Raw genomic sequence first — 72,089 nt, 5'->3', positions numbered from 1 at the left:
CACTGCAGTGTATAGCAGGCCATGTAACACACACACACACACACACACAGCACTTACTTGGGTTTTGTTTTCCCTTTGCTCTTACAGCTTCCACCTCCAACAACTGCAGATCCAGTACTTTTCACTTTAACCTTCTTTTCTCCAGCAGCAGCTTTTACAGTGGCCTCACCCAATACAGGGCTCTTCTTTTTGTTCCCTCCCACATTTTTTTTCTTGGTCCCAGTTGGACTTGCAACACCATCCAGGTCAATGGATGTCTGCCTAGCAGGAAATTCATCTTGGCTGAGCACCCGTGGGATGTTTCGCTCACCACGAGCTTTAGCCCGAGCAATGGCTTCAGCTACAATTCGATTAGCTTTCTCCTGCTTACAGAGTGTCTCCACTTTCCGCAAAGGCTCGGTGGCCTTGACAATACGTAAACCCTGCGAAGCAGTTGTGGCATTAGCAGAAGACCCGGCTGAGGTGTTGATGACCTTCACCACTGAAACAGCACCTCCAGAACAAGAAGCTGAGCTTGTCTTCGGAAATGCAAGTCAAAAAGAATAGAAATGTCAATTTAATTAGCTTGTCTGTAAAAATTACAAAATGTTTTAGCATCTTATATTAACTTGTACAACAAAATTTCTTGCCTTAAATAAATAAATAAATAAACACACATACTTCCAGACTCATTTCCCTTATGAGTGTGCACAGTTTATACCAACTCAAATTCAAGTGAGAGGTGTCTTGATTTCAAGTGGAAATGTAAGCTGGCAATAGAAATCACCTGTCAATCAAAAATCTGTGCATGGATATACATTTGTGTGATTGGCTATAAGGTGGTTCTTGATTTTAGACAGACATGGTTTTAAATTACTTAACCCTCCTGCAGAACTTTTCTGCATTCCTATGCAAATTAGGAGCGCCGAGTCAAGTTGTCCTTATCTGTTTTGACTGCTTATAAAAAATGAAGTATATATTTTTTCCACCTTTTTTGTCGAACTTGTTTCCAACATAATAACATATATTTTGCAAAAAAAAAATTTATTTTCCATGTCGAATTGACTTGAATGCTTATAAATAAAAAAAATTATACAATTATCACCATTCTGTGTTATCAGCCTTACATTTGTGAACATTTTACACTTGTAATATCTATTTTGCCTACCAGATGCCATCTGATCACCCAAAAACGGACTACAGACACACACACCTCAAAAACATGGCATAATTTATAGTGAATGAAACTTCCTTTACACCTTTATTATATTTAATTTATAAACAATAAACCTCATGAAATTATGCCATGTTTTTGAGTAAAATAAGCAGAAATTATTAAATATTATAAACATTCCCAGGTCAAAGCTGACTGATGCAACTAAATATGATTTGAATATGAGAAAACAACATGTGTGTGTGTGTGTGTGTGTGTGTGTGTGTAAAGCTTGTTGGTAGAAGAAGAAGAAGAGAATATATTGCCCCCAGCTGGACAAATGCATATAAGTGTGAAATATTTACAAATGATTGTTTTTGTTTTTTTGGAGGCCCAATGAATTGCAATGCCCAATGCTTGTGTGTGTGTGTCTGTCTGTCTGTCTGTGTGTCTGTGTGTAAAGCTTGTTGGTAGATCAGATTTTGCCCCCAGCTGGACAAATGCATATAACAAGTGTGAAATATTTATAAAATGAGTAGCTTTTGTTTTTTCTGGAGGCCTAATAAATTGCAATGCCCAATGCTTGTGTGTGTGTGTAGCATCATTTCGGTAGATCATATTTTGCCCTCTGCTAGGCAAAGGCATATCAAAAGTGTGAAATATTTAAAAATGTGTAGCTTTTTTTTTCTGGAGAAATGCAGTGCCCAATTTGTGTGTGTTTGTGTGTGTGCACGTGTGCATGGTGTGTGAGTGTGTGTTTTGGGTGCGTGTGTTAGTGGACATTTTATGTGTGCATTTTTGTGTCTGTATGTATGGACATCACGTTGAAAAGGGCAAAAGTGTGACCTATTGCCCCACTAAATGTGGCAGGGTAAAATTGACCCCGTGCTCTTGAGGAGGAAAGTATTTATTTTACGAACACATAGTTCAACAAAAATAGACAAAAGTAATTTTACTTGCAAAGTTCATCAATTGGAACAATCCTGGTAAATTTCAGGCAAATATTTGGAAGAAAACCCAAGTTATGACACATTAAACTTTCCAGCGGGGTCAAATTGTCCTGTGGTCTGCAGGAGGGTTAAAATAATCAGACACCAATGATACTCGTAACCTTACAGTCTTCCTTGGATGGAGGATCCTGCAACTACAGCATCCTTTCTTGGCTAATAATGACCCAGAACATGTTCAGGTAGTGTGTTCAGCTCCAGCCTAATTAGTGTCTGCCTCCAACTATTGTCATGCAGACGGGGTTAAAACTCTAAGTGGGAATGGATAATGATGTGCAACTAGTATCAAAGAATGTCCTCTTTCACCAAAGCTAGGGTTTTATTTAGCTTTAAAAAACTAACTTTGTAAGGCATTCTATTTGGTTCAGTCACATGTGCTACCGAAAAACAAAGAAAAGAATATAAAGGGAATAGAAACAACTCCCTTTGTACCTAAAGACTTCATACAGAGTGATAAATGTACACACTCATCAGGGAAATGACTTTACAAAACAATTTTCTAATTAGCATTTATTTGTCCAGAAAACAAGTTATTGTGTTTGATGTCATGTAGATCAATAAATATTGTGTCATACCTGTTGCTGTAGCAGAAGTTTAACAGGCACTGCCAGTCTTTGTCCTCCCTGTCCTTGAGAAACCTGGACTACTTGGTGGCAGCCACCAGCATTTGCGCTACTAGAAACTAGCTGAAACTGAATAAGAGAAAGTTAATGATTTAGTGTTCATCTCCAACTAGCTGAAAAATAAATAAATAAATTCCTCATTATGTCCTTATTGGGTTCTTTTTCTGGTTATCCTGTTTATTAATAGCCAAAGCACCAATATCAGGGTTTCCCGCAGGACTTTGCAGTTTGGGCGGCCCGCCTAAGCTGGGAAACCCTACCACCTTAACTAGGTCGTCCAAAAAAAATCAAAAATTCCGCTGTACAAAAGGCCGTTAAGTGCATCTCGGAGAATTAGCGCAGACGCGCTTCACACCGCAAGCGGGCATGCACGCCACAGGGCCGAAATGAGAGAAAGATGTGGTCCGTCACTGTCTGGAGGATAACTAGCCAGTTGATAAAACGCGTGTTCGTGAGAACTGTAAGTGGACTTATGTTTTGGGTTTATTTAAGTCTGTTATTGTATTAGTCTATAGTTCTTGCAAATTGAAAGTAAGTTAGCTGGTGATTTTGTTGTTTGAGTTCTTCACCTGCTAGCTAGGTTGCACGTGCCTGTTTTTAATAATTGTTAAACATAGTACAGAGTCTGTGATCTCACAAAGAAAAAGCCAAACCCTACCGCCTTAACTAACAAATCTTCTGCGAGAAACCCTGAATATATTGTTTTATTTATTTTAAAGCTGCATTAAAAAAAATAAAAAATTTAAAAAAAAAAAAACACACAACACCCATTTCCCCAAAGCATGTTTGACAATCAGAAGATTGTTATTGAATTTCTTTGTGTCTGAACTGACTTGTTCATATGTTTGTTCCTAATATATCCCACACAAAGGTACATGTCAAACGTCTTGGTTATTTCTTACATCAAGATTTTTTTTTGTCGTCTCATTATCCTACACACTGAATAAGCATAGTTAATAATAAGGGCTACATCAGAATACAACACGTGTCTTTGCTGCTGTTCACCACAAAACATATACAGAGGTAGTTTAAATAATTTTATTTCAATTGTACTATGAGCTCAGTTACAGATAACTGGTTGGGTATAATTACAGTCCTGCCTTCAGGTTTGCAAGCATTCCTAACTTTAAGGGATTAATTATTAATAATAAGAAAAAGAAAAAAAAACTATAGATTAACATGATGTTAATGACTAGTTTCCAGTATTTTTGGCCTTGCTGTAATAACGTGCACACTATGTATTATAACAGTATGCAATTACGTGCTGTGTAACTGACTCACTAGTGCTGCAATATAATAATCTATATATATTTATATATAATAAAAATAAACAATAAAATGTTCTTGATATGATGAATGTGATTTTCAAAGCATGTTTTTGTTCTTCTAGAAACTTAGTGTAATTGCTTCAAAATCACAAGCGCTTTTATATCAGATCATATGGACTCAATTAACAAGTTTTCCATATTTGAAATTATCTTTTTATAGCAAACTCAGAAGCTAATTTGGCAAGCTAATTGGCTATTACAATTCTTATCAATAAGACATTTTCAATAAAACCCAGCCTGGCACCTTAAATAATGCCATACTCTTAGCCAGCAAACACTGCAATTCATTCGAATAAAATTGGATTGGAACATACCTTAGGACTCAGGATTTTACTCACCTTGGCTCCCTGTTGGCTGGGCTGCTGCTGTACTTGAAGCTGGATAGTGAGCACCTTTGGTTGTGCCCCTGTCTGGCCTGCCCTTGCCTGGGTAAGAGCTGCCAGCTGGCCACCCTGAAGGACCAATTTCCCTGGCAGGGAACCCAATACAAGCCTGGGCTGCTGGCCTTGTCCAGCTCCTCCTGACGTATTGCCACCAATTGTCAACGTGCTTGCCTGGTTCGTCCCACCTTGAGAAGGCTGCTGCAGAACCAGTGTGATTCTTTTAGGCTCAGCCTAAATGGTAGGGAAAGTAATAATAATATAATGATTATTATAACAAAAACAATGACAAAAACTATTATTATTATTATTATTGATATAACAACAGGTGTTATAACAGCAATGAAGATTCTTAGTGGAGTAGAGTTTAAAAAACAAATATGCTGAAATTTCCCAAAACCTCAACATTAGTCAATATCTGTTCTGATATTGGATTGAAGTAGTTTTGCTTGAGAATTCAAGGAGAGAAACCAATTAAACACCTTAATTTTTCACAAAAAAGGTACAGCTCCATCAGTCCGGAAACCATCTTTTTAAATAGTATAACAATCTTTCATACGCTCACTCCTGTTTGAAAGTCCCACCCTCACTGGTAGAAACATGCTACTGCAAGAAACTAACACCTTAGAAACTAAAGTTTTTAACACCTTAGACAATTAGAAGAATTTAAACTGCCTTTTCAGGTGCTAAGGACATTCTACACTGTACCACTGAGAGCATCCTAACAAGAAGCATCACGTCCTGATTTGGGAACAGCACCAAGCTAAATATTTTTGAGCTAAATAATTTTCAACATATTGAAGAGGAGCTAGAAGAGTTATTTAGGAGTAACCCTGGTAAGAAATTCAAAAGATGAAGCCAGCATTGCTTCGGCTGTGGAGCAAGCACTCCAAGGAGTAGTCTATGGTAAAACAAATGTAAATTCTGGTGCTATAGCTTTAAAATTGTTGCCTGTACTGTGGAAATGTATTTTTGCAGGTTACTTGGAAATTCATTAATATATGTAGGGTTAGGTGTTTAATTTCTAACTCCTTGTTTAAAACCAAATGCTATATTCATGACAGGAGCAAAGTTAAAATATATAAATGAGTATATGATAAAGATAAGCAAGAACAGTCCCACAAAAATAAACAGCTCAAATAAATATATTTAAAAACTAAACAAATTTAACAGTGTAGAGCATTTCACACTAATCAAGGCAAGCATCTATATAATCATATTAAATTAATTTAAGATTCAAATTGTAAAAAACTCTGGTGTTACCTTGTGAAAATCTCATTAACCTTTCTTTGATGACATTAGCAGTTGAAGCAAATGTGCTTTGAAGGCATGTGCTCTACACCACTGACATGATGGTGCCACTTCAGAATCAGAATCAGAATGAGCTTTATTGTCAAGTATGCCAAGTAAATTGATAAATAAATAGATTTTATGTACAGTTGTGCTATAGATGATAAAATTGAATCGAATGGAATAGAGTGGAATGGAATAGAATGCAGGGATGTACTAGGATGGAGATGTTAACAAAAATAAAATTATTGCACAGTGTTATTTCGTAATAGGGAAACATAACAGTTCATGAGGTAGATTGCCTGGGGAAGAAACTGTTCTTATGCCTGATTGTGCTGGTATTTGGGGCTCTGTAGTGCCGACCAGATGGTAAAAGTTTAAAAAGCGCATGATGGATGTGAGGGATCCAGAGTGATTTTCTGAGCCCTTTTCCTCACTCTGGATTTATACAGTTCTTAAAAGGTAAGCAGGGGAGCACCAATAATCCTGTCCGTACAGTCCGAACTGTTCTCTGTAGTCTTCTGATGTCTGATTTTGTAGCTGAGCCAAAATTCAGCTGAATAAATACAATTTTTCACCATTAATTAAAAAAAAAAAAAAAAAGTGTGTTAGTCAAGAGTATTCTATGCAACATTGTGTACACAGTCTGATCCCAGATAGTTTAAAATAAATTTTATATTTAATTAGTCTCTCCAGGACCATATCTGTATGTCTGCATGACGTACAAATCTAATTCGGTATCGGGATGTCTGACGACGACCCCTCTTGGTGGCAGATACGCATTTCAATATTTGGCTAAGACATTTTGTATCTGTGGACAAGCAAGACAAGTGCAGGAAATAAAAATATGAACTGTCAATTCAATAGTTATCAGTGTCAGTGATTCAAGCCTTTATATTTTTTCATACAAATATCTGGACTTGTGTATGACTGCATATGGAGATTTCCTGTGTCAAATGTAGTTTAGATTTTTCCTAAGGAGCTTTTGGATACATTAGGATCAGGTTGAGTACGAGTCAGTTCTGAGTACTTGTTTTTTTTTTTTTATACAGGAAACACTTACTAATAATTGGTTGACGTTTGTCTTTTTTCATCTAGGACGACTTGTTCTGGCTTTCGACTCTTCAGATGGACCTAAGTATAAATACAAACAATCTGACTAGTTTAAAAAAAATCTAGTTTAAACAATGGAAGGACCTTAACCAATTTGTAGGCTCCATTCTCTAGATCTCTTTTGCTTTTGTACCCAGATGGAACAATCATTTAAGAAAGCATTATGTTCACCTGACCAGTTACAATACTTTACTTTTTGGCCAATATGTCCTTGTATTTTTGATTGTTATTCAGGTGTCCTTCACAACCTGTTCTGTCAGTTGTGCTTCATTGTTTGTCTGTTGTCAGTTCAGATGTTTCAACCTCAAACATTTCCTCCAACTCTCTATTGTGAATTACTCCTTTACTGCTGTTCAGAGATGAAAGAGGCAAAAATTCTACACAAGTGCCAGCCATTCTTTTTGTATGGCAAAAGAAGATGGTTGAGAAATAAGAAGCATATTTGATAATAGATATTCTAGGATTACAAACTTCTGCCAGTTAACAGATGACAATGAGGATCTAAAGATATTGAATCAAGATCCAAATCCAACTGTTGGGGATGGGGGTGTTGGTAGAACATGTATGTATTTTTGCTTAAATCACCCCTAGATCCTACCTACCTCAGAACCCAACAAGTGGATGCACAGAGCTGCAGATATGCATCACGGATATAAGAGTGGTATACTCAAGCAACCACATTAAGAGATTTCATTGCTCGACTAACCCTTAGCCAATGCCTTCTGGGAAGTAAAAAGAAATGACCAGCCTCCTAAAAATACATACGAGATATGCCAAAAAGATACAATCCTGGGCAATTCTTGAGCAACTACTTAAATTAAGTGGGCCCTTCGAACCTTTTGTCTATTAATAGTGGCCACAGTAGACCATATTAATTAAATGCAAAGACAGCTACCTTTTAAATCAATGGTTCCAACTCAGTCAAACATAGGGCTGGGTGATATTGCTGAAAACTGGATCACAATATCAGTGTTTCATATTAGTCGATATCGATAATTGATATTTTTTTGACCCCTTTAAAATAAGGACCAGGAGAAAAATATATTACATTTAAACATTTTTATTTTAAACTTAACCTTCCTCTGATCATAATCCCCTCAGTTATTTAGGCAGAAATGTCAACAACCAGGAAAACTCAAATAATTAAAATGTAAACATAAGTCTAAAGTCACAATGAACACTTAATTATCTCAACATTTAAGGTACAAAATTAAAGAAAATGTAAGAAATGCTTAATAAAGTGTAATAAAATAGTGCAAAGCGTTAAATATAAACATAGAGAAACCTGAAAGTTTAGTGCAAGTTTAGTGCTAGGAAGTTCACTAGCTGTTCACCTTCTGGTGAATAAAGTGTTTTAAAATATGTGCAGTATTTTTTAAACATAAATAAAACTGAGGTAGACTGAGATTAGGGCTGTAGCTATCGAATATTTTAGTAATTGAGTATTCTACTGAAAATTTCATAGATTAATCGAGTAATCTGATAAAATGTATTTTTGCTTAATTAAAGAGCAATATTAAATATACAAGAGAATATAAATCGGGTCTCTTAAAATGAACAACTAATTGGTTTCCTTTTTTAGAAAAATTAACTTATTTTTTAAATGCATTTTATATGCAATGCATACAACAATATTTATCACAAATAAACATTGAGATATTACCCATTGTTTCTCTGTCTGTACTTGTACTGTGAACAATGACAAAGTTGACTGAGAAGAATTAAGTACATTTAAGTGTCATACATTCCGGGTTTTAAATGAACCCTTTTCTGAGATGCAAAAAAAAAAAAAAAATTTTCAAATTACTTTTTTAAAGTATCAAAACTAAGGCATACATTAAAATAAATAAATAAATAAAAATAATAATAATAATAATAATAATACAAAAATTCTGCCTTTAAGTCATGCAACTTAACTTCAGAACTAAAAGATTCTAAATCTACAGCTCAGGCATAACAAACCTTTACTGTCTTCTTGGAATGCTTTGTGGTAATTAAGAGGCAAAAACAATGACAGGAACTTGGAACTAGAGTCCATGCATGGTTTCACACGGAGTGCTTTAAGCATATATAAGCATGGACGACGTGCTGTTGTGGTATGCCAGCTCGATCTTGCAATGGACACACACCATGGCGTTTTCTTTACTTTTCGATTTGAAATGATCCCAAACCTGTGACATTTTCTGCCGTTTTCTCCTGTTTGTTTCTTCTCTTTGGTCATTGACATTGTTATCGAGCCCTTCCATTTGTGGCCCGCACTAGCACGCACGCGCCCTCAAATCAAAAGACCACTAACTCAGAGTCTCCTTCCGCTTTGACATAAGCGCGTTGTCTCACACACACACACACAAAATAATTGCTATATAAAAGAGTTACTCGAGGAATCGTTTCCGCCCTACATCTGTAATATAAAAAACAAATCTGAAACAGTAACATTGTTTGAAATATAAAACCTGGAGAAATATGAAAAAGTAGCTGACTTTTCCTCTTTTATTTACAATTTCCTCACTCGCTGCGGCGCTCATTTTCTGCTTGTCAGTCGCTGGATACGGAAGCGGAATCTAGCAGACCGGCACGAGACAACAATATGGCGCAACCAAAAAGATACTGTTTACATGATTGGCTGTTAGCGTGTCACTCCCTACGTTGCTAGGTTACCAGAGAGCGATTGCCTTTGTTAATGCATCCAAACTTGCTTCGCAACCTCTGTTTTCTTAAAGGATAAAAAAAATATTGAACGTTTTATCAAGCACATTTTTTAGCGCTATCATTCACGTGTCTATCGCAATACATATCGTTATCGTTTTATCGCCCAGCCCTAGTCAAACAAGTTTCCCTTTTCTCACCTCTTACAATTAATCCCAGGTCCCCACAGGAGCTATAAAGGATGTATGAAAATATAAAGAAAAAAATGCAGAATTTTACACTATTATACAGAGCACCAAACCATATTTAAAATTATTTATCATCATCATCATCATATGTGTGTTCCATAAGTTGTGCACGTCATTATACTTAGAATTTAGATGCTCATATATTCGCTTTAAATTTCTGGTTAGAATCTTTCATATAATAAATGCAATGTTTCATTCATACTCGACATGAGGTGGGTGAATTATGCCCGAGTGTTATAGAGATCGCTGGCCTGCTCTGACATTTTCCAGGCATTTTTAAATTTCCTGTATTAAGAGCCCCCGCTACCAGGGGCAAAATGGCATCCAATATGTTAATGAGCTTCAAACACTTGTACAAGTACCATGTATCTACACATGCAGCATACCAAAAGAATGGGAAGAAACTCTAACATGCAACAAGGAACAGTATTTTCAATTAAATGAAGCAGAATTCCAACACCAAGCAGTTAAATGGAGACAGAAAAACTTCGTAAACATGACTTCCGTAAGACTTTTGACTCCTGTAATCATCCATTACATGACACAAACAACTTCACAAACCAGACAAAACAGAAAACAGTTGGGTTTAAAAAACACGAAAAGAGGTCTTGGGGGGGGGGGGGGGGGGGAGGTTTTTACACCACCAGATCATCTGAACCGCTGATGAGCTGTAATGTATGTAACCAGGGGTTTATTGTGGATTATTTATGTTTATTTTCATATTAGAGCTGTTTTCAAACCTGGAAGCGCATTTAGATCTATCGAGGGGAAAAGATTAGAATGGCACAGTCATGCACGCTATGTACTGTAGTTAGAGGTGGGTAGATTCCAAAACAAACCAAAAATAGTTAGATTTGGATGCAATGAACCCCTATAAGTGACATAAAATCAATGAAATGAAGTTTTATAGTTCAGTAGCTGAGAAAACTCAGATACAGTGGTGTGCCAACATGCTCCCGCTTGGCACAGGAGAGTATGCCTCTACCAAAACCTCTCTCTAATATCTCTGACACACAATAGATAAATAAATCTTGAAACAGTAATAAGATTTTATAAAAAATAGAGTTTTTAGGCTTTCACTGCATGAATTCAAAGAGATATACTGTCTAAAATTAATATTTTGTCAGACACAAGTTTTATTTTTGTTGAGTCATTTTCTCTTACTCGACCTGGTAATATATATACACTGATTTTAACACTTCTGCAGCAATCTCACAAGTGTTACCCTTATTTTGGTACCAGAATTATTCAAACACAACTTGTTTTTTGAGATTGTCATTTAAAGGAGAGTATGTTGTTTTCAAAAAAGCAGGCAGAAAAATAAGCTTATGGTGGAAGAGGTTTGGTTTTGTGTTTCATTTTCATTTTTGTATTGAATAACAATATCGGTATTTTTCATTATTTTTGGGTTATATTACGCATTTCTACACTTTTTTTGCCTCAGACCTCACATCAAAACAGACGAGAGAAGAGATGTCCTCCGTTGCTTGGTCTATTAATTGGGTGAAAAGGAGTAAGACCTCATCCATGTTTGTGTCTAAATATATTTAAAATATTTATGGTTTTCAGAAAACTGCATTTGACATGTGTTTTTATTTACAAAAAGAGAAATACAGCTTAAACACTGCTTTGATGAATGCACTTAATTTCTGATGTACACACGATGAATGTAGTGCATTCAACAAAACAGTCTTCAAGCTGTATTACTGTTTTAGCTGTATTAGTGTGAACTAGTGTCAGCAATGTAAATAAAATAACATTGTGAACATTTCTGAAAACATCCTGTCTGTCATTAGTCAAACTGTACTTATGTTTATGTTATAGTGTCAGACTGCACAGTCCACTGAAACATCAGATTTTTGGGATTTAGTGTTTACAGAGTAATAAACCTAGGCAATGCTTGGTAAGTAAAATGGTTTACTTCCTGAGGTCTCTGCATTTTAAGCTCTTAAAAGAAAAAAATATTTGAACATTTTCAGTCTTACAGAAATGAACTTTATAATGACACACCATCATAATTAATGATGTGAATGGTGGGAATGTGCAGCATGACCAGGAGAACATCAGCATTATCTTGGGGGGTGTGCAAGTCATGGCTGCTTTAGGAAATCTGGCTAGAGCCAGTGCAATTCTTCTTGGACTCACATATGCACTAAACCTCACCTAACCCAAACAACTGTGGCACACCTTTGAGGCCTTTCAGAAGCTTCTTCTTGGAACGGGATGTATGCAAATTTTCCCCCAAACGACAATCACTCAAATACAAACGTTTGTTAGATTTTGACAGACAAACCTGTTGTTACAAAGTTTTGGTGAAAATTCACTACACTGATAGAATGTGGTTTGAGATTGTTCTACAGCTATTAGTAAGATAACTGGTTTTCTACAATACACAGTTTGTCATGTTTTAGTCCAGAATGTGACTATTCCCGCAAAAAGGTTTGTGTATGCAGAGAGTATGAACAAAAAGTATGCACAAATTGATAAAGCTTTATTCCATGACACGGATAAATTCAAGCAGTGTTCTACATATTTTCTTATTTTTTCAGATCTTAAAACTGCTTTAAATTTTATAAAGATTGTCCAATGCAGACCATAGAACACTTAAGAAAACATGAACTGAAAGTAACAGTGATGTTTCTTCCAACCCCCAAATCTCCATCCTGTCCAGAAAACCACAAAAGGGAGTAAAGACGAGACATGAAGGTTATCTGCCATAGTAACCATAAGTCACAGATATGAGTAGTGTGTAGTCAATGAATTGAATATTATTAATGGAATGCTTTTTTGGTTTGAGAAAATCAACCACAGTTTACTCGTATATTAACAAAAATTAAAAAAATATATATAATGAAATAAATACATAATGCATATTTGTTGTTTTTATTCCATGTTCCACTGATAAATGGTAAACACCATTTTGTGATCACTGTTACTTTCAGTTCATGTTTTCTTAAGTGTTCTATGGTCTGCATTGGACAATAACTCTAAGTTGGCACTGCTGGGATTCCTTCACTGGTACTAACGGACCAATCCCAATCTTTGTTTAAGCATGGTACAAAACAAGCTCCATGAAGATATTAGTTTGCCATGTTTGACGAACCCAGAAACTAGTGAGAATGGCAAACTCTCCAATTCTTTAGTGCCGTCACAGTGAGGCAAATGTGAGGACTTATAGGAATAGTTGTAAAGTCAAAGCTAATTCTAACGCTCACCCACACAATCACCAATATGCTCCTGTCAAATAGGTTTGTCACCCACCTCATAGGCGCACCTGCTAAAAACCCTCCAGAAAGTGCTCAAGCTAAGAATAATTGTAATTAATGAACTAATAAGCGCAATAAATCTTTCATTTTAGTGCACATATCTAAAATAAGCCTGATAATTAGGAGTGAAACAATACACTGACATTGCAAAGCATTACAATATGACAATGCATTAAAAAAATTTGCATTATCAGCATTACCATTATGTATCTAATGCAACTGCACTGTTTGAACACCAGAGGTCACAATCTACAAAGCCACAATCTACAAAGCCACACACACACCATCCACTTTAATAGGAACACCAATACACCAATCAGACAGTGAGAATCACAATGTATAAAATCTTTCAGAGAGCAATGAATCGGGAAGTGTGATGTCTGTGACATGAGATGACTTGGTTGTTCATGCCAGAAATGCTCATTTGATTTCCTGAGAATTTCTTCCAGAGGAGTATCAGAAATACGCAAACCAGCCCACCTAGTAACAACATCAATGTCAAAACAAGTCACAGAGATCACACTTTTTCCCCTATTCTGATGTTTGATGTGAGGATTAACTGAAACTCGACCGCTACTGGCATGAATTTATATCATTTATGGAATGGTTATCTGGACCAATGAGCAGATGTACAGGTGTTCCTATTAAAGTGGATACATAGTAGATAATGTGCTTGTCACAAGCTTGCACGGCAATTAAATGGATTGTTCTCATTCACATGTTTACATTGAAATTTTATTCATCAACCCAGTATCATGAATCATAACAAATCACTGGAGTGTCCATACACCTCAACAAACAATAGCAGCTAAATAAATAGAATATTTATTCAACTCATGTTTTTTCTGCACCAAGTATGAGGGCACTAGGTAAAGTGTTCATGACCATTATGTTTTATCCTATGGAGAGCTTGGAAATTAATTCAATGGTTATTATAGTAAACCCCCCAACACACATACACACACACACACACAAACCAGCTACTTAATAGACCTACCATAAGTGTTGGGGGAAACTTAAGCTTATGTAGGGAGAAAAGGTTAGTCTGTCTGGTCCAATACCACAGAAGAGCCACTGTGCCAAGCTGCTACCAGAAAAAGAAAATGTTGGCCATGATATGTGTCAAAACAGTGTATCTCAGCTTCACACCTGGACCATAGAACAATGGAAGAACGGGGCCTGATCTAATGAATCATGTTTTCTTTTACATGTGGTCAGGTGCTTGTGCATTGCTCTCCAAGGGAAGAGACAGCACCAAGATTCACTGTGTTAAAAAGGCAGGCCAACAGAGGCAGTGCGATGAACAGAGCACACTTCTGCTGGGGAACCTTGGGTCCTGGCTATCATATGGATTTTAAATTGATATGATCCACCTAAACCAAGTACACCCCTTCATATCAAAAGGTATTACATAATGGCAGTGGCCCCTTTCAGTAGGATCATGCACCCTGGCACACATGTAACAGGAACCACAGCACACCTTCAGAGTCCACATTCACAAGTCAAAGGTGTTCTGACAGCACTACACTACAGCTGGCACTACACAATATTACGCAGGTGGTCTTATTTGGCAGAAGCCCTTATCCATAGCGACTTACATTATGTTTATACAACTGAGCAATTGAGGGTTAAGGGCCTCACTCAGGGGCCCAACAGTGGCCGCTTAGTGAAACTCGAACTCAATCTTCCTATTGGTAGCCCGATACCTTAACCACTAGGCTACCACACGCCCCATTGCCATTGTTAAAAGCAGCTTTACAGAAATATAGAAAAATTATAAAAAGTTATAAAAGTTTAACATTTATCCCTAATGACAAGCCTGAGGCAAGTGTGGCAAGGAAAAACTCAGAGATGATATGAGGAAGAAACCTTAAGAGAAACCAAGAGCCCCAGAGGAACTAATAGGCCAGTATCATTTCTGAGGTTATTAGAGACTTAACAGTAATTCCTTCCTGCCGAAGTCAAATGTTCACTGATGACAACCCCCAAATCTCATGTCAAAGGAGGGTAGAATCATAAACAGCCAGCCATGTAAGTAGTAAATGAGAACCATGTCATTTGTGAGATGAAATGCCACTGCAACTGAGAAGTAGCTAGTTTTCCTATTTATACTGTTTTCTTGCTACACTGCAAATGTATGGTTATATTAATCTAAATTTGCCTTAAGGGAAAATTTACCTTGGCCAAAAATATTTGGTCATTTGGTCAACTTCAGTTAAGCAGAAATCAAGCATCATCATTAAGCAGAAATCAAGTTCATTAAGCAACATTAGACAATGAGTAGTGAAGCTACTTGAAGTAGTTAACGTGTTTACCTGAAGCCTTGAGAAATACTAAAGTGTAACATTTTTTTGCATACTTAATATATGTTTGTAATATATCTTGTTGGCATCTTAATTTCAGTTCCCATCAAAAACAAATAATTTGCTAAATCCAGCTGTTGAAAACTAGCATATACCAAAAAGTCTTGCACACAGGGCAGACAAAATGAAATTAGCATCTGGGCTTGAAACACTTAAGACACACCATTGCAATAAAAATGAAAAGGATTACACTGGATTGTTTCTCTCATTTGGCTAAATTGATATTCTCATGCTGAAACTAATTACCTGATAAATGTCAGTAATGCTGTACTGCAGTTAGTGACCTGTTATTTAATGATGCCTTATTAGTTGCAGACCCAATACACATTAGACATATGTTGGTCAAATCATAATAAACAAAAACAAATAATAGTTTGGTGTAATGCATCACTATAGTTCAATTTCTTTTTCATAAATTAGGTATCAGCGCTCTTAAACGTTCTGCTATGAGTAGGCATAGATCATAGGTTTCATCGCTGCTTAAGATGAATTTTCACCACACCACAATAACACAAAAAAAACACTATAGATACCATATTGACAGAAATATGGCTGATTGGAGAAAAACACTCTTACCTGTTGTGCTACTGTTGACAGGCTGATACCTTGCGCTGCCACTGTATTTCCAGTTGTAGCAGCAACTTGCTCTTGGACCTGTGCTGACTGTACTTGAGTCTGAAGCTGCAACTTTGGCATCTCTGTGTGTGCTGGCGCAATCTGCGTCTGTGTGGGTAACTGAACATGTGCCTGGGGCAAGGAGGTCAGTAGCACCTGCTTCACAGGTCCATTAGATGTCTGTACTAACCTCTGGACACCTGTCCCCACCTTTACCTGTCCCTGTGCAGACTGTGCAGCATTTAATACTGTCCCTCCAGAGACAATGGACATTCCAGGCCTTACAGGTGCTCCTGTCACAACTCTTGCAATGGTAAGCTTTCCAGCTGTGCCTGCAGTTCCTGCAACACTCTGTAGAACTTGGGCCTGACCATGAGGGCTCTTCAGAATCACTATTTTCGGTGCTGCCTGTCCTGCTGCCTGTTGTGTAAGAAGGTTTTGGTGTTGCAGCTGTTGGGTGGCAACTTGAGACCCTGAGACAGCCAATGGTGAACTCAGAATAACAGCAGTTGGACCACTGCTACTACTAGTCATGGAAACAGAAGTCTGAGGTATTGTCTGAATGGGAACTGGAGCTGAAGCAACCGATGAGAGTGGAACCTGGCGAGAGATGGTTGCTGTGGTAGTTAGCTGTGCCTGGGCACCATCACTAAGGACAGAGATACTAGAATCTGGGACTGTATCTGAATCTAATGGGGGGTCCACATGGCCAAGGGCCAACTTCAGAGCCTCCTCAACTGGGTCTGAGGAACCCTGAGAAAAGGTATCATCTGGTAGGGAATCCAGGTTAAACAGAGGTGAGTCATCAAAGAGGTCCATAATGGGATCTGCCATCTTATCAGTTTGTTAAAAGGGGAATGTAAAGAAAAATCTCCAGTCAGAGCAAAACACTACACTATAATAACTAAGTCAATATTATATATTAAGTCAAGAACATAAATGAATTTATCAGCTCACAATTATAGACAATACATTTTATAAATGCTTAGTAAATATGAACAATATCACCCAGTATGGGTTAAAGTTTACTTACAATTTAGTTTCAGTGGTGAAACAGCCCCTGAAGTCATTTACCCATCAGTCTGATAAACTGGGGTGAATCTTCAAAGGGATAAAGACGGTGCTGGTCACTAACCCTAATTACTCTCTTGTCTCTTCTGTCAGCAAATACTATACCGGCCTTAAAGAAATATGGTCCTTTGATGGACTAACAAAGATGAATGACATCCTGGTGAGAAGTGGGACACGAAAGATTAAACATTGGTTAATAAAATAAAGGTCGTTTAAACCGTGTATAAGTATAAAACGTCACACAAAGTCCTCTGCCTTACCTCAGTGTATACTATCGAACATCACAGACCACTTTTAGATTCAACATTCAGTAACAAATTAAGAACATCAGTGCAGCGTTAATCTGAATAAAGGTAGTAAGTCTTGTATAATTTTTGATCATGTTATCTGTAATGAACTCAAGTTCCAGATGATGACTAGCAGGACACCAAGCTACAATTAAACACCGACTATACAGAATCTTGTTCAATTTTCTGTCTCTATTCCGTGCTCAATCATTATGTATGTGCAAAATAAAAGCTAGAGCTCGCTTGTGTTTTTGTTGATTATTTATGTCAAATTTAACTTTTTATCGTTTACTTTCACCGCTCTTTCATTCGGACTCTTTCAATTTGTCTCATCAACAAACCGGACCAAGACAACGTGCTACAAAAACATAACAGGAGACCGAACATGAACAAGGCCGCATAGCTGCTTCGATCGGCCAGAAATTTTTGGTTTATTAAAAAAGATACTACAACAGTACCATTCAATGGTAAAAATGCTCTCTATTACAATCTCGCTATGGTAATTTACCTTTGCTTCGACACACATGGCTTTCTCCCTCTCACAACACGATTACTGGAAACAGCTAGCGTAGAGCAGGAACTACCTTGCCAACACCAGCGTCGGAAAAGCACTTACCCGTTTCTCATTCTCTCGTGTTGATTGGGTGATATTGTGACGGACCGGCAGAATACTCGTATCTCATTGGTGTAAACAAATGTCCATCAATACGGTGCGCGAAATTACTGGGTGGGACGGGTTAACGAATTCTGCCCCAAACCATAGTTTGGTTGACAAAGCAGCAAAAGCGGTCGGTGGTGAAATGTATACAATATACATTATTACATGTTACAATATATACAGCTTTATAATGCGATAATGAACGCGCATTATGGGCCCTGTTATATAATTAATCTAATCTCTTAAATAACACATTTGTGGTAAAGAAACACTTAAGCCAAGACACAAATGTACTCAGTTTTCCATGGCCAGTTGTAGTCGATCAGTAAACAAAAGAATTCACTACTTTAGTTTTCCACTGATTTAAAGAGGCTAATATCCAGCTGCAAGGGTATGAACCATTACTAAATCCTCATACACCTGCCAAGAAGGGCATTGTTTTGGCTAAATAATTACACCACTAAATATACTACACTGTGCTAATATACTATACTATATTAAAGTCACATAGGTGAAGTAATACCAAATTATTTACTAAATCCAAGAAACCACTGTGTCAACACCTTCAGGTCCTGTTGGAAAATCATAACTACAAGGTAAATACACCCAAACATCATCACAATGTACACATTAATTCTATCACAATTATAATCTAAGAAGATATATTTTCCAACTTGGTGTGACATCTACATGAAGAGTAAATTGAGGTGGTAATTGTGAATGTTAACTGTTTAGTTTTCTATTTTCTTTTATCCTGGCAAAAGAAACTTTTTGTTGAGGTTGCAGAAAAGCATAATTATGACCTTGAAACCCATATGCATTCACCTCTGAGTAGGATATGAAGGCAATATTATTACAGCTCATGAACCAGCTACAGTATAATAGAGGCATATTTGTGGAGCTTCTGTGGCCCCAGTGCCACTATACTCTACAGCTGGACAGTGAACATAAAATTTTCTAAAAGTACAAAAAGAGCCTGTTGTAGAAGCAGCTGTGCAAGCCCCAGTCATGGAGTACTTATCAAGCCGTGGTGGACTTGGGGTAACACCACCTACCAGCAGACCCTGATTCAGTGCATGGCATTGCAAAGACATAATTGGTGAAGCAGAGATGAACTCTTCCGTGTTTTGTCCCAAGATCCTGACTGTCCAAAGCATGTCATTTATGTCAGATATTTCAAGAACCAAATGATTTATTATCGATCAGTACAGCATTACTATAATTATATTACAGTACAAATATTTTATAAAATATTAGTGTGGAGTATCATGCAGTTTTAATGTTTATATGATGATAGTTGATAATATATGTTATATTATGTTAGACTGATATAAAGTTGTTGCAGTAAAGGGAATTATTATTTTTAAATGTTTTAACATATTTTTGCACATTTTGCTGCTGATATATAAAAGAGAAAGGAATAAGAGAAAAAAAAACAGAGAGATTTGCAGTGTGTGGGCTGTGCTAAAGGGAGGGTCCTGGGTAGATGGGATAAATAAAGCAGGAGTCATATGCTTCACAGCACTTCCAGTCTCTTCTTGCCTTATCCTGCACTGCAAAGAAGAAATGGCTACACAAGACAGGTGACATATTCTCTCAATTACTAAGCAATAACTCTGAAACATCCTATATTTCATTAATTATAGAGATATGATATTATGCTTAGTGGACAGCCATTGTTGTTTGATAGTGATATAGGGAATAAAATGTAATTTGGAAGTTTAATTTAAAGGTGGGGGTTCTCTTCAGTCTGTATAAATGTAGAGAAACAATTAATAAAAACAAAGAAATGTGTTAAAGCATATGTTTTTTTGGTCATTTAATTTAGTGTTTTAAATATTTTTCTTACTTTGTTGAAACTTTCAGTTAGTTAAGTAGAAATAATCAAATTCAAATAGTGTTACTTAATTATTCAAATTTGATTAAATTTTATGAATGTTAAAAATGCGTCTAATCAGTGTGCCTAGAAATGACAGAGATGCCATTCATATAATATACTAAAGAAATAGGAATAGCTATGGATGCTCTATGTCGGTGGGTGCATGTTATGGAACATCAGGAGGGAGAGGAAGCGTGTGAAAGACAGATGGTCACTCAGTGGAGTTGTTCCTTTTTCTCCTCCTGGCACATACTCCCTCTTGGATTCTGTTTCCCTATGTTGACAGTAATCCAATATGTTACCTGATGATGAACAATTTTTATTCTTCTGCTCTATATTAGATTACCTGTTGGTTGACAAGGCTTTTCTGCAGATCAAGACCTCTTTCTAATCTAATTCTAATCTCGGTCTTCTTTTTTCTCTTTCTCTTCTCACAGATGATTTGATGGTGGCTCTCAATTTTTATTTTCTATAAAAAAACGTACATATGCTTTTCCCACAGATTCTAAAGAATCCATAAAGAAAATCACAGTAGTTGCAAGTTATAGAGAGTAAGAAAACTGGACAAGAGAGGCCTTTTAGCCCTTTTTTATTACAAAAAAATTACCTTGTACATTATCAGTGTATTAGGTGGAATAGCAGATATCAACACCATTTATGAGTATGAATACAATGTTAAGTTGTCTATCCACTGGACTCCCCACTCTTATGGGGTTAATTCTGCTGTGGTATCCCTCGTTGGTTACAAGTCAGAATGACACTGAGCCGATTGTACTGGAAGGTAAATGTTTAGTGGTCTGTGACTCAACACCATCTTCAGAACCAGCAAATAATGCACTTGGGATGTCAGTACGCTCAGGCACTGGCCGAGTGGCCTTCTCTGCCACTCGCCAAACTAACCATGAACCCACAGATATGAGCAATCGTACTATGATTATCTACTTTGATCAGGTAAACAGAAATAATCAGCAACTATAAAGCTATCTGGTCTTTTTTTTTTTTTTACTATATCTGTATTACTGCCTAGTCTTCTTTACAGATTTTGGTGAATGTTGGTGGGCATTTTGACCAGGAGAGTAGTGTCTTCTTGGCTCCAAGGAGAGGGGTGTACAGCTTTAACTTCCACGTAGTGAAAGCTTACAACAGGCAAACCATACAGGTATATCTTACAATATAATTAATGCTTCATCATGGAAAAAGATTATTTATTTTAATCAAGTTATGATAAAATATTATAAAAAATTTCTACTGTTTATCTGTTGTAGGTTAGCTTAATGCTAAATGGATGGCCAATGATTTCTGCCTTTGCTGGTGACCAGGATGTAACCAGAGAGGCAGCCACTAATGCTGGATTGGTGATAATGGAAAGAGGTGACAAGGCCTACCTTAAACTGGAACGGGGCAATTTGATGGGGGGCTGGAAATATTCCACTTTCTCAGGCTTTCTTGTCTTCCCTCTGTAAAATTAGTACACATATCAAACTGGCAGAGAACTCATTTAAAGTAACTGGGGGGTCATAACGTGAATGTAATTATGTCCAAACAAGCAAGACTAGTCTAAAAATAGAATAATAAATTATCAGATGAATTGTAAGCAAAATTAATCTGATGATTTTTAGCAGAGGTTATGTAAACAAGATCATTAAATATAAATAAGAAATAGTTAATTTAAAACACTAAATGTTTTCTTGTACATTAGTGTGCAAAGGTCTTAACCACCCTGTTTTTAAGTAAAATTGTTGTTATAGAATTTCATATGACTTCTACATTAGTGAATCTGGCTACACTGCAATTTTTAAACCTGCCCATTCCCAGTACCCAGTGTCAGCCTATAGGTTTATCAGTTCAGAAGACTTTGATATCTGCCCCAGTATTTTCCAGTGTTTTATTTGGGTTACTTCATAATAATTGTAAGGTTGTGGTTGACAATTTTACACATGACAGTCATGCCTCATGAAAGCAGATACAAATCATGCACCTGGAGCTCTTGACAGTTATGTAGTAAAACCATGTATTTTCTGATGTAAAATGTAACAGACCCTCAGAGATTAGTTCTATGCATGAACCAAGGCAGCTAAAATTATCTAAAGGTTATAATAATTTACCATTGACTATATGACTTTAGCTAACCCTGAGTGTAATTTAGTAATGTTGGCCAGTTCTTTTTAAAAAGCTTCCACCTACAGAACAAGCAGAGAGAAAAGAGTGCACTTCACCACTATGTTTAAAGGTCAGGGAGAACAATATGTTGTGTTAAGTGTGTTAGAAATGCTGACTACTGTTTACCAGTATATTTTTATTTAGTATCTCAAAGCTAAAATATTTTAATGTCAATAGGTACATGTAAAAGAAATATATGTATGCAAATTATCTAAATGAAATTAATAATGTTGTTCATTCCACGTTGAGATTTTGTGTAAGTATTTAAGTATCATTTTAGTAATAGTATACTAGTATTGTTCTCATTATCACTTCAGGTACATGTATTCCTGAACTGAACTATGTTTAACTTGTGCATACATTTCAACCAGAAATTAGGTTTTTAAAATCTATTTACCACCAAAAGTAAAAATGCAAACACTGCAATTTCATTCTATCCAATTTCCACTTAAAGATGCCTGACCTATCTCTAAAAACCAAAATCCACTTATAGACAATAAAACTGTTGCCTAATTAGTTTTATTGCTTTGTTTATCAGTATCCTCCATATCAGTCTTGGCATCATCATGTTATATTTAAACTATTGTGACCTTATCATCTCCTTACTTATCTGTGATTAAGTCACTCTGTTCATTTGCCTAATTCTCTATTTCCTTCTATTTTGGTCACTTTCACTGGTGGAATGAATAAGTGAATGTAAACAGACACATAATGTGCAATAAGCAATAAAATCACTAGATTATTTATTATGAAAATGTATAAAACTTAACTAGTTAGTTAATTTAACAAGCTAAATTACAAATGTAACTATCTAGCTAACCTGAAAAGCTAACTGACAAAACTAACTTGTTATCAAATTAAACAAAATTAGAGAACATATCAAACTAATTTACCCTATTTAACTAGCTTTGTATATAATTTATCCATAAAATTGACCAAAATTACAGGTTTTTTACAAAAATTATTTTACTTCTTTTCTGATATAAACACTGTGTTGAAAACACTTTGTATGCATCCACCAATTTCCATGATCTTTTATTTTACTCTGCAGTGACCTGCTTTCAGAGACATGTGTATGTAAAACATTAAAAAGTCATTAAAAGCATCCTCCTTAAACAATATTTCTATTTTATTTCTTTTCATTCCAACATACTGAAAAAAATGGTGCAACTGTTCATGGTACACATATGGAGATTTTGGCAAGCCTGCAGGTATGCCTTTGTTGGACTCCTATGGACACAACTCAAGCTGTTTGGGATTGATTTTTTAAAGAAATTATCTCTCTCATGCTCTCCTTCTACCACACATGCAAACAAACCAAAGAACATATTCTAGATTTTGAGGGAAGGTACACACACTCACACACCCACACCCCACACCCACCCCACACACATACACATACACCCACACACACACCCACACACACACCCACACACACACACATACACACCCACACACACACACACACCCCCCACACACACACCCCACACACATACTGTACGCATACACACACACCCCACACACAAACACACACACACACACACACACGAAGCCCTTATATAAATCATAATGTATGCTCATACTACTATAAACATATTGAAATGTTTACCAAAGTTATTATATTATTCAGCAAAGTTGCTTGAATTCAGTATTTTACCTGGAATTTCACACTCTTCATTCATTTAACATCAAATGTATTCTGTGAACAGTGCAATCCATTATGAAGCCACAGACAAAGAGATAATACAGACTTATTGAAGCCAGTGTTTCTCTTGGTGCTTGTTACATGTTCACACACATATTTACATTTACAGCATTTGGCAGACGCCTTTATCCGGAGCGATGTACATAAGTGCTTAAATCTCTAACATTGAATACATTAATGCTGGCTCACTAAGTTACATACTTAAGATATCATGAGTTTAAAACATTTGTTCAAAGTTACAATGAAAAAGTGTCAAAGTTTTTTTTTTTTTTTTTTTAATGCAAAAGATAAGGAAAGAAGTGCCAGTTGAAGTGTTTCCTGAATAAGTAGGTCTTCAACCGCCGCATGAAAATAGCCAGTGACTGCTGTCCGGACCTCTAGGGGAAGTTCATTCCACCACCTTGGTGCCAGAACAGAGAAGAGTCTTGTAGTATACTTGCCTCTTACCCTGAGAGATGGTGGAACCAGTCGAGCAGTGCTGGTAGATCGGAGGGTGCGGGGTGCAGTGCGAGGAGTGATGAGGGCTTTGAGGTAAGAGGGAGCTGGTCCATTTTTGGCTTTGTAGGCCAGCATCAGTGTTTTGAATCTGATGCGCGCAGCTACCGGAAGCCAGTGGAGGGAGCAGTGGCTATAAGCAGCAGCGGGGTGGTATGCGAAAACTTTGGCAGGTTGAAAACAAGCCGGACAGCTGCATTTTGGATCATTTGCAGAGGACGGATTGCGTTCATAGGTAGACCTGCCGGCAGTGTGTTGCAGTAATCCAGTCTAGAAATGACAAGAGACTGAACAAGTACCTGAGCAGCCTGTGTGGACAGAAATGGCTGAATCCTTCTAATGTTGTAGAGAAGAAACCGACATGAGTGAGTCACATTAACAACATGAGAGGAAAAGGACAGTTGATTGTCCATGGTTACCCCAAGGTTGCGAGCTGTGGCTGAAGGGGAGATCAGATCGTTGTGCAAGGATATAGCAAGATCATGACCTGGGGATGAATCACCTGGGATGAACAGCATTTCAGTTTTGCTAGGATTGAGCTTTAACTGATGAGCAGTCATCCATGATGAAATTTCTGCCAGACATGCTGAGATCCGGTCAGAAGCTGTGGCATCTGAGGGTGGGAAAGAGAAGATAAGTTGTGTATCATCAGCATAGCAGTGGTAAGAGAGTGAGTATACAGGGAGAAAAGAAGAGGACCAAGTACTGAGCCTTATGGGACGCCAGTGGAGAGACTGCGTGGCGCAGATGTCACTCCCCTCCATGTTACCTGATATGAGCGTCCTTCCAGGTAGGAAGCAAACCATTCCCAAGCTGATCCGCAAATCCCAAGAATCCTGAGGGTGGACAAGAGAGTCTTGTGGTTGACCGTATCAAACGCTGCTGAAAGGTCAAAGAGGATAAGGACGGATGACATTTTGGCTGATCTAGCAGCATGTAGTTTCTCAGAGACATCCAAAAGGGCTGTCTCTGTGGAATGAGCTGCTTTAAAGCCAGACTGGTTGGGGTCTTGGAGGTTGTTCTGTGAGAGATAGACAGACAGTTGATTATAGACAATGCGTTCAAGAATTTTTGAAAGAAACGAGAGAAGTGATACCGGTCTGTAGTTACTGATGTCTGATGGATCCAGAGCAGGTTTCTTTAGGATGGGAATAACCCTTGCTCTCTTGAAAGTAGTTGGTACCTGACCAGATGCTATGGATCTATTGACGATAGTGGAAATGAAGGGCAGAAAGTCTTGCGAGATGGTCTGGAGCATAGTGGAAGGGAATGGTTCCAATGGGCAGGTGGTAGGATTGCAAGACTGGATGAGCTGTAAAATCTCTTCTGCTGCTACAGTTGAGAAATGTGACAACAAAGGTGTAGGGGAATCCATACTCTGAGATGTAAGTGCAGTCGGGGCTGAAGTGAAGGTCCGGCAGATTTACTCAATCTTCTCCTGGTAGAAAGAAGCAAAGTCTTCTGCAGTCAGGGAGGATGAAGAAGGTGGAGCCAGGGGGTTGAGCAGAGAAGAGATGATGTTGTGGAATTTCCGAGGGTCATGTGAGGAAGCTTCAAGCTTTTCCTTGTAGAAGGAAGTCTTGGCAGGTCACATCTGAGGAGAACTTGGCAAGAAGTGTTCGGTAAGGATCAAGATCTGTATCAAGTTGTGATTTCTTCCACTTTCTCTCTGATGATAGCTCTCTTCGATTGTTGTGCAGCACATCTGAAAGCCAAGGAGCAGAACAAGAAGTTTTCTTGGGTTTAGTGAACATAGGGCAGAGGAAGTCCATAGTTGAGGAAAGAGATTAGAGGAAAGTATCTGTGGCCGAGGGTAGTGAGGAAAATGACTCCAAGGGTAGTGAGGAAAATGACTCAGGATCAGGAAGGGAAGAAAGAGTGCCAGAAGCTACAGAAGAAGGGGAGACAGAGTGAAGGTTGCGGCGGGTAAGAGCGAGGGGGTGAGAGGTAGTTTTAGGTAGGGTAGGGAGAGTGATGGTGAAGGATACCAGGTGATGATCAGAGACGTGTAGTGGGGCAGCAGTCACGTCTGTAGCTGGAGAAGGACGGGTGAAACTAGGTCCAGGACATTGCCTCCTTTGTGTGTGGGGATGTAGCTGTTGAGTGTGAGGGTGAATGAGTCGAGAAGAGACAGGAGGGAAGAAGAATGTAGCTTGTCAGAGGGGAGGTTGAAGTCACCAAGCACTGTCAGGGGGGAGCTATCAGAAGGGAAAGCACTAAGCAGTGTGTCCATTTCTTCCAGGAAGTCACCTAGGGGACCAGGAGGGCGGTAAACAACAATGATAACAAGGTTGATTGGAGAGGTAACTGAAATTATATGGAATTCAAAAGAGGAGATGGTTAAATGTGACAAGAGGAGAGGTGTAAAGCACCATTTCTTTGACAGCAATAAACCTGTACCACCACCCCTGCCTGTTTCTCGTGGTGAGTGAGAGAAAGCATAGGCAGAGGATAAAGCAGCTGGTGTAGCAGTGTTCTGTGGGGATATCCAGGTCTCTGTTAGCGCAAGAAAATCAAAGGAGTAAATGGGAAGTTAAAGCAGAGATAAAATCAGCTTTTTTCACAGCAGACTGGCAGACTGGCAAACATATGTTTGATTGGGAAGATCAAGATTCATGAGCAATGGAACAATTATTAATGCATCATTTTGATAACCACCTAGAAGCACTACTTCCTTGGGAGTGAATAGAAGGTTTATGAAAACAAACAAACAAATAAACAAATCTTTTTTTCTGAGTTTATTGGACAATGCACTATTTGACATGGATGCACAGTTTCCCTTTACTGTATGTTGGATTACAAGTGGGTGGAACCTTTTAACCACCTGTCAATCACTAAATTAGAAACAAATATGACTGACAGCTCAAACTTAAACATCAAATCAAATCAAATCAAATCAAATTTTATTCGTCACATACCTGGGGTCTCATTTATAAAGCGTGCGTACGCACAAAACGGGGCTGGAAACGTGCGTACGCCAGTTCCCAGGCAAAGGTTGTGATCTATAAAAAACAAACTTGACGGGAAAATGTGCGCACCTTTAAGCAAACTTTGAGACGTGCGTACGCACATTCTGGAGACAAAGGGAATTGGCGACACAGATGGTGAGGTCGTGAACTGAAGTTAGATTGTAGAAAATAAATGTGGGAAGAGCGATTATAAGAATTAATGACATTTAATTTTCACTCGGGGGGGCATGGTGGCTTAGTGGTTAGCACGTTCGCCTCACACCTCCAGGGTCGGGGTTCGATTCCCGCCTCCACTTTGTGTGTGTGGAGTTTGCATGTTCTCCCCCTGCCTCGGGGGTTTCCTCCGGGTACTCCGGTTTCCTCCCCCGGTCCAAAGACATGCATGGTAGGTTGATTGGCATCTCTGGAAAATTGTCCCTAGTGTGTGATTGCATGAGTGAATGAGTGTGTGTGTATGTGCCCTGCGATGGGTTGGCACTCCGTCCAGTGTGTATCCTGCCTTGATGCCCGATGACGCCTGAGATAGGCACAGGCTCCCCGTGACCCGAGGTAGTTCGGATAAGCGGTAGAAGATGAATGAATGAATAATTTTCACTCCATTTCATACGTTATATCCACATTATTATGAAGATTAAATCCAACAGTGTTGTTTGTGCCGATTGTTTTAGGCTATATACATCTAGTAAAATCCAAACGTAATTCAAAATGTATATAAAAAAAAAATAATAATCAGCGCTGCCTTACAGTCACATTGTCCACAACAGGAGCGCAGGAGGAGCTGGCACGACTACATGTGATACAGAATAGCATGAAATACCCTTTTATTAGAGAACTGCAGAGCACAGTGTAAAAACGAAATATTTTCCTTAATGTACATATATCATAAAATGTCAAAGTCTGCAAATACAGTCATGAAGCACAATCGCTACTCATCATCGGTCCTAACTATTACTGTGTTCATTACAAAACCGTCATGAAGAAGCATGTGTTTACTATAACATTCATTCATTCTTTCATTCATTCATTAATTTTCTACCGCTTTATCCAAACTTCTCGGGTCACGGGGAGCCTGTGCCTACCTCAGGCGTCTTTGGGCATCAAGGCTCACTATAACATTTTCGTCTTAAATTTTCGCCCACAAACTAATTCTGTGATTTTGTCAAGGTGTTAACGACCAGTCTAATTGCTAGAAACATATAAATCCTCCGGTGACCCGGGTATGTAATGCTTCATGATGGCACTGCTGGCACTGTTATAGGATTACGCCAATGGCAGAATAAGGAGAGAACGAGTTTTCAGGGACCATGATTTCCTGGCCCATTATGATGACTGGCTAATAAGCCGATTTAGATTCCCTAGAGCTGTGCTCTTGGATCTATGTGATGAATTGGGTCCAGTATTAGAGAGGGCAACACGCCGGAACCATGCCATCCCAGTCCAAATACAAGTCCTCACCACTCTGGGGTTCTTGGCAACCGGCTGTTTCCAGCGGGAATTGGCAGACAGGTAAATTATTTATATAAAAAAAACTACAAGTAATCCTCAACTTTGTGTCTAAGACCTTTTTGTATATGAAATAATTCTATTGGAATCTATCATCTCACCCTATAGGTCTGGTATATCACAGCCGTCCCTGAGTGCCATAATATCTGTCGTTTTGAATGGTATACTTAATATGGGTAGTCGATACATCAGGTTCCCATACACTGTGCGAGAACAGGCCGAAATTAAAATGCAATTTGCAGCAATGTCTGGTTTCCCAAATGTAATCGGCGCAATTGACTACAGTCATGTTGCTATAAGGGCACCATCTGAAAATGAATTTGCTTATGTTTAACAATATTAAAAAGTAGAAACTGTAACAATTTTGTTTTTAATATAATTATAACAATGTTGCTTTTAATATAATTATAACCTGCAGGCGACAGTGGCTACCCCCTGAGACGCTGACTCCTCAACCCATTTTTAAACCCGCAGAGCGCAGAGGAAACTCATTATAACGAGGTCCACTCTCGTGCTCACGCAGTGATTTGCATTGACTATTTATGGTTAAAAATGGGCGTGTACAGGGCGGGATTTGAGGCTGGTTCACGTACGCACATCTGCGGGTGATCTGTGATTTATAAAGGGAACATTGCTTACAGGAGTGCGTACGCATGGTTTTATAAATCGGAATATTTTTTGCCGTACGCCATTTTTGGCTTTTGGGCGTACATAAACTTTTAGTAGGGATCCTACGCACAGTTTTATAAATGGGACCCCAGGTCCGTAGCCAGCCTATTGAAAGGGGAGGTTCTTTTTTCAAAATGTGGACCTTTTTGCAGTTTTTCTCCTCCTTTTGTATTTAATTATGAGGTTCAAATACTTCATTTTGGTGACATTTTATGCACTAATTTGTGCTGGATTAGCTTGTCTGCTGGTATCTTAAGGAGCACGCTTTTTGATGCATCTAAATTATTTACTGCATTGTTGTCAAATTGCTTCCTCGTGTACCACCTTTGTCAGTCCATACACAGTTCATAAGTTTAAACACCACACTAACAACAGAATAGATTTAATGAACTTTACTGAAGTATTAATAATAATTATTTTCATCATCATTTCTTGACTCTCTGCAATGCCTCTTTGCTTGTTGCTGTATTTGTCTTGACACTTATGGATTTAGTACACTGGTCAGTTCCAATCTTCTTGTTTCCCGTGTAAAGAGCAACTCGCATGGTGTCTTTAATCTATTTTGACTTATTTAAGGTAAACTTTGAGACTGAAAAGTTTTAACAAGCTAACCTAAATAGAAAAGGAAATGAATGTTTATATAATTGTAATAGTAATGAAATTACCTCCCTGGGACGTAACAGTTACGTTGCCAGCTGGTAAGTCATGAAATTACCACAAATGACCAATAAATTCCGTAACTAGTACGTCGTGTGTTAGCTGGGTAGGCATCATAAATCAATTAATATACTAATCATTCCAGATCATTTACCTCAAGCGGTCCGCTTTGAAGTTCTCAGAGGAATAAAGACGTGCACCGAAGGAGAGAAGCATTTCCATTGGCTCCAGTCTGCTGGTATTGGCCAATCACAAAAGTCGATATTGCACAGCCAATATCACTGAATATCCCACTATGGTTTATTATTATAATTACGCTACGTTTATATGGATATTATATTGTAGACTATTGAGTGGATAAAATATAGAAATCCTTTTAATTAAAAAAAACATTATATATATATATATATATATATATATATATATATATATATATATATAAAAAACAAAAAACATTATTTTGCAGAAAACACACTGATCAAAATTAGAGAACACTTTCAGGTACCTCCCAGTTATTGGTGTTAATCTGGCACCTGGTGTTAATTTTCTTGATTATCTGTCAACCCCATTTAACTGGCAGCCTAACTTCCAGTTTCACTGACTCTGTAAGATGGTGGGCCGTTCTAAAGTGACTGAAAGCCTCCGGCAGCATGTTGTCCAGATGAAGGCAAAAGGGATGACCCTATCAGCCATAGCAAGACAAGTTAGTCATTCCAAATCTGTGATTTCAAGAATATTGAATCTTTACAGCATCACAAACTCATTCAAGTCCCCCAAGAAAGCTGGTCGTCCACGGAAGACAGATACAAGAGTGGACAGGATACTGCGGAGGATCTCAATGGGCAATCGTCTCCACACTGCAGCTGGAACCAGTTCAGCGCTGAACAGGGTAAGGATCTGTCTCGTCATACAGTGTCTCGACGTTTAAGAGCATTTGGACTGAAAGCCCACTCTGCAGTGACCAAACCTCTCATTAGCAGAAAGAATCAAAAGGCTAGACTAAGCTTTGCTGAGGAGAATGTTGTGTGGACAGAGGAGAACTGGTCCAAAGTTCACTTCAGTGGTGAAAGCAAGTTTAATTTATTTGGGTCCGATGGGAAACATTATGTTCGGCAACAAACTAGAGAAAGACTGAACCCAAAGTGTGTAAAGAAGTCAGTGAAAAGTGGAGGAGGAAGTGTCATGGTTTGGGGCATGTTTTCTGCAGCAGGAGTTGGGCCTCTTGTACAGCTACATAGCAGAGTGAATGCAAATGTTTATCAGAACCTTCTTCAACAACATATGGTTCCTTCCCTGCGTTCATCACCCAATCAGCCCGCAGTGTTCATGCAGGACAACGCTCCATGTCACACAGCAAAACGGGTAAGGCCTTGAAACTGAAAACATTGAAATAATGGCCTGCCCAGAGTCCTGATCTCAACCCAATAGAGAACCTCTGGAAAATCCTTGGCGACAAAGTTATGGCCAAGAAACCCACTACAGTCACAGAACTGTGGAGGAGACTGGAAGTAGAGTGGACCAAAATCACACCAGAGCAGTGTGAGAGACTAGTGCTGTCTTGTGGCCGCAGATGTGCTGAAGATTCCTACTAATTGCTGACTGTTGTAACATTCAGAAAATTTTGTTGTAATCTTTTTCCATGCTACAGTCATTGTTGTTCTCTAAATCTAGTTGATTGGTGTGTTTTCTGCAAAATAATGTTTTTTTGTTGAAATGCCTTAGTTATTTTGTGGAAAAGGTGTTCTGGTAGCATGGTATAGACAGGACAAAAACTCCTTCAACTGTTGAGCAGTGAAGATGACATTATTTCAGAATTGTTCAATTGTTTAGAAATTGTTCTCTAATTTTGATCTCCAGTTGTGTGTATATATATATATATATATATATATATATATATATAAATATATATATATACGTATATATACGTATATATATATACACATAAAAAAAAAAAAAAAAAGACTTAAAAAACAGCTTAAATTCTGGGCACTGTGCTGTGCAAGTCCAGAGTTAAAGTGACAGTCCAGAGTTAAAGTGTCATAGTGCAAAAAAAGGTTGTGCAGAAAAAAGTGAAGGGGTCACGGTGGCTTAGTGTTTAGCATGTTCACCTCACACCTCCAGGGTTGGGGGGTTCAATTCCTGCCTCCGCCTTGTGTGTGCGGAGTTTGCATGTTCTCCCCGTGCCTCGGGGGTTGCCTCCGGGTACTCCGGTTTCCTCCCCCGGTCCAAAGACATGCATGGAAGGTTGATTGGCATCTCTGGAAAATTGTCCATAGTGTGTGAGTGTGTGAGTGAATGAGAGTGTGTGTGTGTGCCCTGTGATGGGTTGGCACTACGTCCAGGGTGTATCCTGCCTCGATGCCCGATGATGCCTGAGATAGGCACAGGCTCCCCGTGACCCGAGGTAGTTCGGATAAGTGGTAGAAAATGAGTGCGAGAGAGTGAGTGAGAAAAAAGTGAAGATGGAGGGAGAGGTCCCGTACTAGATCCTGGGTGTTTCCCGGTTTAAACTCTGAATGGCCTGCAGGAAGAAGCTTCTCCTCATTCTCTCTGTGTTTGCTTTCAAGGAGCGGAAGCATTTCCCTGAACGCAACAAAGAAAAGAGTCCATTGTTGGGATGGCTGAGGTCCTTTACGATCTTCATAGCCCTGGCCGATTCACATAGAACATGCGCTAGGTCTAACTATAAAAAAGTATAAAAAAGTATACATTTCTTTTTGTTTATTTAAATTTTTTTGTACATTGCACAGGGCTGTGTTTATTATTAGTAGGGCTGGTAATTTAACACGTTAATTAGATTAATTAATTATGAGAAAAAATAACGCGTTAATATTTTTAACGCATTTAACACGCCCCGCCCCTCCCCACACCTGTACCAATGACTACACATCTTGCAATAAGCTGTAGTGGCGAGTTAGTCAAGCATGATGCCAAACGACACAGATCTGCCTGGCTTTCTGAAGGGCAAATTTAAATTCAAAACTCTTTCCAACTTTAAAACCAAAGTCCTTTGTGTTCTCTGCAATAAGGAATTTGCCTACCATCGAAGTAGTTCTAGCATGAAATACCACCTGAACTCAAAACATATTGCGAGCTCTGCAGTTCCGCCAAACCACGCTGACTGAAAATCGCCGCAAATTAAGTAAGTCGTCCTCAGAAACACTAACAAATGCAAGATCTAAATGGATTGCAATGGACTGTAGGCCTGTTAATATTGTGGAAGACAAGGTGTTAATGGATGCTTTTCGAATTGCGTCTTCCGATAGAAGCTACACACTACCGGCGAGACGTACAGTACTTTCGAGAATAAATCAGCTGTATGACACCGAAAAACTATCAAAACAGGAAAAATTTACTCAAGCACAATACAGTATGTTGCTCTGACCGGAGACCACTGGACTTCAATCAGTAATCACAGCTATCTAGGTGTTACTACGCACTTCATCGATTGTAACTGGACACTTCAGTCCTTTGCGTTAACGGTACTTAAAACAGAGACACGGCATTATTCTGATACATGTGCAGAACAGTTCCTAACGGTGGCAGACAAGTGGAACATTACAGAAAAAGTGACCACTATCTAACCATGCAAAATATGGTTGCAGCAGCAAGAAAACTTCTGTTTGATCACATTCCCTGTGCCGCGCACATATTGCAGAGGACCATTACTGTTTGCCTTTCGGACAGTGGGTTTATTGATTCAATGACAAAGTGTCGCAAAATTGTAGGACATTTTAAGCACAGCCCTGCTAACACAGAGGAGCTACATCAGCAACAAACAGCAATCGGACAACAAAGAGAGCAACCGATACAGGACGTTTCAACGAGGTGGAACTCATCACTCGATATGATCGCACGTCTCTTGCGGAATGAAGAGGCTGTTAAAGGCTTTTTCTTGTAAAAAGCATGTTTACCTTGCTTAGTGAGAGCTCTACTCATTTTAGCTGTGTAACAAATATAGCTGGAACCACAAATGGGATGGATGTGTGGCAGACTTTCTTGTGGCAGCTTGTGCAGTTTGTCCCACTCAGCAGCAGTCAGCAATTTTAAAATCACCTTTTATACTCATGTTAAATATGCTTATCTTAGCCTAAACTAAATGTACTGAAATGTATTTGACCTTGTTATCTTCCACCTCAGGTATGTGACTGAACTCCTTGGGGGTGAAACTTATGTTTCATGCTCTGTGGTGCTGCCTGCATTCTGCCACCTTAACCATGTAATGAGGGTCTCTGATGAAGATCCAGCATATGTGGCAAGGTTCAAGACTGCCTTCAAGAAAGACCTTGCTGAACGCCAAGCTGTCATGAACAATGAATGGCTGAATTCATCAGCTCTTGACCCAAGTTTTAAGGGCTTGAAGTGCCTAGCAAGAGGAAAGAGAGAACAGGTGTGGTCCAGCCTTGAGAAAATACTACAGGAGGCAGAACCCAGCACACATACTCCACAACCCAGTGAAGAACATGAGCCAGCTAAGAAAAGGAGAATCCTTCTGCTGGGTTCAGAGTCAGACTCAGAATCAGAGGAAGAAAATCATGTTAGCAATGCACTACAAAACTACAGAGCTCAACCCACTATTGAGATGGATAAGTGTCCTTTAGGGTGGTGGTCAGTTAATGCAGAGGGCCACACCTACTGTACCATGCAAAAGACTTTTCTCACTGGTGGGCAACATGTGCATGTGCAAAAGAAGAGGGCATCTTTAAACTCAGAAAATGTAAACAAATTACTTTGTCTTAGCAACTGGTTGAAGGAGAAATAAGAAATTAGGGTTTCTTGTTAAATCACTGTTTGTAGCCTGTGATAGGCCATTGTAGCCTACGTGATAGGCTAGTGTTCAATAATAAAAAAATGTTACGGCCATTGTAGCCTAAGTGATAGGCTTGTGTTAAATAAAAAACTGCTTTTTGTTATATTGGTTCAATCTTCCTCAAACACAATCATTTTAAATGACATTTTGGGGGGAAATTCTCAACTAATATTTACATGCAATTAAATGCGATTAATTAAATTAATTAATCACCACATCATGTAATTAATTAGATTAAAAATTTTAATCGCTTACCAGCCCTAATTATTAGCCCTATCTTTATCCCTAATGATAATCTTAGTCATAAGCATTCTCAGGAAGAGAAAAATATGATTTTCTAAGAATGCCCTAAGCCAATCAGGACCAATAAGCCCAGTTTCTGTCATGGGTCAAAATATGCACAAAATTATTAGAGGCAAACAGTGACACAGTTAAATCATTAAGTGTATGCTTTGTTACTTCCCCTGTTCCACTGTTATGCTAACTAATGATGGGAAGTCCGGTTCTTTCGGACACTTCATTTTAATGAACCAGTTCAATAATCCAGTTCACCAGTTCTTTTATGTCCTGACGTAATGACGTAAATTCCTTCATCCCGCCGCTGCTGGCAGATATTAATACAATCAATTTAACACATTTGAAAAGTTCTTTGTAATCATAACTTTAGTTGAATGCATTTCTTACATTTAAGTTTTGCAACTAAAACACCCAGTACAGGCATTGATGTGCAAACGTGGGTGTTTTACGTGTCTTAAAGATATAAAGTTAATAAACTAATCTTCAGTAACTTACAAAAACTTACAAAAAAAAGCATAATTTTGAAATGTTTCTTTCGCTCCATCAGTTGTTTCAAAAATTAATGCAACTGAGTTAAACACTCATACGTTGATAAGACATTAAATCATAACCATTTACATTTGTTACTGTATCAGTTCCGTGATTTACGCATGCGCAGTAACAACAGCTCATCGGTTCTCAGTATGTCGGACGCGTCCAAAAGAAACAGTTCTCAGTTCAGTGTACTGATGATTCGCTGTATCAGTTCAATGATTCAAGCATGCGCAGTATCAACAGCTCATCGGTTCTCGGACGCGTCCTAAAGAAACATTTCTCAGTTCTGTACCTATGATTCGCTGTATCGGTTCAGTGATTCATGCGCAGTATCAACAGCTCGCGCTCACAGTTCTCTCAGCACAACATGTCTCAGTTCAGTGTACAGGAGTTACATATACTCCGGGATATTAGTTTATTTAGAGTCGGAGGGGCTGTCAGGCATGACCGAAAGTGAGTAACTTTAGTAACTTGTGGATCAGCGCTGATTCAAGACGCGAACTGTTTAGAACGAATCAGTCCGATTTGGTGAACTGGTTCATCCAGTTCACTAAAAAGAACCGGTTCAAAAGAACGATTCGTTCACGAACTGGCCATCACTAATGCTAACTCCCACAGTCAATGAGTGGCTTTGATCTGGAAGGAATTCATGTTAAAACTAAATGAATTCAGAAATTTTGCTTATATGCACACCACTATTTAAACCTAATGGTTTTGTCAGTCAGCATGTGAACATAGTCTGTGCCATGTACTGTATCAGAGCGGTAATTTCTCAGAGAGGTCATTATTTTGCCATTTCAACCGGATTTTCCCCAGTGAAGAGTTTAGAGATATTTTATTGATGTTTAGGCCAAAGTTAGGTGTCTTCTCTATTTTCAGAAGGCTATTTTGCTCCAGCTTCAGCAAGTGAGGTGGATCACTGGATCATTCAATTTGTTGTGACAAGTGGCTTGTTGACTCACCTTATGCTGAGATTGTTTGTCTTGCAGCCAAAAGTATGGGCCAGAGCTGCTTGGTGGTTCACTGATTCTGTTTCTGTGCACTCTCCTTATCCACTTTGAATTATTAATCTGTCTTCCTGTACATTGTTTTTCACCTTTTTATACAATTGGATAATGGGCCCTGCTCAGGTCTTATTTCTATTCTGTACCATGTCCATTCCCATAGCAATTTCACCCTGTGAAAAAGTAATTACCCACTAAAAATATTAGGAGTAACATCTGCAATCCAGCAGTTCCGATAACTGTAGTTTTTCACTTCAGCCACATTAGTATGCTTTTAAGCACAAACCACCACTATGGCCTATGGGGATACACTAATGTGCACCTTCCCCAGACTTTTACTACAAATTTATAAACCCCCTTTTACAGTATATTGGGTATCTTTGTTTGCTGTTTGATTCCTGTACCGTTTTGCTTTTCTGCAAGGCCTAGCTGAAAAGCTTTCTTTCAGGACAATGCCACAAAAAAACATCCATAAAGGTTTTCTTCAAACCAATGCAATATACAATTTTACACATCATTTTAGGGGACAGCACATATCATACCTCAACTGTCTGATCACATTAATTTGAACAAATGCAAAAAGTTGATGAATCCAGAACAAAGACAAAACAAAAAGATATATAGCATATGACAAGTGTGTCACTTGAATTTAATACAATTGGCATTGGCATCAGTTCAGTTGTTGAGAAGTTAACTCCTCAACAACTGAACTGAACTGTACTGAGCACAACACACACACACAAACACACACTCAACTGTGTGGACTGAACTGATCTGCACCAAATACACACTCTTCCATTATGAATCCATTTACACAGCACCACCATATCAAACATTTTTCATGCCGTCTTGCACATTCAGTCAATTGCTGTTTTGTACAATTCATTACAATACCTCATGTAACTGCTGTTATAATATTACGGGTCCATTCCAGTATTTCTGCACATGTAGAATATGTAGTATGTACTCTGGTCGGTGCTACTTTTGGGTATTGTCTTTGTGTATTGTCTTGCAGTGTTTTTTATTGTTTGTTTGCACTGTCTTTTGTCTCGCACTGTTTGAACTAGGTTGCACAGATGCACTTTACGTGGCTAAGTCTAACTTACTTATGTACTTAGCTCTGTGTTGTTCCATGTAGATCTATCTTTGTTCTATGTAGCACCGTGGTCCTGGAGAAACGTTGTCTCATTTTACTAGGTACCTGTGTCAGCTATATATGATTGAAATGACAATAAAAGCTTCTTGACTTGACAATTCATGAATACATACATCAGACCCTTTTCAAACATGCCAATTTGCTGTGGTTGTTCTCAGAGGCAAGACCCACAAATGCCAAACATCTAGACAAAGAAATGTCTTACTGTATCTACCACAAACCTAATGAATGCAGGGGTTACTAACATCTAACACTAAATGCACAGTAGTTACAAAAATAGTAATAATTATGACCACTTGAATAATAAATACTTAAATAATAAGTTAACTACAATAAATACCCATGATGTCCTTTATGCTATATGAATGTGTGAGTACAAAGAAATTAGTACACTTATGTGTATGAACCTTATGTTTTAAAGATTTGCAATTAGGCTGGTTCAGAATGACCATCAGTCCCTCATGGTCAATTGCTCTAATCAGCAACAAACTACAGTGGTGACACTCACTCTGCAAATGCCCAGTAACACCCTCTGTCTGATTTCAAAAGAACTGCAATTTAATCACAGCTCTGAAGAATTACGGTAGTCATCAAAAGTTTAATTGTTGGAGGTAATTGAACTGTCCTTGGCCGATTAGCTCATACTGTATGTTTTGGATCATGAGCAGAACCTTTCTTTCTCCTCATTTTGGCCCTTTCATCTCTTTGTTAGAGATTTATCTTGGCTCTCTGTATTTCAGTATGAAATCAGTATGTCCTTCCATTTCTTATTACTGATGGAATCTCTTGTCCTCAAATGTACTTTCATCTACCACAAATCTAATGAATGTAGAGGTTACTAACACTAATCATACCTATTTAGAAAATGGCTTCCTGTGAACTGCTTTTTCTTGTAAGCCTTATGCATAACCGCACATTTCTTACACTGTTGGTATAATAATTATAGGCATAATAGTGCCAAAATGAAAATAAGTCCAGTCAAACAGCACCACAACATGGTTAACTGTAAACACAACTAGTATTAGCTCTTTCTTTTTGTCTTTGATTTATTATTTTCTTAAATTCCGAAATTCAAAAATTAAGGTCACTACATGTGTTTTGCCTGTCCAGCAGGATATTCTATTGTCAATGTTAGTAAAACACATCATTTCATTTAGAAGAATGTTAGTACAAGTAATAATTACATCATCATCATCATAATCAATAATTTTGGTGAAGACATTGCAATATTAAGGACTAATAGTTAAAAGTTATAGTTATTCAAACGGTATAATCATTTAGGTCAGTTTTTAACCCTGAATGCTATGTATATGTGAGAGTATAAGCTATATTTGTCATGTCATCAGGAGATGTACAAGGCCATCCAGTAAACAGTAAGCATCTTTACATTAACATATAGCAGTTGAAATGAAGACAAACGACATTAGGGCATAAAAAAGTAAAAAAGGACTGGTGACATCAGTCAATACACCAAGAGAAGACTGAAAATATGTTTGAGGTTTCTCTTTTACAAGGGTAAGGAAAGTAAAAAAAAGTTAGAGAGATAATCAGCTAAACTAATGGCAGGCCATTTATTACAACATACAGCAACATTGTAAATGTTAGTGGTTTTATTTATGCAGTAAACAATTCTATAATTTTCTATAAGACAAAAACATTACAATTAACATGGCTCATAAATATATCTATGATAAACTTGATTATGAGCAATGATACATTATTTATCATAATCATACGTTCTGACTATATCAAATGATGTTTGAAATAATTTCAAGCAAATTTCCATGGAAACTGAAAATATATAGTATTACGTAATGTGAATTTTCAGTTAGGTGCAAGTCTCTGTGTGCGCATGTGAAAGTATTTTTTGTGCCAGTCATTGTGTGTGGGAGCAATTAAGTTTACTGGAGTACAATTCTGGACATTTTAATTACTAGTGCTGCAATAATGGCTGAAATTTCTGGACTGACACTATCAGGTAAATATATTGTTGAATTATAGTTTCATTGTATGCAGACATTTAGGTAAGCATAAACAAAACATTTAGGTAAGCATAAACAAAAGAGACAACAAGCCTATGAATACAAAAGTTTTAGAAATCAAATTCTGCTAGCATAGGCTGCTATAAACATTTCGTTTATCTTTGTTTTAACTAAATTGAAATGTATTTAATAAAGGACCCAAGCACCTTGCAATTCATATTCTCAAATGTATAACATTTCAGCTTCTTTGCTACTATGACTTATTTGCTCCTCACTGTCTAGAATAGGCTGATTGGAATTGCATGTATTTAGCAAGAACATTTTACGAAATGTTGACTGACAGTGACTATTTGATAGCAGCGTTTGTCTAATTTTCTCAGTCAATTTCTTTTTTAGAGAATTAGGAACCATTTAACTAATTGCAAGAATCAAATTTCCATTTCTGTCTCCTTTTTTGAACATGACCACTGTAGCTAGACAACAGATTTAGAGGCTATTGGCCAAAAATTATTCAACTCCCAGAGGCAGCATTCTTAAATAGCTACATTTAAACATCAGTCTTTTTTTTAAGTTCCACTTCGGGTAATTCATTGTGGATGTGCACATAAACGAGCATGCTCTAGCTCCAAGGTTTATACTGTGAATACTTTGGTTCTACTTTTTTGCAATATTGTGACTCACATTATGACCCCAAAAGGATAAAAATATGAGTCAAAATGTGTTGGATTTTCTTTTAATGATGATGAGAACAGCCATTTAAAAAAAAAAAAAAAACATGCAATGAAAGTATAAGTTTAAAATTTTTTCAAATAAATTAATGTATTTATGTCTCAGCAGAGGACATAATGAGTTCTTTTGAGCATTATCAGATTTTATTATTTTTTTGCTTCTACAGAAATATGGTAAAATACGTTGCTTTTGGTTGCTCAGTAAAGCGGTGTTTAAGGCTAAAATTGCACAGTGCACCTCCCATTATTATAAAAAACTTGTATGTACTGCGAGCAGGGTTGTCAGTCAAAATTGCACCAGTTTATCTTAAGGTTCTTGGGGCCAGAAATGGTCTTTCTAATTTTTACATGCAGATAAATATCTTGAACCACTTTTTATTATATTTTGCAAAGGTAAGTCAACAATGTTTGGAAATAATATATACCATACTTCCTGTAGCTTTATTTTCATCCCTCTCTCCTCTTTATACATCTTCAGCCCTCTACACCTTGTCTAGTAGGGAACGCTGACAGTAGAGTAGATGCCGTGGAGTGCCATACTTGCGGAAAAAGAGCAAGGCTCCTAGCGTGCAAATTAAACAAACCAGCAACACAAGCGCCACCACTACACGTCCCATTCCACTTCCATCACCAGGAGCGTTGTCCACCTCAATGACAATGACTTCTGTTTTCTCCAGTTTATCCTCATCTGTATTATTCTCTTCGTCATGATTATTGCCATCACTATCACCACTTTCTCGCCCTCTGCCTGTCTTAAGGTCTTCATCTGGACAGCCAATCCAATCACTTAAGGCAAACTTGGGGTAACCAGGCTCCACTCTCATCAACTGGTTGTTGAACTTCCAGTATTTATTGGCTTTGTAGAAATATGTGAAACCTGAAATTCAGAGAAATTATCTGTAGTATTTGTAACAATGACAATACTTAGGATTGTGATGTCCTTTCCTTTACCCAGAACTAATAGACCTATACATCTATAGTATAATATACATCTGTTTGTTGAGTAATATTCTATTACATTTATTTATAAATATGTGATCAATTATAGGGGCACGGTGGCTTAGTGGTTAGCACGTTCACCTCACACCTCCAGGGTCGGGGTTCGATTCCCGCCTCCACCTTGTGTGTGTGGAGTTTGCATGTTCTCCCTGTGCCTCGGGGGTTTCCTCCTGGTACTCAGGTTTCCTCCCCCAGTCCAAAGACATGCATGGTAGGTTGATTGGCATCTCTGGAAAATTGTCCCTAGTGTGTGAGTGAATGAGAGTGTGTGTGTGCCCTGCGATGGGTTGGCACTCCGTCCAGGGTGTATCCTGCCTTGATGCCCGATGACGCACAGGCTCCCCGTGACCCGAGGTAGTTCGGATAAGCGGTAGAAGATGAATGAATGAATGAATGAATGATCAATTATAACTATTTATTTATTTTTAAAAATGAAATCTAGCTAAACATAGCTCTATATGAACAATTATTCCACTTTTAAAAACAATTATTGAGAAACTGAATTTAAAAAGCTTTCTTACTTTGGTCTCGGCTCATGAAAGATGCTTTGATGTCATCGGGGACACCCTGCCACTTGCTACATGGTTTAGGGTAGTCCGGGTCCACCGACCTTAACTCTTCATTATATCGATAATATCTGTGGAAAAAAGACACTAACAATATCCTTTGTGATCATCAAGAAATAGTATCTTAACAAACCAAAACGGTCACCTACTTATTTCCTCTAAAGAAGTAGGTGTTGCCTGTAGGTGTATAATAAAGGGCAGCATCAATTCTGTCTTGGGGGAGGCCTCTGCCCATTGCTCTCAGTGTCTTTGGGTAGCCTGGCTCCAAATTTGCTTCACTGAATACCCAATGTCGGTCACCTGAAGAAGAGGTAATTATATACTTTTTTTTTAATAATTTGAAATGTTTTTAAGTTTTTTATTCTTCTGCAACAGATTTTAGGATAAAGTTACAAAATGAAATCAGCTCTTACCTTTGAAAAAGACAAACTTTCCATCCTCTCTCTCATAGGCAGCATCAACTGAGGTCGGTAGACCTCTCCAAACATGTCCAATTGGCAGTGGATAATTTTCCATAACTTGGTGATTACGAACGCGCCAGAACCATTTATTCTACCACACAGTATCAAATAGCTTTAGATATTAACATTTTATTAATTGTAAATTGTAAGCACAAAGATTATTGTAAATACCTTGAAAATAAACATTTCTCCTCTTAGAATTGCAATGCTGTCAAAGTGACCTTCACATATATCAGGGCCAAAGTGAGGCTTGCGTGGAGAGTCAGAGGGATGAGGGATATGGTAAGGAGTGTAGGGGATAGCTGAAGGTTGAGGATGGCTGTTAGGGTCGGGTCCTATAAAAATGTAGTAAGAAATAGTGACATAATAATGTCAGCATTCTTAGGATACATGTTTAATTGGTTGTATTTTGTTACACATCAAAGCAAATTCAATTATTTCTCTAACTTACCATAAAGCTGCTGAATACCACGACGGTCATCCTCAGGAAGCTCAAAGTTGTCTGTGTCCATCCATTGATAAAAAGGTGCCATGATGGCAGAGGGGTCATTTGAATGTTCCATACCCAATGCATGACCCAGCTCATGCACAGCCACCAGGAAAACATCATTACCTAAGGAAGAGGACAGAAAGCCTTTAAAGGTGTGGAGGCCTTGGGGTGGGGTTGAGTATGTGACCACTCCATATTAATGCAGATGGATTTTCAACAAGAGGTCCAACAATTTCATAACTCATACAGTCATGGGAAAAAAAATAAACTGCACTCTACACCCAATTTTATGCTTTCGGTTATCATGAACTAAATAACAATTTTGTTGTCCTCACCAATTATAAACAATTTACCTTAGGAGATGAGAAAAATCACAAAACAACTCACAACATTCAGAAACCAGGAGGGGAAAGAATAACACACCATAATTCAGTAACATGCAGAACAACCTTAAGCAACAATAACTTAATAATAAGCATAAATGCAATGCAATATTTACATTGTTAACATTGTTAACATTATTTCAATTATATTTTTCATTATATATATATTTTTAAATATATATATTTTTCATTATATATATATATTATATATATATATATATATATATATTATATATATATATATATATATATATATATATATATATATATATATATATATATATATATATATATATATATATATATATACTATATAGTGCCCACACACACACACACACGTGTGTGTGTGTGTGTGCACTATATAGTGGCTTTTAATAACCTGTTATACAGATCATATTTGTCTCAAGAATATTCTATTATAAAGTGGAGTTCATCATTGTCTCAGTGACTGCTTCCCAGGTCCGGTGGTTGTAAAACAGGCTCCAAACATCATGCCTCCACCACCAGCTGGGTTTGGGATGTTTGTTGCAATAATGTGTATTTGGATTTCGCCAAAAGATGCACTGTGCGTGGTGACCAAAGCTATCCACCAATTTTACAAGAAGTTATACTGCCATATTTTTAGGGGTTGTGATTGCAGACATAGGAAAGGTGTCCTTTTTTCCCTACATGGTTTCTATTGGTTTGGGTTTTGAGAAAAATGGCTACATATAGAAATCTTTTTTTTTGTTGTTGAGTTCATTTGTATATTTATAGAAGTAGGTGAGGACCTAAAAGCAGAGGCTCATCTCAGCACTCAGTATTAAGTGAAATTACATCTTGGTCCCAATTTTTGTTTAAAATGCATATGATGCATTGTAATATATATATATGTGTGTGTGTGTGTGTGTGTGTGTGTGTGTGTGTGTGCGCAATATATAGTGGCTTTTAATGGTGATTACATTTACATTTTAACCATGTTTGAATCAGCTCTGTTATCCAGCTATATTTTTATTGATTGATATCAAGTGCAAAGTAATTATTTTATTCTCTTGATAAATGAGAGTACATTTAACTTTTTTCTTTAAATAAATGGTGATTAAATGTAACTTTGTACTCTCCCACTCAATGGGGCTGCTCTGGAAGAATTTAGACCCATCTCAAATCTAAATGATGGCTGTTGGTATAGTGATATATAATACAGTCCTGAGAAAATCAAGGCCTATGTATTTCTCAGTATCTACTTTCAACATTTAGACATCTCTCTTACCCCACAAGTCTCGGTTTCCAATGGTCCAGGGTTCTGCAGCATCAAAGTGTGTGTCTCCTCCTATGCCATTTCCAGGAAAGTAGGCATGTGCTAAGAACCCACCTTCACCGTCAAAGGGACTAGGATCATCATGAAAACCCTCAGCAAATAAGATCATAATGTCTGCATAGTCAGTTGTCTTATCCCTAATGTAACTGTAGGGGATCTCTCGAAATCGTAAAGGGGTGACATTCTCCCACACTTTGAAAGCTTTTCTGATCGCCTCATAGGTCTCATACTCCCCAATCTTGGGCGTGTAGTTCTGTATACTGAAAAATAAAACAGAGAAAATGAAAGAGCAGATCTGGAAAGACAATCAGGAATATTAAACCACAGAGGGAAATACGAAAATGTAGACATATGCTAAGAAGTAGGAAAAAAGCAAAGAGAAGAGAAGAGAAATTGAGCACACAGATAAGTCACATGAGAATCTGATCCAAACCTGAAAGAGGAATGGATTACATTTTGCCACAGAGTAATTTCAGATGTCTGGAAAAAGTTTGTCATGCTCCTCACCAAACCAGAATCTTTAACTCTTTATTTTAATAATTCCTACCAGAATGTGATCATCTTCTTTTTCCATTTCAGTCCCTGGATAGCATATCTTTTCTTTCTTAAGTTGCTCTTAAGCTCTGCTCCAAACTTATCTGGAACACCACACCGAGGCCTCCTCATTGCTCTGGCAAACATTTCAATATATGAGATCATCCACCACACTTAACAGTTTTATAAGTTTCTGTATGAGCTGCTGGGCAACAGTAAATCACTGATAAAATGATGGATTTCTCCACCTGTAATAGCAACCACAGAGTTAAGGGGCCCAAAACATTCTCAATGTTTTGTAAAGTTATGCAATTTAATCAAACTTAAAGACTCTTTAGACAGTTGTTCCATATGAGGTTGACTCACTTCAATGTGTCAGAGTCCAAGTTTCCTGTGACATTTAAGCCATAGAATCTTTGCATTGCAGAAATAGCAGAAGAAATGGATTGAGCTGAACGGGATGCTTCTAAATGAAGATCACCAGGAGGAAGGTACCCATACTGTTGGAGCCATGCCTAGAAGACAAAGACACACGCTAAAGGAAACAAAAGGCAGATCGAATTTCCACAAATTAAAGTTAAATGCAATGGACATTTGAATTTTTTTTTAAAATTTGAATTGAACCTTATGTCACAAGCAATGAGGAGACCCTGTATAAATGAAGTATGCATGTCTCAATGCTTGCAGAAATGCTTCTGCTCATATACTGCTGTGAAAGTTCAGGTTGGCCATCTTCACACTCTGCAGACACTATCAATGATACTGACATAATGACATAAGATGTTTTATTAGGTTACTTGTATAGTTTGAAGATGCTTGAGTACCTCCTTCAGATATTTTCACATAGCAAAGTTTCCATGTTATTGCACGTATATACAGTACCAATACCAATATTCAGTGCCTTCTTACATCCATTCAACAGTGCAAACTTTGCAGGTTTGGTAGATTATCAGGCTATGGCACAGATACTGAACTCTATTTAAACCTGAACATTGAATTAGCCATTCCAAAAAAGCCACATCTTTTTTCAAGTAGAAGAGTTTCTCCTCAATACTTTGTTTGTATTGGGCTCCATCCACATTATCCTTGACGAAATTCCAGGTTCTCCAGCTGAAAAGCAACTCCTAAGCACACATCACTACAAGCCATTTTAGCTATGTGATCTCCCAAAGTCAGTTTCCATCCTCCATACATCCACCAAATTTGTGCTTCATGAAATAACAGCTACAAAATACATATACAATTATGACATTTGGAAGACTTTACCATTTTCCTTACACTGCCTATAAACCAACTTAAAATCTTGTTAGTTTTCTGTTGTTCCCTTTTGGGCCAAGCTGTTCACAATCATATTTTCCGGAACAATCTCAGCATGTTTTTCTTAGTGACCTTTGGCAACAACATGGGGATTTTTCAACATGGGGAACAACATCTTATTTTGATGTCTCCCAGTGAATTCCTGTAGTTGCCTGCATCAGATATAAAACACTGTTGCTTACAAAGCCAAGAATGGACACACCGACCTTAAAGTATTGATCACACCCCATATTACACACTCACTCAATATCTCTAGCACTGCTCAACTGGTCCCACCATCTCCCTGGGTATAAGAAAGCCTTATTTCTTTTTTCCACACAGGCAATGAAATGGACTTTCATCTTCATTTTGCACTTTGTTTAAAAAAAAAAAGAAGAAAAGAATTGTGTGCAATTCTTAGAATATGATTTCCTCAACATAATTTTTAGACTGATAGTATTAGACTTATCAGTATGTATTTTTTGACAGAAATTTCAAAGTACTTTGGTAAGTTGATTTGGTCATCTGCCAAAAGCCATTCATGTAAATGTAAATGTTATATATCTAAGGGTAATTAATGGTGGTGGCCTGGCTGCTGTTTACAGTAAAACACGTCAGTTTTTTTGAGCTCCTTGAAGTAGCATTATTTGATTTTTTTCGCCCTAAAAATAGCTGTTTCAAACCCATTGTTGTTTGTATTAATCTACTATCCCCAGAAATCTTTCCAAAATTTCTGTCTAAACACCCACGATCATGCTTTTGGACTTCAATATACATTAGTAGACACTAATTCTGCAGTTTCAAATAAGTTTGGCTCAGTACTCAATTTGTTTATCCTGTTACAACATGCTGGTTTTTCCACCCACTCTTAATGGTCTGCACATAACTTCCATTTCTTGGGCCCCTTTTTTTTTGCTATTGTGTTTCTCTGACAGCTTGGTCACCCTGTATTAAATGGAGTGTAATTCAGTGTATAGTAAAAACAACAGCATTGGCTTTGCTGTTCCAATATTATCAGAGGGGCCTGTATATTATGCAAGCCTTTCCTCTACAGTAATATATATCTCTGTGGCACAAAGAACACACAATCTGCTTGAAACTCAGTTGCTCTATAGTATCTTGATTGAAGAAACAGTAATTGATTGGCAACTGATCCATTTTCTGCAATGCTTAAACCTATACAGTATGACAAGAAACCTGGAGACTATCACAGGGGACTTGGGGCAAAAGGCAGGGACACCATGGATGAAGCACAACCGTTGGTGTAGCTGTTTCTGAATTTGATGAGGGCCAGATTTTGATCAGATATATGACTAGTTCAAAGCAAATCCCAAATGGCAGGGTGTCATGGGGAATTCCTGGTATGAAGTGGTTACTACTTACCAAAAGTGGTCCAAGGAAGTATAAACGGTGAATTGGTGACAGGGTCATGGGAGCCAAAGGCTTATTGATATGTGTGATGAGCAAATATTAGCCTGTGTTTTCCATGCCTGCAGAAGCCATGCCTTAGAACAAACAACTGAACAAAACAGTCGAGTGAGAGGGAGAAAGGGAGAGAAACAGTTGAGTGAGATGGAGAAACGGAGAGAGACAGACGAGTGAGATGGAGAAAGGGAGAATAAAGAACAAATGGCGCTGCACAAAAAAAAAAAAAACTGCACAAAACTGCCTATGAAAAAAACTGAGTCAGAACACACAATGCATTTCAGCTTGTTTCATATATGTACAGGCCAGTCACAGTGCCCATGCTGACTAATGTCCACTGCTGATGGAGTGTCAGATGGAGTGGAGTAAAGAACACTTCCACTGGAATCTCAAGCAGTGTAAATATGTTCTGTGAAGTGACAAATCACACGTTTCTGTTTATCAATCTGATGGGTGAATCTGATTGGTAGCTGTCAAACTGCATTGTGACAACTGTAAAGTTTAGTGGAGAAAGGATAATGGCTGTCTTTCATAGGTTGGGCTAGGCCCCTTACTTCCTGCAGAGGAAAAAAATTAATGCTTCAAGTATCCCAATACTTTAACACTTTATATTGTATTTATTGGCCTTTATATTTGGTATTATTGCTGGTTATCAGGAGGGAGGACAGTGCCTGTCAGGGCTGCCTGCAGAGGGCCGACACCAGACACCACTGACAAAGAACTTATCCTTATACTCGGGTTTACTGGGTCCCTGCTCATTCTTTTCTTGCAGTGTTAATATGTGAGACACATCAGAATTTTTTTATTCTCCTGAAACTTTTCATGCTTTTGACCACTTGATGAATTGTCAGTTATTATCTACATCCAGCACTTTAAGAAAGATGGCAGCAGTTATTTTCGTTCATCCCACAAAGTTGTCAGGTTCAGTAATACAGAGCAGTTATCTGTGACGAATTATCTGAGAGCATTAAATCATACAGTATTTACATATACAAACATTTATGAATTTAACGAATCTTATCTCCGTGGCAATATAGTCATGCTCTATATATGTATAAAAGCTTGCTGGCCTCCTTACCTCCGGTCTTAAGTCTTCCTTTGTCATCCCACCTCGAACACACAGACAGAATGCAAATAAAAACATCAGCTCCAGGAGTGTTTTGGGCCAAATGGCCATTGTGCTCAGCGTATTCTTAAACAAGTCCAACTTTCGTTTGCTTTGTTTCCCCCTAACTGTTAAAAAACATCGGCTTGCGAAAAACAACTCTCCGGGGAATCAAGAAAATTATTTTAATAACCAAATTAAACAAAACTGCAAATATGTTTTTTTTATTTAACTATAACTATATTGGAATAAGAATAGGCAAAATGAAACACTATATTCAGTAATTATACGGTTTTCTTTCATCTAATTTATTTCTCCCTGAACTTTGACAAACCGTCTTCTCAGTCATATGCAGATTACACCACAGTCTCTGCAGCCATTTTCTCTCAGCTGTTGACGTGGTCGCTCGATGATTCCTATTTTCCCAACTTTCACAAACTTGCACAAAGCCCTCCTCTTCCTATTTCCCCCATCCCTCTTTCTGTAATTATTCTGTGCTGTTGTGAATCTGCTGACATCTACATTCTTGTCTGTTTCATATAAAGAAAATAATGGTGTGGAGAGAAATGTATACATAACATGAAATTATCAAGTGACAAATATTATACAGGGATGGGCAGTATTTATGATACAGGTATTAAAGAATATGTATTCAATACAAAAATATTTTTTTTTTATTTATTTGTATTTGATGGTGATTATGAAAAATGCTTATTATTTTGAATAAACATACTTCAGTGCTTTGTATTTTTGAAGTTTAAAGTACTGTATTATACTTTCTGAGGCGTCTACGTGATGACATCATGAGAGAGAAAAACGACGGCGCCGCACTGATATCCATTGTCCAGAACTTGCCCAGATCACATCAGCATAAAGGCTAATTAAAGCGCGGGTGAGTAACTTACACAGACAGCTTTTCGGTGATTTATTTATTTATCTATCTATTTATTTATTTATTTTTAGCAAAAACAATTGCAACATTCTTCGCCGTTAAGTTGTGGAGTTTCATCAAAGCCCAGGCTTTAATCTTTCATCAAAATGGAATATTCGAACGCGACCTGGCAGCATTTAAGGCGGATATTTAGCCCCACTTTAAGCCTAACGTGCAGTGAATATAAAAAGCAAACTGCTTCATCGGTGTTTATTTACAGTATTAATGTATTTTGTCATGCTATGTGGTTAAAGGGGTGCATCCTTTGTGTACAGTAGACCGAAAAGTATTTATTTATATGATCCAGAAACTAAGCTCAAACATCTCTAATGTCAAGAAGAACCCTGAGGAGAACTGATAAGGATATTGCTTCTAAAGTAAATGATCTAAAAGAAGTTGTGTGACGTGCCTGTGTTGTGCAGCTAACATCTGGTCTATTAGTTTGTCTTTAGCTTTATCTAGGTGTGACTGTACACTGGTTTAAGCCACACACATTGGAGCGTGTCTGCTAACCTCTTATATAAAAATATACATTAATAGTGTTGTTCAGAGCTGGAAGTAAACTTAGCTTTAAAATGTGAATAAAGAAATGGACTAAAAAGGTTGCTGTTTTATGTGTTACCTAGTTGTACATATCAGATTTATGCATGCCGCCTTTATTAGACAGATATAAAATGTTGCTTTAGAACATTGTTCACTTAATCAACTGAGACTAGACTCTTCCTGGGGAAAAATACAAAATACAGTAGTTTATTTTGATACATGTAGTGATTGCTGTAGTTTATTTTTTGTAAATACACTTACAAAAAAGCTATTTGTTAAAAAAATATTAGAATTAAAATAAATCAGTGTGTGTACATATGTTATATGCAAAAACCTTGGTATTTATATACATATGCAATATCTGAAGAATGCATAATGATTTTTCCCTATATTAGATTAGATTAGATTCAACTTTATTGTCATTGTGCAAGGTACATGTACAGAGCCAATGAAATGCAGTTAGCATCTAACCAGAAGTGCATAGATGGCTTATTTACAAGTGGCAGTGTAATAAATGAGGGTATGAGGTTATACAGAAGGTGTGGCAATATGTGCATATAACTGAATAAGGGTAGTGTGGTTTTTATATAAGTATGATACAGTATGAAGTGGTATGACAGATAGCTGTACAAAAGGAATGTCATTATGAGTATATACAGCTATATATATATATATATATATACACACACACAGACTAGACAGTATAAATATGGATGGACACACAGAAGTGTAATGATAGTTTTTGGGTGGTGCAAGGATGCATGATTTTAAAATGGTGCAAAATAGTGCAAAACACAGAAGAAAAGTGACAGTACAGTGGTGATTGTTAACACCATATCAGCTGTATATATAACAAAAAAGCATTTTCTTCTTACACTTAAACCCTTGGCAATTTGGCATTTACCCTTGGGAAATGATCAAACATGATGTATTTTTTGGTGCTTATTCCATGTCCACTGCATTTGGTTTCAGTAGTCACAACTTTTTAAATAGTCTATTATTTTACATTTTTTTTATATGCTCTAGATCAGAGGTATTGAACTAAAATTTACTTTGTAGAGGTTTGCTCTATCTATGTCTTCATAGAGCTCACTTTGTGCAGAATGATGATATCATGCTAGTAGGCTTGAGATAAGCCCTTGGTTTCAGTAATGTGCAGCATAGAAAGACTAGTTCTCTGCATAGATCAATTAAGCAACCATTGATGAACATATTATAGAGCAGACATATTCAACTAAAATTTAAAGATGTCCAGTAAGAGAAAATTTCTTGAAGCAAAGGTCCGGAAGATCATAATGTCTAACTAGTTAGTGTGATATATATTTAAGTAACCTAGTAGTTGTATCAACATCTGCAAGCAATCAATACCTGACTGTCAAATCAAATAAATTCAGTACAATTAAAAACTTTTTGACAATATTTATTGTCACGTAACATAGAACTGAACATATGTATGATTGTAGATATGTATAACGTTCTCTCATTAAATAAATAAAAGTAGGGCTACATTTCAAAATAAGAGAAAATAAATAAAATGTGAAAATTGTGTATGTTTAAATAAAGTGCTTAACTTGATGCCTGATGACGCCTGAGATAGGCACAGGCTCCCCGTGACCTGAGTAGTTCAGATAAGTGGTAGAAAATGAATGAATGAATGAACTTTCCCCTTTATATCTGAGTGAGAGAACTGAGCTCTAGTTTGGCTTGGCAAGATTTTAAACCTGGGCTTGACTGGAGTCAGGGCCGCTCTCATACACATGTGGAGGTGCTCATTAGTGACCCTGGAACGATATTTAGTTTGGATTATGTTCATTGTAGAGAAAGCTGCCTCGCAGTTTTATGTAGAGCCAAACATGGTCAGGATGTATAGGGCTACTTCCCTCAGATCTGGGAAAGCTGTCTCAGGGACACTGTCTTCAGATTTGAATGGATATGTTTGTTGAAAACCTTTATTGTATTGTATTGTCTCATAATGGCGTTTCACATTGCCACTTTTAATAAGTGCCACGGTTTCTGAACATATGAGACACACTGGTTTAGTGTGAAGTGGGAAGTGTGAACAGAAATGAGTCTGTCCATTCTGGATTAAATGCTCTTTTTTCTGTGTCCACCTTTCTTCTTTTGGAGAGCGCCATTTGTTCTTTATTCTCCCTTTCTCCATCTCACTCGTCTGTCTCTCTCCGTTTCTCCATCTCACTCAACTGTTTCTCTCCCTTTCTCCCTCTCACTCGACTGTTTCTCTCCCTTTCTCTGTCTCACTCCTCTTCTTCTTCTTGTGGTGTTTTATGGCGGTTTGGCAGACCAACGAAAAGGTGCATTACCGCCACCTACTGATCTGTGTGGAGCGAACACAGAGAGGAAAAATTAAAAAAATTAAACCTAAATTCTATCTATCTGTTCCTGTATCTTTTAGATATTTAAAGAAAATTCTTGAGTTCTCGATTGCCCATACTCGCTTACCAGCAGTACCTTAAGAGAAATATTGTCCACTCCTATCCACCCTAATTCCTGAAATAACTGAAATCTGTCCCTTTAATATGCAGGACACTTATCTAGTAATTCCCCACACTTCTCCCATTCACCCGATTCATGCTTTCCTATTCTAAAGAGATTATGGTTTAGTGCAGTATGTCCAATTCTTAATCTCGTGATGACGACATCCTTCTTTCTATTTCCCAATCTTTTCCTCTCAATTCCAACATTCTCCTGTATCTGGAAGAGATGTCTTCCTTTATTCCCACTATTCCATACTTCCTGCCATCTTTTACGTACTTCTGATGAAATCAGTGCCTTGAATTCAGCTCTACTCAAAGCTACCTTAATGTCTATCTGAGAGTGATTCAAGGCTTTCTTCGCTAGCAGGTCCACCGTTTCATTTCCATCCACACCAACATGAGTACCTGACCCAAAGAAAGTTTACCTCCATCTTCAGCTGCCTAGTTCTAAACAGACTCTGTAGGATTTCTAATAATAAGTCTTGACTTGATTCAGATTTTCCACTTCTTAGACTAGTGAGGGCTGCCATTGAGTAACTACAAATCACCGTTCTTTCTGGTTGGACTTCTTTCTGGTTGGACTTCTAGTAGGGCTAGTATGATAGCTAAAAGCTCGGAGGCAAAAACTGACACTTGATCTGAAAGTTTTTTTGCAATCTTTGTCTCAAGAGGGATGAGATATATACTGGGAAGCAGGGATATATACTGCTGCTGCAGTCCTTTCAGATTCTGGATCCTTAGAGCCGTCAGTAAATACCTGTAGCGCATCGTAATACTCTCGTGTAATGTACTGTTGAACTACTATCTCAATTGGCATATTCATCCCCGGACTACTCAATATTTTCGAAACTTGTAAATCTATTACCGGGTTATGAAACAACCATGGTGGGATTGCTGGTAAAGCAACAGAAGGAGCAATTTCACAATTTTTCAGCTCCAAATTGTTCACCTCCTTACTATCCAACCAAAGCTTGTTATTTCCCTGTACTCATGTTCCCAACATTCTTTCAAAATCAATCTAACTGGATGATTTTCTAGATGACCCTTTACACCATACCAGTACCTTAGTCTCAGCTGAAGCCTGCTCAGTTCTAGGGGCAGTTCTCCCATTTCTACTTGAAGTGAGGCTACTGGGGATGATATAAACGCACCGCAACAAAGCCTGATTTTGAATTACCTCGATCTTTTTAAGTAATGTTTTGCTTGCAGAACTGTATATTAAACAGCCATAATCAATGTTCGACCTAATCACAGCACAATAAATTCTTTTCAAAGACTGACATGTTGCTCCCCACTCTACTCCTGACAAGCACCTTAATACATTCATTCCTTTTTTGCATTTTTCTATCAGTTTCTGAATATGTGTCCTAAAATTTAATTTAGAATCCATCCACATTCCCAAAAACTTTACTACCTTTACTTGTTCCAACTTATGCCCGTACATTTCAATATTCAAGCTTGGAGTGTTCTTCTTTTTCGAAAAGCACATCACTTGCCCCACTTATTTGCCCAATTCTCCACCTCGTTTACTGCTTTTTGATATTTTTTTCTACAAATAGAACATTTCGCCCCCTTTTCCATAGTGCTCCGTCATCAGCATATAGTGTCCTTCCCATTCCTTTGTCTACAGTGTGATAGATGTCATTAATCATTAAATTAAAAAGAATAGGGCTGCTCACACTTCCCTGGGGAGTTCCATTCTCAATCGGAAGGATTTTAGATAGCGCGGACCCTACTCTTACTTGAATTGTTCTTCCAAATAAGAAACTCATAATCCAGTTATACATCCTTCCACCGATTTCCAAGCTTTCCAGTTTCATCAGGAGCCCCTCTTTCCACAGCATATCATAGGCTTTTTCTACATCAATAAAAACACTCCCACTAATACTTCTTTATTAATTTGAGCTTTTCGAATTTCAGATTCCAAACACAATATTGCATCCATCATATTTCTCCCTTTTCTAAATACACTCTTACATGCTGAAAAAATGTTTCTACTTTCAATTACATACGTCAATCTATTCATTACCATTCGTTCCATAACTTTACATAAATTTGATGTCAGCGCAATAGGTCTATAGTTAATTGGTTGTGATTTCCATGCTTCCAATCTGCAGGCAGATTCCCTGATTCCCATATTCTGTTATTCCCATAAAAGTCTAAGAATCATACTCAAAAATAAATCCCGATAAATGCGAAATCATCTCATAGCATATGTCGTCCTTGCCTGGAGACGTACATTTAACCCCCACCAGTGCTCTCTTTAACTCGAATAAATTAAACTCTGTGTCTAGAATACTTCCAGATAAATTCTTCTTTTCATATATATGAGACTTCTCCCTAACTTTCTGTTCCCTATTATACCTCCTCATACTCTCTGACAAATTATCACTACTGTGCACCTTTGCACAGTTTCTACTAACATCTCTGCTATATCTCTTTCATTTATTGAAATTTTCCCATTGCTCACTAATACTGGTAAAGTGCTACTTTTCTGAATCCCTCCCATCTTCCTAATCATATTCCAAATTTCAACATCATCTCCTATTCTATTACAAAAACCTCTCCAGTAATTTCTTTTTGCTTTTCTTACCTCTCTCCTCACTACTGTGCTCTCTTATTGTCACGGACGCGGGGGTAAAAACGGACCCAAATGCAGGACAGCTTAACAAAAACAGGGATTTATTAACTAAAAAACACGAAACAGGACGAAGACAACAGCAGACAAAGACAACAGAAGACAATAGGATTCTGCCCTGCACAAGGCAACGCGGCTCAATTAAATAATACAAATAATCATGACACATGAGGGACAGGTGTGCAGAGGCGGGGAGGAAAAGACAAGGGCAGGGCAGACATGTGAACAAGGAACATAAACAAAAGGCACATGGCCAAAGTCCAGGCAGAGTCCTGACAGTACCCCCCCCTTGAGGCGCGGCTCCCGACGCGCCAATCCGTCCCAACAGTCCCCAACAGGGAGGGGGGAGCAGGGCACACGGCGAGGCAGGTGGGGGGAGCAAGGCACACGGCGAGGCAGGTGGGGGGAGCAAGGTACACGGCGAATCCTCCACAAAACAGAAAAAAAAATCAACAGAAAAAAAATCCATGGGGCAAATCACCGGCCTGCAACACCCCCCGCGGACAGGAAGTGGGGCGGCGTCTTCCACGGAAACCGGACAGGTGCGGGGCGATGTTGCAGGACACCGAAAAAACAAAACAAAACTCGGGCTCGTGATATGGCCCGCAACCAAGAAGTGAGGCGGCGCCCCCCGCAGAGAAACCGGAAGCGGGGCGACGTCCCTCATCGGAAAAATGCGGACCAATGTCACCAAAACCGCAAAGTCCAGGGAAAAAAAAAATCCAATAAGAGAAAAAAAATGCTCCCAATATCGGCCGGTCCAGGCTGCAGCTGTCCTGCTGGGTCCTGGTCTGGCGGAATCCTTCTGTCACGTACGCGGGATAAAAACAGACCCAAATGCAGGACAGCTTAACAAAAACAGGGATTTATTAACTAAAAAAAAAACGAAACAGGACGAAGACAAAGACAACAGAAGACAATAGGATTCCGCCCTGCACAAGGCAACGCGGCTCAATTAAATAATACAAATAATCATGAAACATGAGGGACAGGTGTGCAGAGGCGGGGAGGAAAAGACAAGGGCGGGGCAGACATGTGAACAAGGAACATAAACAAAAGGCACATGGCCAAAGTCCGGGCAGAGTCCTGACACTTATAATTAATGTACTCATCGAATAATACAGATTTTCTGGCTTTCTTCATCGCTTTATTCCTTTCCCTTACTGCATTTACATTTACATTTATGGCATTTAGCAGACACCCTTATCCAGAGTGACTTACAGCTGAGCAACTGAGGGTTAAGGGCCTTGCTCAGGGGCCCAGCAATGGCAGCTTGGTGGACCTGGGGTTTGAACCCATGACCCATGAGGGGTTTGAACCCATTTCCAAAACTCGCTTACTTAACTTTTCACACGGATTATAAAAATGTCTTTAAAAAAAACTTTAATACTTTGATTCCCTTCCCAAACTTCTGTCACAACCACCTCTTTGTCTACACTCTCTTCAACTTTCCTATATCCCACACCATGTATTACAAATGTAGCTATCCCACCTCCAATACCTTGTTTCCTATCTTTCCGGACTACAACATATCCTTGTAATACAAAATTAAATAGGGGTTTGGGCCAGGATTCCTGAACACATATTATGTCAGGTTTATTCTCTAAATCAGAAATGAACTTTTAAAAACTCCTGCCCATTAGCTATTAAGCTTATAGCATTCCACTGGAGTATTAACAACACCATTATGTGCCACCACATCCCGGCAGAGTGTTGTTTGCATCTTTAATTTCTCATTAATCATATCCACTGAAATACCTTCGATCTCTAGATACTTTTCTGCTGCTTTGATTATAATTTTGATTCTTTCTGTCCGGCTTTCAGTTTGTGCTGAACAGTTCACTACTTCAGCCAAAAAGGTAACAAATGCAACGTTATCCTTAATCCCAACTTTCTCTTTTGTACTTTCCTTTGCCATTACTGTCTTTCGTTGAATGATCTCTTTACTTTTTTCTTCTGATTCCAAATTCTATCCTACTTTTTTTAGTGCCTCGGAGTATGACACTCCTTCCTGAATTCTAACACTTTGTACTTTCCTTTGTAGTTTCCTCACACTGCATCCTCCATATCCCGCACTGTAATCCCCACCACAATTACAACACTTGGGTTTAACTTCTTGCCCGCATTTCCCATATTCATTTTCTCCACCACATCTCGCACACCTCTGTTTGCCTCTACACACCGCTGCTACATGACCGAACTTTTGGCATTTATAACATCTTAGAGGTGGGGGTATATAGAGTCTAACTGAAAAACTCATATACCCCAACATGACTTTACTTGGCAGTTTTTCCTCATCAAAATGAACCATTACTGAGAGACTGTTCCCCCTTTCATTGTTCCTGTTGCATTTTAGCCTTTTTACATCAATCACTGCTGCTCCTATAAGACCTTTCTTAATCTTTTCAACGGTAACCTCTGTGGGAATTCCTGTTATTACCCCTCTAACCCCTTCCTTTCTTCTTGAATTGAACAAATCACTCTTTGATCCATGATTGACTTAACTCCTACAGCCCTTTTTTGTTGCATACTGTCCTTACAATATATTATCAATCTACCATCCCTCAATTTCTTCACACTTTCAACCAGTCCTATCACTTCCTTTATTGCTTTGGACAGCTTTAGCGGGTCATCGAAACATCGAAAGATCCGTTTACAAGTTTCATTACTACCTTATACTCTTCTTTCCTTCTTCTTGTCAGATGAGATCCATTTTCATCATCAGATTCAGATGTGCTACCTTTCTTCCTTTTTCGGTTTTCTACTACACTCCATTCATTTTCTCCATTCCCGCCTTCATCCGTTTCAAACATTCCCCCCTCCATTTCCGGTTCACTTCTGGACTCTACCCCACCTCCTACCATGCACTCTCCAGTCACAGATCAGCTGCCGCCAAACCGCCAAAGGCAGCCTCCCATGACCACCTCGCCAAGAGAGCCGTCTCACTCGTCTTTTTCTCTCCCTTGTTTTCTACATGTATCGCTATCTTTCTTTCATGTGTAACTTTACTCTAATTCTCTCTCTGTCTTGCTCTGTTGAGTCGCAGTAATGCACAGACTTGATTGGCTGAGTGGTATCATGTGGGATGGCTTAACTCACATGCAGTTGGTCTGTGCATTTCCACTTCCACTATTGTAAAGATTGCAAAAGCTGCGCCGGTAAAATAGAAGCGCCCCATCAAGTTTTACATCATAACCTTTTGTTTTGGCTGTAGGCAGCTTCTGGGTCCGGACCGCGGTCCGCCTGTTAGTGACCTATGCTCTAGATCAGGGGTGGCCAACACGCGGCTCCCGAGCCACATGTGGCTCTTTGCCTGGTTTCATGCCGCTCTTACATTCCTACCGAAGTTTGTATTTGTGTCTTTTTAATATGCGTGTTCGCTTCGCTTGAGTTCAATACGGTTTTTTTCGTCAAACGCGCATGTGAGTGGGATGAAAATACCTCAACGTTTCGCAGTAGGAGCAAGATCATTTGAGTAAACAATTTGTGTCAAGTTCGCTCTCAAAATGGCAGGGGAAAAAAGGTGATCATGTGTGCCCATGTGTATGATGTGGCTCTTTGCGGTAACACAGTAAAAAATGTGGCTCTTGGTCGCTGACTGGTTGGCAACCCCTGCTCTAGATAAAGCACATAAAACACTGTAACAAAACAGCACATTATGATATTTGTTTCAAAGTCAGCTCATTACTGAATATTGCTGTTGAGTATTTTTGTTAATAACAAAAAACAGTTACTTGTCTGTTATTTGAATGGGTATGCTTCTTGGTGTATATATTTTTTATTCATTTTAATTAGATTATTTTAATTACATTTATTTTTTTTATCTATCTACCTATTTGCTTTCTATTTACAGAAGCACATGTATGGAAGAGAAGGAGTACTGTTCCAGAGTCCTTTAACAATAACATCTACATAGATGCCATCTGTGTTTCGAGGGTCGTTCCTAATAAGTTTAAAGTGAGGAATAAAATTTTCGCAGGATTCGAGTCATCCGTCTTCTGGTGGGTCACATTAATAAGAATGTGGACTGGATCAACTATATATGCTACAATCTGCAAAGATTCATAAATTTCACCAGAGACGGTCTTAAAGGTACAGCCAAACAACTGGATGCCACAAGCCTCAGGGCATAGCAAAATAGATTAGCTTTAGATATGCTTCTGACAAAAAAAGTAGGTGTGACGTTTGGCACTGCCTGCTGTAATTCCATTCCAATTAACACTGGCCCAAATGGCTCACTTACCAGAGCCATTGATGAACTTACAGCATTAGCTAATGAACTTGCAAAAAATTCAGGCAAAGGTGACCCGTTGACAAACTTTTTTGAAACATGGTTCAGAAAGTGGAAAGGACTGATCCTCTCTGGCTGGGTAGCAGCAATTGTGGTAATTGGTGTTCTGATTCTCTGTAGATGCTGTGTTATTCCATATGCACGATGTCTAATTACCAAGTTGCTGACAAAGGAGAGACAATATCAGTTGACTAGAATGGAGCAGGATGGGTCAGCAGAACTGAGACTCGCCATCAGCAATGATGATAATTCTACCTTACACTTGCCTCCTAATGCAGAATCCAATGAATATGATTCAAAGTTGGATGCTGGAAAATAATAGATTAATTGTGTTTGTGTAGCTTTGCTATGTACATGTCTAATATATTGTTGTGAGCCAAAGGCATGCACGAGATGTTATCAGACACTGGCATGTACGGGATTGAGTTACAGGACTCTACATACCTGATACCGGTTCTCTTAATACTGGTTCTCAGCAAATAAATAGAAATAAATATATCAATACACCACGACCAATTATGAACTTATCCGTCATTAGACAGAAGGATATAGAAAGTGCAAAGAAAAGAAGAAACAGGGAAAGAAAAGAGAAACGTAAGGTGAATAAACAAATAAAGATTGATGTAAAAATACAAAAGGTTGAAGAATTGATTGAAGAGTTGAAAGATTTGAATATGAGTGTTTAGAGGAAGACACTGAGGGATCAGACGCTGTACCTAGACAGCTGGAAGAAGATTCCAAAAGAAAAGAAGACTATAATGCATTGTGTGTTATGATGTTTTATTTTCAGAATGTTCAAGAAAAATTCTGAAATGCTTTTCTTTTTCTTATAATCATGTATTCTCATGTAATAGAGTTGATTAGATTAATATTGTTTATTTTACTGTAAACTTTCTTGTAGTAAACACTTATAAAGCTTACTGTGTATTACCACTAGGGAGTATCCGCACGCAAAGTGTTTCAAGGCCTGCTGTTGAAATGAAGCTTTCTGTGTATCTGTGGGTAGTGACCTGCACGTGTAGTGTTTTATAGCTCACTATCAAATTCTATGGTGGGAGAAAGCTTCAGTTCTATATAATCACAGCCTGAGAAGTCGCAGGAAGTATGACCATATATAGACATTAGCAGCGCACACAGAGTCACTGGCGAGATATGTTTGGGAAACCGAGAAGTGTTTATGAAATAAGATGGTAGCCGTCTAAAAGGCACAAAGCCAATCAAACTGGCCACAGTAAAAAAGTATAAAAGCCCGCCTTGAATCACATTGTGTGTGCATTCTATTGTAGACAGCCTTAGGGCATGTTATACTTTAGGTGTATCATGGAACAAACGCAAGTTTACACTTGGAGAGTGTTTCTTGGTTTGTTATAATCTTTGCATATTAATACTTTCTACTTATTCTAGTACTGTTTGATTATTTGAAGGAAGATTTTATTTGTAAATTTCTTTTTATTTTACATATATTACACACACCTATCTGTATTACACTACTTTTAATAAAAACAAGGCCTCCCATTGTGAGGATCCTGAAAAGACAAAAAGGTATAAGTCTGCCTCCTTCACTTAAAGATTCAAACAATAGATTAAGTAGAAGACCTTGGAGAGGAGCCTTTGTTAGAAGACCGAAGGGACTTCAAAGGACCCTGCGTTCAAGGTAAGACCAACTTTGATAGTTGATCTTGTGTTTCCAACACGACTCCGTGCCTATTAGGACACATTCCTTAGCGGTGGTGTGCAGGGTTTCCTACGCTAAGGGACAAGTACGTCAGTATAATTACATCAATATCTACACTTTGCTCACTAAATAAAGGGGTATCTGTCGTGTATATCTGATATGTGTATATGTATATACATATGTCTATGTGTATATGTATGTGTGTGTGTGTGTGTGTATATATATATATATATATATATATATATATATATATATATATATATATATATATATATATATATATACATATACATATGTCTATATGTGTATATGTATATACATATGTATGTGTGTGTATATATATATATATATTATATATACACACATACACATGTATGTATGTTTTATTAGCACAAATTTGTATATAATCACATGCGTTTTTTAATAGTAAAGTAGAGAAAAATTAGGGAATTTTGGTGGCAAAAATAAGCAATATGTTTTTGTTCATATACAAATCTTACTCCCTAACCACACTCATAGGTGGGTTACCTATGTGTGTGTCACTCTGCAGAGAATAAAGTTAGGTACTGTTTTTTCATCTGTTACCTGGTCTTTTTGACTTATTTTTCTCAGATTTTCACCACTCTATCTATCTATCTATCTATCTATCTATCTATCTATCTATCTATCTATCTATCTATCTCTCTAGCATTTATACTTGATATTAAATTACACAGGGCATAACAAGAGGCCACATAAATGCACATTTTAACTGATTAAAACGTATACACATCATTTATTGTGAGATTTTAACATTTCATTTAAATTTCTTTCAATTGTATATGCAGAATTCAGCCATTTTCTTAGTGTAGACACTTTTCCATTATGAAAATAATGGAAGCATAGGGGATCGAGTCACCTAGCAACGATTTAAGGACGTTCACACTGCATGTGATGATTTCTTTGAAACTTTACATCACCTCTGAACATTCAGCTACTTGACAGCAGAGTAATATAAACTAAGACTGTGCCGTCTGTCAACAGAAGACGACATGATGTGACCTCCAGTGTGAACAACTTTGCTGTTGTTGGGGACAATAAAAATAACGTTTAGCTAATACAGCACAAGATTGTTTTTAACTTGTTATATTTAGTCATGGCTAAACTGCAATAAAGTAGAATGTGGAATGTTATTAGCTAGATTACACCATATTACCATAAATTACACCATAGTATTCTGAGTTATTTATTATATCTGAACAGCGATGCATTGCTTTTCTTCAAATGCTAGGTAATAGTTACCTATCGGCAACAAATGGGGGATTTATTTATTTTGACAAACACAATCAATTTGGGACACAACTAAGGGCTCAAAAAAAATTACTTGATCGTAATGTCAGTATTGGGTGTAAGTTCTGATTTTTGGGAGAATTACCCCGATCCCTATAGAAACTACAGTCCTGGTGTATGTCATGCATCCTTTCACAGAAGAAAATGTGTGTCTATAAAGGTATTATAGTACCTATTGTCACTGTTGAATTTGTATTTGTAGAAAAAAGGCATGCATGTGTATCAGAAAATTCTATGGCAGTTGAAAAAATATTCTCTTCCACACTCACACCTCTTCAAATGTTTCAGTGCACAAATCCTAATTAGCAAGTAAATTTACAGTAATTATCCTAATCACAAGTTAAGAATCATTTGTTCACAGTTTTGCTGTTGTTATGGCCAATATAGTACACAGTTACACACCTGCTTGAATCGGCCACTACATCTTTTAAATACAGTTTTTTGCTCACAAATGACGTTATATGTGCTCTTGCTTTTAGATCACTTATGTGAAATGTAGGACAAATGGGATTTATGCACATGTAGAGCCAGGGGTGAGCACTGTTCAGAGTTTAGAGAACTTTTGGATTGCCTAGAACCCATATTAATGTCAAGTGTGAACAGCATTGGTGTCTACACATGCATTGGAGCGTATTTGCTATGGCCCAAATTGGATAACCATAAACTTGGTCAGGGTGGCTCCAGTTCAGTAGTAGGTGGCAATATGAAGCAGGTCTGACAACTGCAAAGTAGAAGAAGGAGAAGAAGAAGAAGAAGAACCGTTTACTTTGTTATGGTTCGGATATCCTTTTTTCATCCCTTGTTACGAGGTAGCAGTCAAAAAAGAGCAACAGATCACCTATCAGTATATGATGTAGAATCCTTCTGGTACTAGTGATTGGAAAAATGAAGCATTTTGAAGCCTCAAATCAGTTGAATTAATTGCTTTGCAAAATGATTCAGTGTTAACATAATAGTGTGAAGGAACTGAGATCTAGGCCCAAATATAATGACACCTTTTACAAAACAATTGCAAATGTCTTCAAACAGTGTACAATTTACAACTCACTAAATAATATTAAATATTAGTGTTTTAGTTATGTTTTTTGTGAAGACAATTTACATGCAATTACTATCACTCTCCTATTTAATTACTCTCGTGTTTGTCAGGAAAGCTGCCCAGAGGAAAGGAAAATCAAACATGAGATCTCCTTATCAACTCACATCTTTCTCCTAGACAGAAATGAGATCAAGTGAACATCAAAGTTGTGAGACATAAGGCTAAAGTCTCCTGCTTCTCACATGTTTCTCCTGAGACAAAAAATGACATTCTTTCATGTTTGTCTCCTCTAAAGCTTCATAAGAGATCTCAGCTACATCACTCACTGTGCTCAGATTATTCTCCTTAAACAGAGACACTCAAATTCTTACATTTATCTCCTCTAAAGCTTCATAAGAGATCTCAGCTACATCACTCACTGTGCTCAGATTATTCTCCTTAACCAGAGACACTCACACTCACATTTATCTCCTCTAAAGCTTCATAAGAGATCTCAGCTACATCACTCACTGTGCTCAGATTATTCTCCTTAAACAGAGACACTCAAATTCTTACATTTATCTCCTCTAAAGCTTCATAAGAGATCTCAGCTACATCACTCACTGTGCTCAGATTATTCTCCTTAAACAGAGACACTCAAATTCTTACATTTATCTCCTCTAAAGCTTCATAAGAGATCTCAGCTACATCACTCACTGTGCTCAGATTATTCTCCTTAAACAGAGACACTCACACTCTCACATTTATCCCCTCTAAAGCTTCATAAGAGATTTAGCTACATCACTCACTGTGCTCAGATTAATCTCCTTAACCAGAGACACTCACATTCTCACATTTATCTATTTAGGCCTGGTCCTCTCTCGTCCTTGACTGGTGTCGCTCGTCCTTATATGCCTCCAAGCTCCCTCATGAGAGGACTCGAGACCGGTGTGACTCGCAGGTGACGCTCATTCTCAAATCACACACCGGTCTCACTCGCTCCTCCTACGTCTCTCGCTCGTCTACCTCACCAAAATGTATGATGTAAATGGTTGTTAAACTTAAGAAATTAAAATTTCCATACGTGTGTGGATATATGACAGAGTAAATATATGTTCAATACATTTTTACACATCCAATACCAAATCTTATCCCATTTACATCTATATAATATGAAGTATATTACTGGATATAAAATGACATACTGTATATTGTCACATATAAGTAAATATATTGTCACATTTTTCAATATATGAAAAGCAGCAATTTCTTATTACTCAATTTATTTTAATATATTTACACAATATATTATTCTGTATATTTTTAATATACAATTATTTAATTTCCTTTATAGATTAGACAATATATTTTCTTTCCGTAAAGGTGGCTATTATTCTTAGCTAGAGAGTTAATTTTTCAATTTTATTTTAAACTCACAATCAAATTACCTACATACATGATAATAAATAATAAAATCCATTGATTATACTACAGATATATTAAACAAAGAAAAATGTTATGTAGCAACCATAAAGAAATTGTATACAATTGTATACCATACCATTAATCATCTACTGTACAATTACAACAAATTCTTGTTGTGGTTATGCATTCATTCAATCAATCAATCCCTTTCCAATGTGTTTGGGAAATGTGATGCATATGCAATGCCTGGCATTGAAGACAAATTTAAAAACATTAGTTTGCTTAAAATATTTTCAAGAACTAGAACTTTTCTTTTTATAGGATTCTCAAGTAAGCTTACAATGTGAAAACAAGTTGCTCCTGTAACAATGTCCTGCTGGAGATCTAGTCCTGTGCATGAAAATTCATTCACAAAAGCAAGATGTCTCTCATTTGAAAAATTGTGTCCATCTTTATAAAAGAAAAAGAAGTCAATTTGACCATAACATACTTCATTCCCATTCCCATGAAATGTCACAGTGCAATTGTTTCTTCTTTTGGCTCTGACATACTGCTTTGAGGAATAGACAGTTCTGCCTATCTGAACTCTGCTAAATGCCTTCACAACATTACTATGTAAGCTATGTCCTAAAAACATTTCTAATGTAGACATGTCTGCGCAATCCAGCAAAAGATTGAAGGGAACACCCATTTCTTTCACTCTAAAGGCACCTGTGTTTGAAAAACAAAAATGACTTGTGTCATTTGTCATCTTGGCAATGAAATCAGCAGTGGTATTACCAATTTTGGTGGTTTGAGCAATATTTGGGAGACACTGAATAAGTTTCACTGCATTTACCATTTGTAGAGGAATATTTTGAGTTCCATGAATGAGACAAAGCAAATGTCCATTTTTGTCCTCAAAGTGAAAGCAAGAATGGGTCCACAAAGGTCCAAGAGCTCTAACACTGTCTGCTAAATGAACTAATAAGTGAACATTGGCTGTCAAGTATCTGTCACCATAAAGCTCATTCATCTGAGAACAAAACTTCCACAGAAGTTTCTCAGCGTGATCTATTTGTGCAAAGGTTATGGAATCCAAAAGAAGAATGAACATTGCTTCACTTAGCAGCAGAAAGTGATTGTAGTACAGGTTTGCAAGAATACCTCGAAAAACTACTGGCCCAAAGAACAACAACATACACCGGTACTCTGAAGCTTTATAGTACATTCTGTGGACAGAAACAGAGCGAGGGAAACGTGTTTTAAATGGTGGTTGAATTTCACTCATGCGTTTGTCTACTTCACTAATTGATCTGACCATGCTAAAAGAACAGCGTGAGAATTCTGTGGAAAACCACAAATGCATTAAAAGTCGCATTACACCAAGAAGCACAGAATGCATGTAATCAACACCTGTGCCTAAGATCAAATCAAAGCTATTTACTGTGCTGAGGTATGTGGGACCCTTAACTCCACGCACTATGGTTTCTGAATCAAAGGACAACTTGGCATCTTCCACAAATCTCGTATGAGTACGTGCAGGACCCTTTGGATCTTCAGTTTGAAAGGGGAAAGTATGTACATGTCCCCTTTCTCCTGTTTTAATTGTCTTGCCAGGCTGTTCACATTTTAAACATCCAAAATGTCCATTGTACTGAATAGTATTTAACACTAAAGCTTTTGCCTTTTTGCATTAAAGGTTTTGACTCACCAAACCAAAGACCTGCAAGAATCATGTTTTCTCTGTTTGTACGCTCAACAAAATTTAGTTCATTTATGATACAATAAAAAGGCCACACTGAGAATTTAGAGGACTTGAAAACAGGAATGCCGTCTGTGTTCCAGAGTAAGGAAATATTGTGGGAATCACTAAGTAACCCACCACCTGCCAAAAACTTCTGATATACTTGTCCATCATATATATCCTCTACATTGCAGTGGCCCTTTTTTTGTCTAATGAATCTAAATTTTAACTTTTCCTCAAAACCTTTTTTTGCGAACAATGCCTTAATTTGAGATTCAATTGGAACTTCAATAAAGTTGATACCTCTGCTTCACAGACCTGACACTGGGCGTTATCGCTCTCTACTGACATATAACAACCATTGCAATATTTGTGCACAATAAATGAGGGACCTGCATTATCAAAGATTTGTTTGATTTTTTTTTTAGATTTCCCAGGCACTCTGTTTGATGTTCTACTGGACAATGCAGGGAGATCAATTTGACCAAGTCACTCAGGGCTTTCCCTGTAATTTTGTGTCTATTAGCAAAAGCTAGTATAATGAGAACGCTTTCTGCAGTAGATACAGGAGCATTTTTGTAAAGTGAACAATCACCAGGCTTTTCCTTAAATTGAATTTCTGCATCATCATTAAGGTCATTGTCAAATAAAGTGCCATCATTCCACTCATCATCAATACCATAGTGAATAGGATCAAAATGTTCCACATCACAATCAGTAGTGTACGGAGTGTAGTCTTGTCTTGTATAAAACTCTTCATTAACATTACAAAGTTCAGGTCCGTACATTATAGAAGATCCCTCTGTCTGAGAAATGCCATTGTCCACTCCAAGCACTTCTGCACAGCAATCTGCTCTGTGGATTGACATGTCTCCTAAGGTTGCAGGGTTTTTTTGCTGCAAGAAAAGAACAAATACCAACGTGTGCAAACTTTCAAAAAACAAACAAACAAACAAACAAACAATAAATTCTCACTTTGATGATTTTTCTTCTATATCTTTTGGTTTTTGATTGGTCCTTAATTTTCCTTCTCCAACGAGACTGATTAATGGTTATTTGTGCCATCCTTTCTCTTGTGACTCAAGAGTATATACTGTACTACTCAACCAAATAACTTGCTTAAAAAATGAAAACAAACAATACTGTGGCAAGTTTATTTGCACTGCTTCTTTTATAAATTAGCCAAACACATCTGACATTGTTAGCTAAAGTATTTTGCCTCACTTGGCAGTATAGGTGTTGCACTGATTACATCAGGTGTGCACCTGTGAGCGATGATTGCCATGAATGTCATGGTGCACTTAAACAAGTAGGAGACGGTTCAAACCATAGATACAAATAACCATAAACACAACATTTATATTGCCCATTGTAAAAACTGCCATTTTTACCACCAAGTGTAATGGCACTAAACAGTGAGGGAAGCAGAAAGAGAAGGTAAGTAGCCCACAAAGATCTTTTTATTAGGCATAGTTTATGGTGCTGAGAATTTGTTTATTATAATTTGGTCTTGTCCACAGAACAGAGATCAGTGTGATGGAGATACCTAAAAGAATCCGTAACCCAATCAAAAAAAACAAAGGTCAGTGGGCCAGCCACTGCCCTACAAAATGAAGAACAAGAAGGTAAATAAGTTTAATAGTTTTGACAGTCAATTGTATTAAAGGCTTCATTTAAATTAAGTCTGTACATCAATAAGCCTTTGTGTGTCCCTTAGGCTTGCCTTGAACCCATGACTTTTTGAATTACTGATACTCTGCCAATTAAGCTATATGCTTGCTTACAGTGTTTGGGAAATTTTTGGTGGTTGGATGTTAAATGTAATGTGCAAATATGTATTGGGGTTTATTATGAATCAAAAAGCTTCAATGTTGTATTCCTAGTGACTGTTTATTGACTTTGGATTTATTCTTACAATTACAGGACTTATGGATATACTGCAAGAATTTGTAAGACCTGCGACATACTTACAGAAAAGGAGTTGCCAATTACTAGCTTTGAGGGACTCATTCCAGGAACTCGAGTTCTCGCAAGATGGTCAGACAACAAATTTTATAATGCCACTGTAGATCACATTGGGTTCTGTGACCAAAAGCAGGACCCGAGAAAGGGTGCAAAGAAGGACATAAAAAGAAATTATGCATCTGCTGAATCATTTTATAATCAGAATCGGGTCGCTTCTGCACCAGCTGAACATGGTCCTTTCTCTGCACTAACCCAGCCTCTGTCTCCAGGATTGCCACCAACCCAACATCAATCTGTGCAATTACCATGCCCTGTTAAGCCTTTTAATCCACAGACTATGACACCATCTGAGTATTGTAATCAAGACCAGCCAGGTTTATTAGATTTAGATGAACATCAAAGACAAACCATTACACATAATTCAACCCCAAAAGAAACATTTTTGGGGCTTCTGTATAACCCGTCTATACCTCACCCTTCAGCTGAAGTTACAATTCAGGATGACCAGCTTGGATTAGAGCCTGAGGAGAAGTATGAAAAACCCACAGTCAGATCACAGAACGCATCCTATGAAAATGAACAATGGGAGCCATGTGAAACATGCAAGCTGGAGGTACAGGCATTACTTAAAGAGAATAAGATGATGAAAGATGTGCTGTCCAGCATGAGTAAGTAAAATGATTGCATGTAAAGGGACATTTCTGATTCATTAATAATTCCTCATCCACTGGAAAAGCTTTTACTCCTACCTTTTCTGTTTCAGATCTTGAACACCTACAGGCACTCAGAGACTTTATAGATAAGATGGAAGACTACAAATCACGTGAAAGTGGAGTGCTGATGCCTCAAACCAGACCTGGCCAACAAGAACTTTACCCAGACAGTGGTCTGCTTTTGTCCTCTACCAAACTAGCAGCTATTCACCAAGAGTCAAAGAAGGACTGTCTTCGTCTTTTCCATCTACTCTTTGATCAGTTCTTCACTCATGAAGAATGTTCAAACTCTGTAGCGTTTGGAAAGCATGGCAAAGTCCCAGAGGGCAAGACAATTTTGGATAAAAGTAAAGTAAATGGAATACTAAGTAAGTTCCTAAATCCCTTTTATCAAATTTGTCAACTTCATGTTCCATACATTTAATCTAATGTTTGGTCATGTTATAGGAACAATGGGATTAAAAGTATAGTTACAGTATTTCCCTTGACCAGTTCATGTAACATTTTCCTTTTTTCCCGAATTGTAGCTTATGTCATGAGCTGCGGCAAATGTCATGTATGGAAACCAGTTGAAAAGTCAAAGCTGAAGAAAGCCCTTATAAACAAGTGTCGCATGAGATCAACTTAAATGTTTATGTAATTGTAGTGTTACATCAATGATGTTGTCACTTACTGGTCTTTTATATTTGCTGTTTCTGTATTTAAGTATCTATATGTAGCTGTGCTACACTCTAGTCTAGAATTTAGTCTAAAATGCTGCTTATAAAGTGTAAAAAGAAACAATATATATTTTAGTTTGATATTGTAGAAAACTTTTTCTCTAAGATTAAAATCTGTGTCTTTACAGAGATTGCAAAGTATTATTAAGCATGTAAAATGAATCTTGAAACCTACATGAGTAAAGAAAATGTTAACCTCATACTGAGCACAGTAAAAGCAGCCTAACGTCTGAGCAATAAAACTTTCTGCAAGACACTAAAGAGCTCTCCCATCTTCATTTTAATACAGTCTCATGGATGTCTTGTCTTCTCCAAATTTACTTTAGTCTCATTTATTTGTATATTCCCTGGGCAATTTTATGAGGAAAATGTGAAGTCAAATCTGAAACCTAAAGATGAGAATCACAACTATAAATGCTGAGCTTAGTAAGAGCAATCTCTGAGTGAAAACACTTTCTCTAATTAGTCTTGAAAGAGATTACAGCAAGACAATAAAGAGAGTTTTAGGAGAAACATCTGAGACACTGCTGATACTACAAGAGCTAAATAAGAATCTCAATTAAGTCTCAGATATTTCTCATGTCTCAGTTGTGTCTACTCTTATTTCGCCTAATGGATTTTAGGAGAAACATGGGAAGACAAAGCTGACACCTAATTTAGACAATAAAGAGATAATTCAAGCTTCTCTCACCACAATCTCAGTTTTGACTCTCTTAGACAGCTCTCATTTGCGTCTATATTTGTTTCTCCTAAGGAATTTTAGGAGAAATGTCTGATAAACAGCTGACACTTAATCAAGAAACAGGAGAATCACAACTATGTCTCCTGAGCTTAGAAAAAGCAACCAATGAGCAAATAGTTTTTCCTCTGGGTGCCTATAAAACAAATGCAAAGTGAAGATGTAATGTTATGACTCAGGGAAACAGAGATAAGACCTCTTGGATGATAAGATAGGGTGCTTTTTTGCAAGTTGTTTCAGGCCTTACAAGCTTGTGTGTGAAAGTGAACTTATGTTTTACAAAAATCAATCTGTGGCAAGAATAAAAACAAGACATATATATCATTAGTTATTTTGAAGTTTAATTGTAGAGGGTTTAGCACTCGTTTGCATGGCAAATATGTAGCTAGATATTGACAGATATTTTTTGGCAAGTTGAAAGTGATGAGGGAAGAAAGTTTGATATTTTGCCCAAAACTCCAGTGGGTCACTTGTTCTGGTAATGTAAGGTATGTTTGTGTATTTCTGTACTTTAACTGTTGCATCTGAGGTGACACTGTGGACCTTTTGTTTCTTGCTTATCGTATGGTCCAAGAGTCCCATAGGTACTCCTCTCCATCTCCCTGTCCTCCTTCTGAAGTGGCTGCAGCTAAGGTTGATGGCTGAGGTGATGTTTCACACTTCACTGCACTCCATTTAGCAATGTAGATCACATAGTAGTAGCCTTTATTGTCACTGGTCACAGGTACCAGCGAAATTAGCCATCAACCTG

General features: G+C 37.7%; 4 protein-coding genes and 1 long non-coding RNA gene across 7 annotated transcripts in view; 3 read left to right on the top strand and 2 right to left on the bottom strand.

The window, feature by feature from the left end:
• The window catches only part of chd8 (chromodomain helicase DNA binding protein 8), a 77,661-nt gene extending 59,666 nt beyond the window's left edge, over positions 1–17,995 (bottom strand). Inside the window, exons 1-6 of one of the 2 annotated variants that reach the window (XM_060873932.1) lie at positions 17,878–17,995; positions 17,045–17,239; positions 15,973–16,845; positions 4,429–4,704; positions 2,715–2,831; positions 58–518 (exon numbers count right to left, since the gene is read on the bottom strand). In XM_060873932.1, coding sequence (XP_060729915.1) covers positions 58–518; positions 2,715–2,831; positions 4,429–4,704; positions 15,973–16,845 — 1,727 coding nt within the window. In that variant the 5' untranslated portion in view covers positions 17,045–17,239; positions 17,878–17,995. Of the gene's footprint in view, positions 1–57; positions 519–2,714; positions 2,832–4,428; positions 4,705–15,972; positions 16,846–17,044; positions 17,258–17,877 lie in introns of those variants that run through there. The other variant, XM_060873933.1, reaches the window with a different exon arrangement.
• Positions 17,996–19,557: 1,562 nt separating this feature from the next.
• On the top strand, positions 19,558–23,171 carry cbln12 (cerebellin 12). The gene is made up of 4 exons (XM_060873393.1): positions 19,558–19,610; positions 20,344–20,857; positions 20,946–21,065; positions 21,172–23,171. The coding sequence occupies exons 2-4, from the start codon at positions 20,564–20,566 to the stop codon at positions 21,367–21,369; spliced, it is 612 nt and encodes a 203-aa protein (XP_060729376.1). The 5' UTR covers positions 19,558–19,610; positions 20,344–20,563; the 3' UTR covers positions 21,370–23,171.
• A 15,722-nt stretch (positions 23,172–38,893) lies between these two features.
• On the bottom strand, positions 38,894–49,551 carry mmp14b (matrix metallopeptidase 14b (membrane-inserted)). Of its 2 annotated transcripts, XM_060873929.1 has the most exons (10): positions 49,105–49,551; positions 45,672–45,820; positions 45,319–45,441; positions 44,724–45,031; positions 43,053–43,214; positions 42,773–42,936; positions 42,554–42,692; positions 42,290–42,440; positions 42,096–42,211; positions 38,894–41,452 (listed from the first exon to the last, which is right to left on the bottom strand). In XM_060873929.1, exons 1-10 carry the CDS (start codon positions 49,201–49,203, stop codon positions 41,058–41,060), a joined length of 1,806 nt encoding a protein of 601 aa, XP_060729912.1. In that variant the 5' UTR covers positions 49,204–49,551; the 3' UTR covers positions 38,894–41,057. The 2 variants fall into 2 exon arrangements, with proteins under 2 accessions (XP_060729912.1, XP_060729913.1); XM_060873930.1 differs by lacking the exon at positions 49,105–49,551 and having other exon boundaries at positions 45,319–45,553; positions 45,672–45,782.
• Positions 49,552–49,632: 81 nt separating this feature from the next.
• On the top strand, positions 49,633–61,644 carry LOC132848326 (uncharacterized). Its single transcript, XR_009648722.1, has 3 exons — positions 49,633–49,765; positions 49,916–50,023; positions 59,592–61,644. It is a non-coding gene; the product is annotated as an uncharacterized LOC132848326 (long non-coding RNA).
• A 7,029-nt stretch (positions 61,645–68,673) lies between these two features.
• Positions 68,674–70,304, top strand: LOC132848097 (uncharacterized). The gene is made up of 3 exons (XM_060873599.1): positions 68,674–68,827; positions 69,126–69,835; positions 69,931–70,304. Exons 2-3 carry the CDS (start codon positions 69,505–69,507, stop codon positions 70,302–70,304), a joined length of 705 nt encoding a protein of 234 aa, XP_060729582.1. The 5' UTR covers positions 68,674–68,827; positions 69,126–69,504.
• Positions 70,305–72,089: the final 1,785 nt, after the last annotated feature.

This window comes from Tachysurus vachellii, chromosome 7, assembly GCF_030014155.1.
Source record: "Tachysurus vachellii isolate PV-2020 chromosome 7, HZAU_Pvac_v1, whole genome shotgun sequence".
NCBI lineage: Eukaryota > Metazoa > Chordata > Actinopteri > Siluriformes > Bagridae > Tachysurus > Tachysurus vachellii.
Note: the sequence above shows the minus strand (reverse complement) of the source record. Positions and strands in the feature narration are given on the sequence as shown.

What these genes read in the sequence shown, in the direction of transcription:
- mmp14b (XM_060873929.1), bottom strand. Translation starts at nt 49,203, where the DNA reads ATGGCCATTTGGCCCAAAACACTCCTGGAGCTGATGTTTTTATTTGCA. An exon ending in TTGGACTCTGACACATTGAA is followed by an intron (nt 45,442 to 45,671) that starts GTGAGTCAACCT and finishes AATGTTTGCCAG; the next exon opens with AGCAATGAGGAGGCCTCGGT. An exon ending in GAGAAATGTTTATTTTCAAG is followed by an intron (nt 42,693 to 42,772) that starts GTATTTACAATA and finishes ACTGTGTGGTAG; the next exon opens with AATAAATGGTTCTGGCGCGT.
- LOC132848097 (XM_060873599.1), top strand. Translation starts at nt 69,505, where the DNA reads ATGACACCATCTGAGTATTGTAATCAAGACCAGCCAGGTTTATTAGAT. An exon ending in AGATGTGCTGTCCAGCATGA is followed by an intron (nt 69,836 to 69,930) that starts GTAAGTAAAATG and finishes TTTCTGTTTCAG; the next exon opens with ATCTTGAACACCTACAGGCA.
- cbln12 (XM_060873393.1), top strand. Translation starts at nt 20,564, where the DNA reads ATGAGTATGAATACAATGTTAAGTTGTCTATCCACTGGACTCCCCACT. An exon ending in TGATTATCTACTTTGATCAG is followed by an intron (nt 20,858 to 20,945) that starts GTAAACAGAAAT and finishes TCTTCTTTACAG; the next exon opens with ATTTTGGTGAATGTTGGTGG. An exon ending in ACAACAGGCAAACCATACAG is followed by an intron (nt 21,066 to 21,171) that starts GTATATCTTACA and finishes TATCTGTTGTAG; the next exon opens with GTTAGCTTAATGCTAAATGG.